General features: G+C 42.0%; 2 protein-coding genes across 4 annotated transcripts; both read left to right on the plus strand.

Annotated features, from left to right (window-relative positions):
- Positions 1-25,524: 25,524 nt before the first annotated feature.
- LOC139759782 (uncharacterized) lies at positions 25,525-60,294 on the plus strand. Of its 3 annotated transcripts, none has more exons than XM_071682236.1 (12): positions 25,525-25,682; positions 26,989-27,177; positions 28,700-28,907; positions 34,540-34,711; positions 37,638-37,801; positions 37,919-38,082; positions 43,226-43,359; positions 46,762-47,017; positions 48,661-48,864; positions 53,697-53,819; positions 59,138-59,281; positions 59,531-60,294. In XM_071682236.1, the coding sequence occupies exons 1-8, from the start codon at positions 25,600-25,602 to the stop codon at positions 46,959-46,961; spliced, it is 1,314 nt and encodes a 437-aa protein (XP_071538337.1). In that variant the 5' UTR covers positions 25,525-25,599; the 3' UTR covers positions 46,962-47,017; positions 48,661-48,864; positions 53,697-53,819; positions 59,138-59,281; positions 59,531-60,294. The 3 variants fall into 3 exon arrangements, with proteins under 3 accessions (XP_071538337.1, XP_071538336.1, XP_071538338.1); XM_071682235.1 differs by having other exon boundaries at positions 46,762-47,001; XM_071682237.1 differs by lacking the exon at positions 46,762-47,017.
- LOC139759715 (uncharacterized) lies at positions 48,733-59,659 on the plus strand. The gene is made up of 4 exons (XM_071682111.1): positions 48,733-48,864; positions 53,697-53,819; positions 59,138-59,281; positions 59,531-59,659. The coding sequence occupies exons 1-4, from the start codon at positions 48,733-48,735 to the stop codon at positions 59,657-59,659; spliced, it is 528 nt and encodes a 175-aa protein (XP_071538212.1).
- Positions 60,295-60,948: the final 654 nt, after the last annotated feature.

Genomic DNA, 60,948 nt, shown 5'->3' on the forward strand with positions numbered 1-60,948 from the left:
TTATTATTATTATTATTATTATTATTATTATTATTATCAGTATCATTATTATTATTATCATTACTATTATCATTATCATTATTATCATTATTATCATCATTACTATTATATTTATATCATTATCATTATCATTATCAATACTATCATTACTATCATTATTATTATTATCATTATTATTACTATCATCATTTTTTATTATTATCATTATTATCATCATTATTATTGATATTATTATTATTATTATTATTATCATTATTATTATCGTGATAAGAAAATGTCAGACTAGCCACGACATACATTATAGGACCAAGTCCTTCGAACAGCAACGCCATGCACGGGGACAATGCAGCTCCCACACCAACCCCTCCAAACCTCCTCCATCCAAAGAGGAGAAAAAAGAAATACATTCAAAATTCCCACATTTTGAGACGTCAGTGAAGTCAGACGTGGAAGCCTGACGAAATTCATACATATCGTCCTGCAGGAAGACGAGAAAGCAGGTTGAAGAATATCAGTTGAGAGAGAGAGAGAGAGAGAGAGAGAGAGAGAGAGAGAGAGAGAGAGAGAGAGAGAGAGAGAGAGAGAGAGAGACTTTCAGCTTGAGTCTATACAAGCTTTGCAGTCTATGCAACTAAATACAATTTTGATCATCAGGAAAGTATACCAAGAGAGGAGTGGGTCAGTCGTATACACACAGAAGTGTATATCTTGCAATTTGTATAGGCTGTTCCGAATATTACGTACACATTAAGTACATATAGCGAGATGGGAGAGAATATCAATACACTTTAAGTACATATAGTGCAATCTCGAGGCTTAGGAACTTTTCCTGTAATGATATTCAGATGTAAGAGTTGTAATCTAATATTCTCTCTCTCTCTCTCTCTCTCTCTCTCTCTCTCTCTCTCTCTCTCTCTCTCTCTCTCTCTCTCTCTCTCTCTCTCTCTCTCTCAGCTGGGAGTTCCTAAATTCGGGAGACGAATTTAAGAATTGGCGGGCCAAAGAATCCCTTGGAAAATCGTATTTTATTTCATTCTTTCCATTTTTCGTCGTCAGATATTCTTTTCTTTTTTTCCATATAACAAAGAGGTTCGCAGGTCTGAGGAAGCAGAAGCTGGAATTATATCTTGACGAATCTCCGCTATTTACTTACTGTTTTAACGTTAGATAAGATTATGTAGATAAAGTAGATATCAATACTGAAACAATAGATATTACTATATCATTTTTGACGATGTTTTCAGTATAATTAATCACACTGGAAACAGAAATAATTGCCATAATGATATGATAAACAACAACGATAATGATAATGATAATGATAATGATGATAAACTGGAGGTGGAAGGGTGGAGTGAAAAAAGATCTTGAGCGATCGGGGCCTGAACATGCAGGAGTGTGAAGGGCGTGAACAGGATGGAGTGAATTGGAACGATGTGGTATACAGGGGTCGACGTGCTGTCAATGGATTGAACCAAGGTATGTGAAGCGTCCGGGGTAAACCATGGAAAGGTCTGTGGGGCCTGGATGTGGATAGGGAGCTGTGGTTACGGAGCATTACACATGACAGCTAGAGACTATGAGCAGATGTGGCCTTTCTCGCGTGTTCCTAGCGCTACCTCGCTAGCACAGGAAACTGTGATCAAGTATAGAATAATCATAATAATGATGATAATAATAATGATAATATTTATTATCATCATTATTATAAAAGTCATAATGATAGTATTATCAATGATAATAGTAATAAAGATAATGATAATAATTACCCACCCAGTCCCCCTGGCTTGACCCACTAACCCACCTTTAACCACCCCTCTACCCACTAACCCATCCCGTCATCTCCACTGGCTTGACCCACTAACCCACCCCGTCCTACCCACTGGCGTGACCCACTAACCCACCCCGGCCCAGTTCGAGGATAAAAAGGAAAGGAAGTGCTTCTCCCCCCCCCCCCCCCAACCCACCCGCCTCCCTCACCCCCCCCCGCCCTCCTTAACCCCCACCTCCCCCCCCCACCCCCCCCCCCCCCCCAAGAATGACCTCCGGTAAAAAGTGTCTACCTGACCGGCACTCCAGAATGCCTCCCACGACCGGCACCGGACTGACGACTGCTCCAGTCACTATCCGGCAACTCTGCTTCTGGATCCCTCCATCACGACGGTACGACCCTTGAACACGACGGTACGACCCTTGAGCACGACGGTACGACCGTTGAACCCGACGTTACGACCCTTGAACACGACGGTACGACCCTTGAACACGACGGTACGACCCTTGAGCACGACGGTACGACCCTTGAACACGACGGTACGACCCTTGAACACGACGGTACGATCCTTGAACACGACGGTACGATCCTTGAACATGACGGTACGATCCTTGAGCACGACGGCACGACCCTGCAGGGATCAAGTCACAAAGGCCAAGCCATCGTGCTCAAGGGTCGTACTATCTTGCTCTAGAGTCGTACCCTCGTCCTCAAGGGTCGTGCCGTCGTGCTCAAGGGTCGTACCATCGTACACAAGTAGTTAAGTTCTACCCAATAGAAATTACTAGAGTGTGAATATGGATATACTCAAGCGTAATATGTCCGAATGTGGTATATCTGGGCGTAGTATGTTAGTTTTGTATGACCAGATGCATCGCCAGAATATGCGAAAGTGCACCTCGTGTATGTATGTATGTATGTATGTATGTATGTATGTATGTATGTATGTATGCATGTATGTATTTATATATGCATTTCCTCTCTATATCTTTAAGTATAGATTTGTGTGATATTTACTTTCTGAGTATTTTCGATAATAATAAAACTTGGATATTTCAACAACTGTCGTGAAAAAGATGAGATATAGAGATTATATAGCGGAGTAGAGGAAGCATAGATACAACGGTAGATACAGAAAGGAACCAAGGAACACATCGGAACGATGAACCAAGGAACACATCAGAACAAGGATCCAAGGAACACATCGGATAGAGAAACCAAGAAACACATCAGAACGAGGAACCATGGAACACATCGTAACCATCTGGATATAAACAACTATTCCCCTAACGCGTCACAGATGGATCTACAAAGAACAAACACAAATTTCAAACACCACATGTACGTGTGGAGTTGTTTGTTCCATGACCCCAGACTTCAATGTCTTCGACTGACTGAAATTGGTAAATTGTTTGCGCTGCAAACAATGGAGGAAAGCAGCTGAGGAAGAGGTGTTTTTGGAGGTTGATCTTCAAGCGAAGAGAATGACACAAACTTCAGTGGTAAACACGAACTTGAAAAATATCGAGAGAAAAGTTTCTTGTGTTTCCTTTACAGTTTTCCACATTTCATATTTCTGTGCGAATTTTCATATGCATTCATCTCTCTCTCTCTCTCTCTCTCTCTCTCTCTCTCTCTCTCTCTCTCTCTCTCTCTCTCTCTCTCTCTCTCTCTCTCTCTCTCTCTCTCTCTCTCTCTCTCTCTCTCTTACACGCACACACACACAAACTACTGGAAAAGGTAATCAAAAAGCAAATGGATGACTTCTTGGAGAGAATAAACTACCTAATGAAGAGAAATAATGGGTACAGAGATTTCTACGAGAGAGTGAGCTCTGTTTTGGACGAAAGAGAACATTGCTCAATACCATTCCCTTGCATTGAACACTGTACCACAGATGACTGTGGTGATGAAGTTAGATTTCCGAGAAGAAACAAAGGAGGAGACAACAGCGTGCCACAAGGGTCTGTTCTGGGACGCTTATTCTACTTGATTCATGAGTACTTGCCAGAGGGATTGGACTTGTACCTGAATATGTTTGCTGATGATGCCAAAGTCATTAGGGGGCAAAAAGAGAGAGGAAGAATACACCCACCTACAGTGGGACCTAAAGTAAAGAGGATGGGATACAATGAGAGAAGGCTTTACTATGACTAATATTTTGCTGGGAAATAAGTTGCAAAAATCCTTGCGTCAGAGGGATTAGGGAACAGACATCCTTCCAGCTTGTCACCAAAGTCCCACTTGAAGATAACTGTCAGAAAACCATCGAAGTACGTGGAAAAGGAAATATTCTACAAGTTGTTTCGATTCCGCGTTAGGCCAAAACAAGAATATCCTTCTCAAGTCTAGTCACCAGTGCGTTATGAAGAGGAACTGTTAGAGGGAGAGGAAGAGACGAGAGAGAGGGAGAGGAAGAGACGAGAGAAGGAAAAGAACTCCACTGTTTCGCTCAACTTATAATTGTGGTATTATAACGGTCAGTCCTCTTGTCGCTGGTCCCCACAGAACTGAGCTGTTTTAATCTGGAATTTAGTAGAGAGGAAATGAGCGAGACTTGGAAATTAATATTGGAAGCAAATCAGTTTTTCCGTTTCCCCGAGTCGGGATAGTGAGCGTAGGACCCCTTCGAAGCTAGGCGTCACACACCGCCCCTGGCGCCAAGACCATCGCCAGCGACACCAAGAGCGTCACACCACGGAAGACAAGGGTCTCGGGTTGCTGGGGTTTGATTAATGTAACGTGAGCCACATAGCAACGCCCGCCTCACGCTCCAGACAATCACTGCTCCAGCCTGACTATAATAGGATCTGGCTGGAGTCGAAGCTTCGAAAAAAAAGCTTCGAACGCGATCAGTCATTGTTTGATGTTTACTCCGTTTTATTTTGGCTCTTTATCTTTTCAATGAGGAAGACGAGGGGAAGATGAAAGGTTACTGAAGTCGCTTTTGATCTCCTGAGAGCGTATTAGGGAGAATAAGAGGCAAATGTTGATGAAAACAGGAAATGAGGGATAGTTGATGAAAACAGGAAGTGGGGGAATTAGGTCGAAAAACAATACAGTCTTTTCTTATCTTTTATTTCGTTCACTGTAGAGGCTCCAGTCATGAACAAAAGACCACATCAAGGCTGGGTCTTAACTATAATATAAAGAGGTTAAGGAAAGAGAAAAAGAAGATATGGGAAAATATCTAATAATTTTGGAGGAAGGGAAACCCTGTCTCTTAAGATGTACCAGGTCATAGTTATTGGGAGAGACATTAGTGGGTAGAGAGCTCCAAGGCTTCGAGGTGTCGGGAAAGAAACAGTTATCAAAACGGCCCACCCCTGAGTTGCCAGCGGCAACACAGTTGTCATATGACGCACCAGCTTACCCGGTACTGCATGGTCTGGCTAGTGGTGGGGTGCACACAAGCAGCCAGCTCTCGGAAGCAGAATCCAAAGTAATATCTATGTAAGAGGGAAAATGAACCAACATTACGCCACAGGGAAGGTGGGTCAAATTTTCAAGTTAGCTTGGAAGAACTGATCAGTGGGACCACTTCCGACTCAAGGAAGTGTTACAGAGCTAGAACCACACCCCAAATGTGAGAGCAGCACTCCATACAAGTACAGATCAATCCTCTCTATAAATGAGGCAACTATTCGTAAGAAAAGCTATTTTTCATAATGTGGAGTTTCCAAGATAAAGTGGCCGTTACAGGTATACCAAGTATGTTCATTAAGTTAAGAGGTGGAATTACAGAACCGTCGAAGGAAGGAGGAAACTTGTGAGGAATTTTTGGCAAAGAAATGGGCAGAAACTGGGTCTCGGAGGCCTTCAACTTAACCAGGTCTCGTCCACCCTACTGAGGTATACTCAGTTGAATACATGGACCACGACGGTACGACCCTTGAGTACGACGGTACGACCCTTGAGTACGACGGTACGATCCTTGAGTACGACGGTACGACCCTTAAGTACGACGGTACGACCCTTGAGTGCGACGATACGATCCTTGAGTACAACGATACGACTCTTGAGCACGATGGTCTTTAACATGGTTACCGACAGAACTATTTTCACCAAAGGTGACATTCCTTGGGTTTGAAGTCGAACATGGCCAGCGCGTAGTGCTCACTGCAGGAAAACCAACGAACGAATGAGTCATGTGAGTTACATGTTGTCCAGTGTTATGGATGAGATGCGACAGAGAGAGAGAGAGAGAGAGAGAGAGAGAGAGAGAGAGAGAGAGAGAGAGAGAGAGAGAGAGAGAGAGAGAGAGAGAGAGAGAGAGAGAGAGAGCAACTGAGCCAAAGGAGTGAAGCTTAACAGCCACTCAAGAGAGAGAGAGAGAGGTGGAGAGGAAATTTCATCCTAAAGTGTAAACATTTCAGGCTAGTGTTGCTCTCAACAAAAACCAACCTTACGTTAATAATGAAAACAATGAGTTCTTTCAAGGTTGTTTTGCTGGGAGGAGAGGATATGGCCTTGTGCTCCACCTGTAGCACGGTCTGCTCCGTGCATGACCCTTACATAGTGTCTCCACTTTATATATATGTCCAGGAAGGAAAGGCACACGACGCCGGCATGAGGTCTGGCCAAGTTCGGCCATGTTGCTCATTAGCTAAACGCTTTAGCTAAATTGCCTCTGTTCCGTTTTCATTTGTGACGTTCAGAGAAAATCCCATTTTCTCTGTTTACTCTGTGTAGGTTGCCTTCCACGGAGTCTGAATTTTTATTTTACTTTCATTCGGTTTGTCAGAATTCAATCATATCTTTACACTTTCACTCCGAGTACAGTGAACATGAATTACTGTATTGAAAAAGATGTGTTCATGTCATAAGCAATGTCTACACCGGTCATTTACCCTACGCTTCAAGCTTCGTGTAAATGTTCATACGAAGTGTTGTAAACTGTTTACGTACCCAAGATTGACCCGTAGATGACAGTTTACATACCATCAGTGGACAGTTGACGTATTAGACGGGGAAACCCTGGGGTCGGCTGACGTTGGCTGCCTGCTGCTTCCCATAGTTCTGTGTGGAGACCAGCTATACGAGGATTGGTCGTTATGGTGCTTCCTTCACCCACCCTCGCATAGCTGAAAAGGAGAGTTCTTTCTCTCGGGTTTCCCCCCCCCCCCCCCTCTTTTATCAACCCTTTCTCCCTTTACGAATCGGATCGACAGCCACTTTAAGACGTTTAGATCAATCCCCTTCTTGTATTGTTTTAGTTTATGAACTCATCCTACATTCTCCCTTGCTGTTCTAGATAGCTACGTTCTACCCACCACATCACATAAGCACAGCCTCTGCCACGAGCTCCATTCCCTTATTAACAAAGTTTGTAAGTTTCTCTGCCTCTGGCAACAAGAAAGACTTCCATGCATCTCGAACTTATTCGCGAATTTATCCGAACCATGTAATGAGAGAGCGCACACGGGGTTTCTTATGGTCTGTACACGGGGTTTCTTATGGCCTGTACAGAGTCTCTAATGGTCTACACAGGGTTTCCTGTAGTCTACACTGGGTTTAGTGTATTCTCCTCAGGGTTTCTGATGGTCTGCACATGGTTTCTGATGGTCTGCACAGGGTTTCTGGTGGTCTGCAAGGGTTTTTGATGGTCTACACAGGGTTTCTGATGTCTACACGGAGTTTATCAAAGTGTACTCAGGGTTTCTTATAGTTTACATGGTTTTTTTTTGTAGTCTACACTGGGTTTCTTATAGTTCACACATTTTTTCTACTCTTCACAGGGTTCCTTGTGTGTATCTAGAATACTTTGGAGGCAGTACATACGGTTTTGTAGGAGTCTGGAGAGAGTTGGAGGAGACAGGGCCATAGCTAGCTTGGTTAACTTGGGATCTTGCCCAAAATGACTATCAGATTGGAAGTGTATGTGTGTGTGTGTGTATCTTGGAGGCTACGGTCCAATCCATCTCAACAGGTTAACTGGGAGTTAGCAGAACGAGGCACTATTCATGTGTCCTATATAAGCCACTCCCGCATACATCACACCTTTCAGTTGCCAACGACAACTAATGTAATTCCGTGAAAATTCGCCTAACTTTATGTATATATCATCTTCAACTACATATACCTTGAGAAGGTGTTGTTCATATCTTTTCTTATCTTTTATATCAAGTGTATCATTAAACTCACCCTCCGCCTCTAATCCAAACTTCAAACTCTCCAACAAACTTTTTAAGTCTCTCGGGAAGCTCTTTTGTTTAACAAACTTGCCAGCCTGTACATACATAAGGCATGACTTTCTCAGTAGAATATATCAATTCTAGTGGCGTTCTCATGGGCCCCTCACCACCAACTTTAATGGTGCTCCTGGGCCCCTCTCACCACCGTCCTTAATGGTGCTAGCGGCTTCACCCCTCACCACCCGTTTCTTGAGGAACTCAACTGCAATCCCATCTACTCTAGCCTTGCCACACTCCCTCTAACACAAGTCTTTCACCACCTCCTCTCTTTTCACCGAACCATTCGCCATGACTTTCCCTCTCTGTGTGCCACCTCAAACACCCCGCATCAGCCACCCTAGCATATACCACATTCAACAGTCCTTTAATATACTCATGCATCCCTAATCTATCCTTTCTTTGCATGTTCCCAATTCTTAATCTGCTCCTTTTACGGATATTTCCATTTGTTCCCTTGTTCTCCTCACACCCCTCATCTCGTGCCAGATACATTCTCTAATCCTCCTTAAAGTTTGCTGACGCTCGCTCACCCAATCTCTAACTTGCCATGTCTTTCTTTCAGCGCATTCGCCTTCCTATTAGCCTTCTTTCACTTTCCACGGTACACCTCTTAATCACTTGCACTCCTTCTCATAATAACAGTCTCTCCATTACACATCTGTCATCTAGTTTTTGATCCAATAATGCCCATATATATATATATATATATATATATATATATATATATATATATATATATATATATATATATATATATATATATATATATATATATATATATATATATATATGTGTGTGTGTGTGTGTGTGTATGTGTGTATATATATATGTATAAGAGCACTGCATACTCGCCTTCATGTTGAATCTTCACACATACTTTCACTTTTGCTTCAATGACCAAACTCTGTCCAAGTTCTTAGCATCCCATCCTCCACCCGGCCACACTCCGCCCGCCCCCTGTGCTCGATGCGCACCGATGGAAAATGGAATTCCGGTGTCTTGCTGCCTCTGAAGTATATTTGGCGAGTTGGGCGAAGAAGTCTTGGGCAGCAGCGTGTTCGGGGGGAGGAAGCGTTGATCCACCCACCTGATGATCCTCTCCTGTGATCCGCCCAGTGGCTCACGCCCTTGGTGGATGAGGATCCTCGAGTCCTACAGATCAGTCGAACATTTCCCGGGGGCGGGCGATCCACCGGATTCCTTCGGGCCAGATGTGCATTAACATCAGACACTTGGGCCGCCTCGCCCCTGATAATGACATTCCTCTCTCCTTCCTCAACTTCGACTGCTGTTGCTGGTGCAGCTTCTCCTGCAGCTGCTGCTGTTGCTGGAGCAGCTTCTCCTGCAGCTGCTGCTGTTGCTGGAGCAGCTTCTCCTGCAGCTGCTGCTGTTGTTGGAGCAGCTTCTCCTCCAGTTGCTGCTGTTGGTGCTGTTGCTGCAGCTGCTGCTGTTGCTGGTGTTGGAGCAGCTTCTCCTACAGTTGATGCTGTTGCTGCAGCTGCTGCTGTTGCTCCTACCACTGATCATCCTCCTCGCTTAACACACTTGCTCTATATTGAAGACTTATATACATGGCATAAATCCCTTCCTTCGAGATGACTTAAGAATTTATGTCCCCCAGAGGCGACACTGTCTCCAATGTTCCTGACCCTCGTTTTCTGTAAACCTGATTCAATATAAGCATTAACTGATATCTACCTAGTTCTAGACATGCTTTTAAGAGGAGGCTGAGAGTAAGAACAGCTAATTTATGATGGCAGAGCTTGGAGGTAGGCTAAGTAGTGAGAGTAGAGTAAGCTGGAAGCTAAAGCAAAACTGGAATAAGTTGGAATGCTGGAACAAAGCTTAAGTGCTGGAGGAAAGCTGGAGTGTTAGAGTCCACTTTTCCTTAAAGGAACGTTTTGTGGTCTGATTCAACTGTTGTGTCAACCAGCGCCTGTCTGTTCCACCCTCGACCAGTCTGTGGACTGGTGTCTGTCTGTTCCACCCACGACCAGTCTGTGGACTGGTGTCTGTCTGTTCCACCCACGACCAGTCTGTGGACTGGTGTCTGTCTGCTCCACCCACGACCAGTCTGTGGACTAGTGTCTGTCTGCTCCACCCACGACCAGTCTGTGGACTAGTGTCTGTCTGTTCCACCCACGACCAGTCTGTGGACTAGTGTCTGTCTGTTCCATCCAGGACCAGTTTGTGGACTAGTGTCTGTCTGTTCCACCACGACCAGTCTGTGGACTAGTGTCTGTCTGTTCCACCCACGACCAGTCTGTGGACTAGTGTCTGTCTGTTCCACCCACGACCAGTCTGTGGACTAGTGTCTGTCTGTTCCACCCACGACCAGTCTGTGGACTAGTGTCTGTCTGTTCCACCCACGACAGTCTGTGGACTAGTGTCTGTCTGTTCCACCCACGACAGTCTGTGGACTAGTGTCTGTCTGTTCCACCCACGACAGTCTGTGGACTAGTGTCTGTCTGTTCCACCACGACCAGTCTGTGGACTGGTGTCTGTCTGTTCCACCCACGACAGTCTGTGGACTAGTGTCTGTCTGTTCCACCCACGACAGTCTGTGGACTAGTGTCTGTCTGTTCCACCCACGACAGTCTGTGGACTAGTGTCTGTCTGTTCCACCCACGACAGTCTGTGGACTAGTGTCTGTCTGTTCCACCCACGACAGTCTGTGGACTAGTGTCTGTCTGTTCCACCCACGACAGTCTGTGGACTAGTGTCTGTCTGTTCCACCCACGACCAGTCTGTGGACTAGTGTCGTTCGGTCACGCTCAAGGGCCGTATCGTCGTGCTCAAGGGTCGTACCGTCGTCGTGATCAAAGGGTCGTACCGTCGTCGTGATCAAAGGGTCGTACCGTCGTCGTGATCAAAGGGTCGTACCGTCGTCGTGATCAAAGGGTCGTACCGTCGTCGTGATCAAAGGGTCGTACCGTCGTCGTGATCAAAGGGTCGTACCGTCGTCGTGATCAAAGGGTCGTACCGTCGTCGTGATCAAAGGGTCGTACCGTCGTCGTGATCAAAGGGTCGTACCGTCGTCGTGATCAAAGGGTCGTACCGTCGTCGTGATCAAAGGGTCGTACCGTCGTCGTGATCAAAGGGTCGTACCGTCGTCGTGATCAAAGGGTCGTACCGTCGTCGTGATCAAAGGGTCGTACCGTCGTCGTGATCAAAGGGTCGTACCGTCGTCGTGATCAAAGGGTCGTACCGTCGTCGTGATCAAAGGGTCGTACCGTCGTCGTGATCAAAGGGTCGTACCGTCGTCGTGATCAAAGGGTCGTACCGTCGTCGTGATCAAAGGGTCGTACCGTCGTCGTGATCAAAGGGTCGTACCGTCGTCGTGATCAAAGGGTCGTACCGTCGTCGTGATCAAAGGGTCGTACCGTCGTCGTGATCAAAGGGTCGTACCGTCGTCGTGATCAAAGGGTCGTACCGTCGTCGTGATCAAAGGGTCGTACCGTCGTCGTGATCAAAGGGTCGTACCGTCGTCGTGATCAAAGGGTCGTACCGTCGTCGTGATCAAAGGGTCGTACCGTCGTCGTGATCAAAGGGTCGTACCGTCGTCGTGATCAAAGGGTCGTACCGTCGTCGTGATCAAAGGGTCGTACCGTCGTCGTGATCAAAGGGTCGTACCGTCGTCGTGATCAAAGGGTCGTACCGTCGTCGTGATCAAAGGGTCGTACCGTCGTCGTGATCAAAGGGTCGTACCGTCGTCGTGATCAAAGGGTCGTACCGTCGTCGTGATCAAAGGGTCGTACCGTCGTCGTGATCAAAGGGTCGTACCGTCGTCGTGATCAAAGGGTCGTACCGTCGTCGTGATCAAAGGGTCGTACCGTCGTCGTGATCAAAGGGTCGTACCGTCGTCGTGATCAAAGGGTCGTACCGTCGTCGTGATCAAAGGGTCGTACCGTCGTCGTGATCAAAGGGTCGTACCGTCGTCGTGATCAAAGGGTCGTACCGTCGTCGTGATCAAAGGGTCGTACCGTCGTCGTGATCAAAGGGTCGTACCGTCGTCGTGATCAAAGGGTCGTACCGTCGTCGTGATCAAAGGGTCGTACCGTCGTCGTGATCAAAGGGTCGTACCGTCGTCGTGATCAAAGGGTCGTACCGTCGTCGTGATCAAAGGGTCGTACCGTCGTCGTGATCAAAGGGTCGTACCGTCGTCGTGATCAAAGGGTCGTACCGTCGTCGTGATCAAAGGGTCGTACCGTCGTCGTGATCAAAGGGTCGTACCGTCGTCGTGATCAAAGGGTCGTACCGTCGTCGTGATCAAAGGGTCGTACCGTCGTCGTGATCAAAGGGTCGTACCGTCGTCGTGATCAAAGGGTCGTACCGTCGTCGTGATCAAAGGGTCGTACCGTCGTCGTGATCAAAGGGTCGTACCGTCGTCGTGATCAAAGGGTCGTACCGTCGTCGTGATCAAAGGGTCGTACCGTCGTCGTGATCAAAGGGTCGTACCGTCGTCGTGATCAAAGGGTCGTACCGTCGTCGTGATCAAAGGGTCGTACCGTCGTCGTGATCAAAGGGTCGTACCGTCGTCGTGATCAAAGGGTCGTACCGTCGTCGTGATCAAAGGGTCGTACCGTCGTCGTGATCAAAGGGTCGTACCGTCGTCGTGATCAAAGGGTCGTACCGTCGTCGTGATCAAAGGGTCGTACCGTCGTCGTGATCAAAGGGTCGTACCGTCGTCGTGATCAAAGGGTCGTACCGTCGTCGTGATCAAAGGGTCGTACCGTCGTCGTGATCAAAGGGTCGTACCGTCGTCGTGATCAAAGGGTCGTACCGTCGTCGTGATCAAAGGGTCGTACCGTCGTCGTGATCAAAGGGTCGTACCGTCGTCGTGATCAAAGGGTCGTACCGTCGTCGTGATCAAAGGGTCGTACCGTCGTCGTGATCAAAGGGTCGTACCGTCGTCGTGATCAAAGGGTCGTACCGTCGTCGTGATCAAAGGGTCGTACCGTCGTCGTGATCAAAGGGTCGTACCGTCGTCGTGATCAAAGGGTCGTACCGTCGTCGTGATCAAAGGGTCGTACCGTCGTCGTGATCAAAGGGTCGTACCGTCGTCGTGATCAAAGGGTCGTACCGTCGTCGTGATCAAAGGGTCGTACCGTCGTCGTGATCAAAGGGTCGTACCGTCGTCGTGATCAAAGGGTCGTATATATTATAAAATTTTATATATTATATTATATATATATTATATTTTTTTAAATTTCTTTCCCTTCCCCATCTCGAGTAAACAAAAATTTCAGAGATCAGGTTTTTGGTGGCGGGGAACCTTTCCCCCTGACGGGAAGGGGCATTATGATTTCAAAGGAAACTCGTGCCCCTGGCCACACACCCTCCATTTGCATAGTAATAGAGCCGGCGTGCATCACGATAAGAATATAGACCGGGGGTTCGAACCCCACCCCTTCCTTATGCTATGTTGATGCGCACGGCGTCTCCGACGTCTGTCGCTGGTGGTGGCACACATTGCTGTCAGTACACCCGGGGTATTTTTCCCGGTTTCACCCCTCGTGAATCGCTCAAAAGGACAGATCTTTTTTGAGTCATTTTGAATCAATTTTCTGTACCAGATCCTTTCTCTTGAGGTGCTCAGGTTACCAACCAACCCCGAGAGGAGGATGAACAGCTGGGTGGACAGTGGAATGACTCCCCTGCCCAGGATTCGAACCGATGGTGCGTGTATTTGTAGGCGTTTCTGGCCTCCACTTGATTCATCGTGAATGTCCCGGCTACTGATTGTAACGCAGCCTTGAAGCTTCAACAACCCCGGAATCACCAAGATGGGGGTCTTCGGGTTGTATAAGAATGATCACATATACAGACGCAATCACACACACACACACACACACACACACACACACACTTTCTCCATCCATCCTCCCCCTTCCCCCCCCCCCCATAAAAAGTACGAGTAATTGGAGTAACTAACGTTGGAATTGTTAAAAGATCACCGTTAACGACATTGTTAGGGCAAATTGTAATGACCAGCTCCCAAACGAGGCCCAGAGGGAGACCCAGTATAAAACATGCCGGCCATTAGGTAGTTTTGAGAAGCTGGGAAAGGATAAAGTTCGTCTCATCCCTGTGGGACGGGAAGCCTGGTGGGAAAGACGTGGAAGATGGCACCCTCTTCCACTTGTGAGGGCTGGCCTCAATGATATTTGTGTGTGTGTGTGTGTGTGTGTGTGTGTGTGTGTGTGTACTAACGGTAAGACTTTAAGATTTATACGTATTTCAGAAAGAGAGAGAGAGAGAGAGAGAGAGAGAGAGAGAGAGAGAGAGAGAGAGAGAGAGAGAGAGAGAGAGAGAGAGAGAGTGGGCAGGCAGGACAGTCATGGAAGTATCTCCACTATTAAGGCTGCTCACAACACTGTATTTATGCATAGCCATGTACCTTGTTAGCCCTGTGGGATAGACGAGTAATCCCCCGATCGAACCCCAGTACGAGGCAATGCATATATATATATATATATATATATATATATATATATATATATATATATATATATATAGAAGGTCTCCTAGGAAGGGGTTTCCAAGTGTCTCCTCCATACATTACAATGAACCTGGGACCACTGAACCTTACCCCACTTGCATGGACAATAAGCCATTGTGGCCCACTGGTTATGATCATTATTATCATTATCACTTCTCCCTCTCTCACCAGTGACCAGTCCTTCATGTGTTGTCCCCCTAGTTCATCATGTCCTCTCGCTCCTATCCTTGTACTGTCTGTCTCTTGTCTAGAAAGTTCACTATCATTTTTATCATTACTGTTATCAATATCATTAATATCATTATTACTATAATTGTTGTTATTGTTATTATTATTATTATTATTATCATTATTATTATTGTCATTATTATTATTATTAGTAGTAGTAGTAGTGCTAGTAGTAGTATCATCATTATCATTATCATCATCGTCATTATTATTGTCATTTGTAACAGTAGTAGTGTTATTGTTGTTGTTGTGGTTGTTATATATTCCTAATCCTCTGAAAAATCACTCGGGATTTTCGTCCATCAGCTCCAAAATCGTGGAACGCCTTGTGTATCACATTACGCGTGAGGAGTCGTCTGACAGGGGCATTATAGCACGAAAAAACGCTTGACAATACAAAACAGTTGCCATGAAAAAACGATACATTTCTTTGCCCTTTCGGATTATAATTTCTTCGTTCATACACGCGATAACAAAGGTAGATTCATTATACTTATTGTTGCTCATGGTCTTTGAGAGGTCATAGTTATAAACTGAGAGTCTTTGTAAATGAATAGGTTTGACAGGAGGTACCTCGCTCACAGTCAAGTATCCCTTGTGTAAAACAAACAGAGAAATGTGTGTGTCTTTGGGAAAGGACCAAGTTCGATACGACAAGAACCATCTGGTTTCGAAGATAGGACGATGATAACCTGAAGGTTGGCTGGTTCTTTGGGCATTAGGCTATCAACTGCCAGGGTCATTAAGGCCGATAACGTAAGCTACATCCACCAACCGAAAGACCTTTAAGGCTTTCTTCAGGTGTTGAAGATAATTCTAAGACCACATACACTATGCATGTGGTCCGTCTACCTGGAGGGCCACCTCTCCTGGGGCCAAGATTTCTCAAGAAAAGATTTGTTGAAGTTCAAGGTTGTGGGCTGGGTTATGAGCGGCACAGACAATGAATGAAGGGTGATCGGTAATGACCTAATTGTGCGCTACACACACAGGGAGTACAAATTAAACTCTTAAGATCCCCATCTCTTAGACTTTCTCTACTATCGTGCAACTTATAAACATTATTACTTGAGCCATTCGCCAAGTACTATAAGACTGCTTCTATCTTTATATATTTCTTGTTTATGTTAAAGTCCCTTTTTAATCCATCTTTACGAAGAGATATTCACTCTTCATAACGTCAGGCTGGTTTAATAAAGTATGTAGTCAAGTCACACCTTACTCTTCTCTTCTCCTTGGCTGACGTATTCATGGTCACTATATGTAGCTCGCCTCTCTCATTTCTATTGCCATCTTTATGGCCCTACTCTGCACCTCCTCGTTTAGCTCTGTGGGAGTTTTTGTTTTTGAGTTCTGTGACTGAACTCGAGAAACATATTGTAGTTCTGGCCTTACGTAGGGAAGTGAAGAGCTTACCATAAGTCATGCCATTCTAATATGAGCCAGGAGACAATTGGTCTCCTTCGCTTGTCTCTTAAGATGCGAATCTGGTGACAGGATAGGGACGATTTCGACTTCAATGACCCTCTCACACCCAGGTTCGTGGAACTTATTTCCTGCTGGTGCACCAGCGTCTGTGGTGGACTGTGGCAACCACCGGAGTCTGAGGAGGGCCAGCCAGGTAGGTAACTGTGACATCCACCGATTGCGAAGCTAAGTCACTTGGGCGAGCTAAGCAGTGAGCGTAAGTGCCAATTCAAGTCAATAACTAAGTAACGGTGACTCTAAGTGCTGATGACTGTGAGAGGCATCAGCTGGGAGAGGCATCGGGCGGAAGAGGTGCCATTAGGGAGAGGCATCAGCTGTATTGTATGTTCTGTAACACCACGTACATCATGCACTGTACCACCACGTACATCATGCACTGTACCACCACGTACATCATGCACTGTACCACCACGTACATCATGCACTGTACCACCACGTACATCATGCACTGTACCACCACGTACATCATGCACTGTACCACCACGTACATCATGCACTGTACCACCACGTACATCATGCACTGTACCACCACGTACATCATGCACTGTACCACCACGTACATCATGCACTGTACCACCACGTACATCATGCACTGTACCACCACGTACATCATGCACTGTACCATCACGTACATCATGCACTGTACCACCACGTACATCATGCACTGTACCACCACGTACATCATGCACTGTACCACCACGTACATCATGCACTGTACCATCACGTACATCATGCACTGTACCACCACGTACATCATGCACTGTACCATCACGTACATCATGCACTGTACCACCACGTACATCATGCACAGTAGCACCACGTGCATCATGCACTGTACCACCACGTACATCATGCACTGTACCACCACGTACATCATGCACTGTACCATCGCGTACATCATGCACTGTACCACCACGTACATCATGCACTGTACACCACGTACATCATTGCACTGTACCACCACGTACATCCATGCACTGTACCATCACGTACATCATGCACTGTACCATCGCGTACATCATGCACTGTAACCACCACGTACATCATGCACTGTACACCACGTACATCATGCACTGTACACCACGTACATCATGCACTGTACCATCACGTACATCATGCACTGTACCATCACGTACATCATGCACTGTACCATCACGTACATCATGCACTGTACACCACGTACATCATGCACTGTACCATCGCGTACATCATGCACTGTACCATCACGTACATCATGCACTGTACCATCGCGTACATCATGCACTGTACCATCACGTACATCATGCACTGTAACCACCACGTACATCATTGCACTGTACCATCACGTACATCATGCACTGTACCATCACGTACATCATGCACTGTACCACCACGTACATCCATGCACTGTACCATCGCGTACATCATGCACTGTAACCACCACGTACATCCATGCACTGTACCATCACGTACATCATGCACTGTAACCACCACGTACATCATTGCACTGTACCATCACGTACATCATGCACTGTAACCACCACGTACATCATTGCACTGTACCACCACGTACATATGCACTGTACCACCACGTACATATGCACTGTACCACCACGTACATATGCACTGTACCACCACGTACATATGCACTGTACCACCACGTACATCCATGCACTGTACCATCACGTACATCATGCACTGTACCATCACGTACATCATGCACTGTAACCACCACGTACATCATTGCACTGTACCACCACGTACATCATGCACTGTAACCACCACGTACATCATTGCACTGTACCATCACGTACATCATGCACTGTACCACACGTACATCATGCACTGTACCATCACGTACATCATGCACTGTACCATCACGTACATCATGCACTGTACACCACGTACATCATGCACTGTAACCACCACGTACATCATGCACTGTACACCACGTACATCATGCACTGTACACCACGTACATCATTGCACTGTACCACCACGTACATCATGCACTGTACACCACGTACATCATGCACTGTACCATCACGTACATCATGCACTGTACCATCGCGTACATCATGCACTGTACACCACGTACATCATTGCACTGTACCATCACGTACATCATGCACTGTAACCACCACGTACATCATTGCACTGTACCATCACGTACATCATGCACTGTACCATCACGTACATCATGCACTGTACCACACGTACATCATGCACTGTACCATCGCGTACATCATGCACTGTAACCACCACGTACATCATGCACTGTAACCACCACGTACATCATGCACTGTACCACACGTACATCATGCACTGTAACCACCACGTACATCATGCACTGTAACCACCACGTACATCATGCACTGTACCATCGCGTACATCATGCACTGTACCATCACGTACATCATGCACTGTACCACACGTACATCATGCACTGTACCATCGCGTACATCATGCACTGTACACCACGTACATCATGCACTGTACACCACGTACATCATGCACTGTAACCACCACGTACATCCATGCACTGTACCATCACGTACATCATGCACTGTAACCACCACGTACATCATGCACTGTACCATCGCGTACATCATGCACTGTACCATCACGTACATCATGCACTGTAACCACCACGTACATCCATGCACTGTACCACCACGTACATCCATGCACTGTACCATCACGTACATCATGCACTGTAACCACCACGTACATCATTGCACTGTACCACCACGTACATATGCACTGTACCACCACGTACATATGCACTGTACCACCACGTACATCATGCACTGTACCATCACGTACATCATGCACTGTACCACACGTACATCATGCACTGTACACCACGTACATCATTGCACTGTACCACCACGTACATATGCACTGTACCACCACGACATCATGCACTGTACCATCGCGTACATCATGCACTGTACACCACGTACATCATTGCACTGTACCACCACGTACATCATTGCACTGTACCACCACGTACATATGCACTGTACCACCACGTACATCATGCACTGTAACCACCACGTACATCATGCACTGTAACCACCACGTACATCATGCACTGTAACCACCACGTACATCCATGCACTGTACCACACGTACATCATGCACTGTACCACCACGTACATCATGCACTGTAACCACCACGTACATCCATGCACTGTACCACCACGTACATCCATGCACTGTACCACCACGTACATCATTGCACTGTACCATCACGTACATCATGCACTGTACCATCACGTACATCATGCACTGTAACCACCACGTACATCATGCACTGTACCATCGCGTACATCATGCACTGTACCATCGCGTACATCATGCACTGTACCATCGCGTACATCATGCACTGTAACCACCACGTACATCATTGCACTGTACCACCACGTACATATGCACTGTACCACCACGTACATATGCACTGTACCACCACGTACATCATTGCACTGTACCACCACGTACATATGCACTGTACCACCACGTACATCATTGCACTGTACCATCACGTACATCATGCACTGTACCATCGCGTACATCATGCACTGTACCATCGCGTACATCATGCACTGTACACCACGTACATCATGCACTGTACACCACGTACATCATGGCACTGTACCACCACGTACATCCATGCACTGTACCATCGCGTACATCATGCACTGTAACCACCACGTACATATGCACTGTACCACCACGTACATCATTGCACTGTACCACCACGTACATCATTGCACTGTACCACCACGTACATCATTGCACTGTACCACCACGTACATCATGCACTGTAACCACCACGTACATCATTGCACTGTACCATCACGTACATCATGCACTGTACACCACGTACATCATTGCACTGTACCACCACGTACATCATGCACTGTACCATCACGTACATCATGCACTGTAACCACCACGTACATCATTGCACTGTACCATCACGTACATCATGCACTGTACCATCGCGTACATCATGCACTGTACCATCACGTACATCATGCACTGTAACCACCACGTACATCCATGCACTGTACCATCGCGTACATCATGCACTGTAACCACCACGTACATCATTGCACTGTACCATCACGTACATCATGCACTGTACCATCACGTACATCATGCACTGTACACCACGTACATCATTGCACTGTACCACCACGTACATATGCACTGTACCACCACGTACATATGCACTGTACCACCACGACATCATGCACTGTAACCACCACGTACATCATGCACTGTACCATCGCGTACATCATGCACTGTAACCACCACGTACATCATGCACTGTAACCACCACGTACATCATGCACTGTACCATCGCGTACATCATGCACTGTAACCACCACGTACATCATGCACTGTACCATCACGTACATCATGCACTGTACCACACGTACATCATGCACTGTACACCACGTACATCATTGCACTGTACCACCACGTACATATGCACTGTACCACCACGTACATCCATGCACTGTACCACCACGACATCATGCACTGTACCACACGTACATCATGCACTGTACCACACGTACATCATGCACTGTACCATCGCGTACATCATGCACTGTAACCACCACGTACATCATGCACTGTACACCACGTACATCATGCACTGTCCACCACGTACATCATTGCACTGTACCACCACGTACATCATGCACTGTAACCACCACGTACATCCATGCACTGTACCATCGCGTACATCATGCACTGTACCACACGTACATCATGCACTGTACCACACGTACATCATGCACTGTACCATCACGTACATCATGCACTGTACCACCACGTACATCATGCACTGTACCATCACGTACATCATGCACTGTACCACACGTACATCATGCACTGTAACCACCACGTACATCATGCACTGTACCATCACGTACATCATGCACTGTACCACCACGTACATCATTGCACTGTACCATCACGTACATCATGCACTGTAACCACCACGTACATCATTGCACTGTACCATCACGTACATCATGCACTGTACCACCACGTACATCATGCACTGTACCACACGTACATCATGCACTGTACCATCACGTACATCATGCACTGTACCATCGCGTACATCATGCACTGTAACCACCACGTACATCCATGCACTGTACCATCGCGTACATCATGCACTGTACCATCACGTACATCATGCACTGTACCACACGTACATCATGCACTGTAACCACCACGTACATCATGCACTGTACCATCGCGTACATCATGCACTGTACCATCGCGTACATCATGCACTGTACACCACGTACATCATGCACTGTACCATCACGTACATCATGCACTGTACCACACGTACATCATGCACTGTACCATCACGTACATCATGCACTAGTTATTGGAGGAACATATGTGTAATATCGGTATAGTTTCAAATTTCGTGGCAGTTTCTGTATGGCTTTGAAATATAAGTGATTTTATGTTGTAATTATGGTAGAATGTTTCTAGAATAGTATGTTACTTGGAGAGCGCACCGTGGAGAATGTTCTATTGTTCTGTCCAATAAGTAGATAGTGGTGAGGGTTATAATGATCAGGGGGTTATGATGATCAGGGAAGATGTGGTTATTTCACTGCTAATGAGGTATGTTAAGGTATCCTGGGTTATACTGGCAAATTCTTACAAGACTCTGGTGGTATTTGTACCATCCATTTCCTACCTTCTTAGTATGAGGCTGAGAACAAAATATAGATTTTTTTTTCCTCCCTATTGTTCATTAACTTTATTTGTAGAATTACCTTTTTTTGGACATCCACCAGTTTGCGACAGACATGAAAGTCAGAATCGATCAAAAAACATGAAAAATCATTGGAAAATTATTAATAAAACTAAACGTAACAACAGAATTTGCTACATTTTGGAAACTGTAATAAGAACCATTGTTTTAACTCAACACTTTCCCTGATCATTGTGATTGCAATATGCATGAGCTCTCTCATGGCCCTGGTTCTAGCAAAGCACTTGACTTTGATGTTTTGCCAATCAGAATTGAATTTTGTTTAAATATTGATACATGTGAACCTTTCCATTATAGAAAAAGCCACCGAGTCAGGTTTTTGTAGCAGAGATAAAGGAAAATAAACTATTCAGCAATGTGTATTCGGCCCACTGGTTTTTAGCTTGTTTGAGTATGTGTGCTGTTAATTAGTTAATGCCAAAGAATTTATCTGTAAATACTGAAGTACACACAATGCCCATCATCTGCATGTAAACACAGACCATGACATGCACATTTTCTAAGAAACTAAAATAAAGTTGCTATTGGCAACTGGGGAAAGTTAGGCAAGGTTTCATAAGTTTTCTTGATTTCTAGAGGTTTTTCAGCTTACTATTATTATTATTATTATTATCATACTTTGTTGCTGTCTCCCGCGTTAGCGAGGTAGCGCAAGGAACATACAAAAGAATGGCCCAACCCACCCACATACACATGTATATACATACACCTCCATACACGCGCATATACATACCTATACATCTCAACGAATACATATATATACACACACAGACATATACATATATACACATTTACGTAATTCATACTGTCTGCCCTTGTTCATTCCCGTTGCCACCCTGCTACACATGAAATAACAACCCCCTCCCCCTGCATGTGTGCGAGGTAGCATTAGGAAAAGACAACAAAGGCCACATTCGTTCGCACTCAGTCTCTAGCTGTCATGTATAATGCACTGAAACAACAGCTTTCTTTCCACATCCGGGCCCCACAAAACTTTCCATGGTTAACCCCACATTTTTCCTGATCTTCATGGCCCTCCCCTTATCATTGTATCTAATGTGCTAGAAAAAATATTGATTCTCAGAATCACACTGCCACTTGCACTACATTCTCCACACTCTGCGCTACTATTACAAGATAGTCACTCGTATTCCAAGCTGTTTTAGTGGTAGCACTAAACTGGCCCTTTACCCCTACTGAATAGGTAATTAGAATGAACTCTCACATATGTGGTAAGGGTTAATGGTTCAGTATAGACCAAGCCAAATATTTACCTTTGTCTAGCTGGTGGTTATTGAGTCTGGCTTTGAATTTCTGTGTGGCAATGGGATTTGCTACACATTATGGATGACTCATTTTTTATAATTCTTTGGCAGAGGAGAGTTAGTCTGATGTTTAGTTTTTCCCTTCTTATTTATTCATTTCACTTTTTTTTTTTTTGACGCTGTCTCCCGCATTTGCGAGGTAGCGCAAGGAAACAGATGAAAGAAATGGCCCAACCCACCCCCATACACATGTATATACATACGTCCACACACGCAAATATACATACCTACACAGCTTTCCATGGTTTACCCCAGACGCATCACATGCCTTGATTCAATCCACTGACAGCACGTCAACCCCGGTATACCACATCGCTCCAATTCACTCTATTCCTTGCCCTCCTTTCACCCTCCTGCATGTTCAGGCCCCGATCACACAAAATCTTTTTCACTCCATCTTTCCACCTCCAATTTGGTCTCCCTCTTCTCCTCGTTCCCTCCACCTCCGACACATATATCCTCTTGGTCAATCTTTCCTCACTCATTCTCTCCATGTGCCCAAACCATTTCAAAACACCCTCTTCTGCCCTCTCAACCACGCTCTTTTTATTTCCACACATCTCTCTTACCCTTACGTTACTTACTCGATCAAACCACCTCACACCACACATTGTCCTCAAACATCTCATTTCCAGCACATCCATCCTCCTGCGCACAACTCTATCCATAGCCCACGCCTCACAACCATACAACATTGTTGGAACCACTATTCCTTCAAACATACCCATTTTTGCTTTCCGAGATAACGTTCGCGATTTCCACACATTCTTCAAGGCTCCCAGAATTTTCGCCCCCTCCCCACCCTATGATCCACTTCCGCTTCCATGGTTCCATCCGCTGCCAGATCCACTCCCAGATATATCCCCTTATATCCCCTTAAAGACTTTGTGATTTTCCTAGTTTTGAAGCTAACAGTTTTTTTTGAGTACCTGTATAATCCTGCAAGTGTTTTTTAGATTCCCTTTAGATTCTGTTCGGCCTTTTGTTCTGTAACCCAGCAACAAGCTTGGTGGTTCTATGTTAGATATATTTCAGATTATTATTTTCCTTATTGTGGTGTGCTAACCAAGCTTAATGCAGTATGTGAAGCACAGTGAGCATAGCACAGATGTCAAAAGCCCATGAATGTATACCCCATTACAGTAACGTATTAATATTAAAAATCAAACAGTACTAGAAATCAAACAACTTCTTTAACAAACCAAATCAGTAAAGATGGACAGCATGAGCATGTGACATATTGGTATATCGAGCCTTTGAGGAGGTTTGATCTTACACCAAGCTGAGGGGTAGAGGACTACACCAAAAATGGATGTAAGAATCTTAAAGAAAGGTAAGGTAATCTTGGACAAGGTGCTTATTTACAGTTGGCTGACTTACACATACCCTCTGGGGTAGGTTTGAACATGACTCACAACTCTTACTTGTAGTTTTGAAGTCAATTAGTTTAATTCACCAGCTGCTGTATAATCAGATGTGTTTCTTCATTCATGAAATATAGAGGTTATTTAGTGTCAGAATTGTATTTGATCATACATTATGAAGGGGAATGTAGTTGAACTTAAGATTCGTATTCTTTTGCTTTCTTTTTGGCGTAGATCACTGTTCTTACAAGTTGGAAGGGGCCATTTTCGTAGTACACCAGATTAGATTAATTGATTATGCTTGCATTGAATTTTATAGAGTGTTTTAGATAGTTGGGAGTGGATATAGCAGCAAATGGAACCATGGAAGAGGAAGTGAGTTATGGTGGGGGAGGGAGCAAAGGTTCTGGGAGCGATGAAGAATGTTTATAAGGATAGAACGTTATCTCAGAGAGCAAAAATGGATATGTTTGATGGAATAGTAGTCCCAACGATATTATATTGTTGCGAGGCATGGGCTATAGATAGGGTTTTATGGAGGAGGGTGGATGTGTCTGCATCTTTTCTATATCATCAAGGATGCCTCCACTACTGTAATCCGAGTTTGATTGTTTTATCAATAAACAGCTCTGACTGATAGATTAGTGGTTTCAGTTTCTTCACTGTGCTGTATATGGTATTCTCATCTTATATTAAAAGATGTATTATATGAATATACCAATAATAATTTCGTTGTTGAATTATTCCAGGTTTTGAAGAAAAGGAGTTACTGGTAGTATTAATACACATAGAATTTTTGTTTGTTTTGTTACATTTCATCCAACTTATGTTTTAAGAAATATAGGAATCAATTGCTCTATCAGTTGTTTGGTTACTTATCTCACTTTGTTTCTCCAGATATTTCTTTGAAGACAGGTGATAAAGATGTTTCGTCTAACCTCATCCCAACTCACCCGCTCAGTGTCTGTGGCCTTATGCCAGGCTCAGTACCACATACCAGCCTCCAGGTGGGTTTTTATTTAGTTGGGTGCAAAGTTACCCAGTAGTAGCTGGTAGGCAGCCACCAACTAGGGAGGTATATTATCAATACTACCTGTACCTGGATATAGGAGGGTTAGTGACGGCTGTGTAGTAAGTCAGCACTTCTGTCACTGGTTGTCAAGTTGCACTTCTCTGACCAGGATAGCTATCTTTTCTTTCTGCCTCACCCACATGTGGACTTTTGGCATTTTGTCCACAAACATACAATCTCTCCTTGGCGCACATAACACTTGACAGCATTTAACTCACTCCGAACTCATACTTGAATGTCCTTAGTGATCAAGGCCATTGTGAGTACAAAACTTAACAGTCTATTCATTTGAAAAAAAGAGATGTCTTGTCTGCCAAAAATTGCATCCAGATATACACTTGGATATTTGTAGTTTCCAAATACCAGACTTAACAGCTACAGTACGTAATTTTGCAGGACTTTATGTAGTTAATTTTAGGATTAATTAGAAATATAGTTAGTTGCTAAGATCATTACAGTACAGGACTGTACAGTGAAGGTTAGACCATAAAAATTCAGGACAGATGAGTGAGTAATTACTTAGGGATAGAGATTTTAGTTGAAAATGTAAGGAAAATTATTTTTGATCATGTGCAATGGAGTCTTTTGCATGTGACTATGGAAATATGAGTAGACACATTAGTCCCATCTGATAAATCAGCTTAATGCATGTGCTGGACATGGGATGAGAGTATGTTTGAGCAAATAGATTAACTGTATGCATTTGATCCTTCACGCTTAAATAAGAATATAATTTATGTAAAAAGGAGCAGTATATGGGTGTAAAACTTCATTCTAACACTACCAATGATGTGTCTTGAATACATTGATACGATTTAAAATTCAGTTTATTTTGATTCATGTTCTAAATGTTTTGTTTATTACTGAAAGGCTCATTAATTGAATGTCCAGTTTGCTTAAAGCTACATTAACTCCAGTCTAGGCGATGCTGTTCTTACATGGATTGAAGATGATTTGCTATTTACTGCTCAGATTGCACACTGCAGCCCAGCCAATACTGAACTTTGTAATACCATATCAGTTCTTCAGAATCTGTTATCATCATTAGAAATGCTTGTAATGCTACTACAGAAAGTTTAGTTTACAAGAATGTCCAAGATATTTAGGGGCTTTTCATGTTTTGAGTTATACGAGAAATTAATTAATGAAAACTTCCAATAGGCATATATTTTGCTGCTGAATGGTCTTCCATGAGGAGGCCTTGTATACAATTACTGTACACATTCTAACTTTTTTCTCAGGTACGCAGATAGCCAAAGATGGCAGTCAACAGCAGCTGCAGCCACACCGAAAGTAAATTATGATGGTTCCTTAAGTAACAGAATATCTCCTCCAAACCTTCGAGCAGCGCAAAGTAATTATAGTTTCAACGTCAAGGCCATGACAGCACTACTTGATCATGATAATCATGAGATGAGGGCTAGATTTAGGTAGGTACACAAATATATGATGTATTTCCCAATATTTTGCCATATTTAGAAACTAGCCAAGTCTTCCATTGTGGTCTTTAAATTACCCAGTACAGAAAATGCTTGCTGGTTTTAAGCAAAATCTTGTGCTTTTAAGTGTTTATGCCCAGGAGTAATATATGTATTTTTGTAATTTTTTTCATAAGTAATGGTTTGTTTTCAGCATTTTTCGTTATTTCTAATTGGTACAAGAAAACTGATACACTTAATCATAGTAGAATTATGTGGACTGCAGAAAGGGATGGTTAGAGGTGATAGCAGAGTTGTTGATAAGGCAGCAGACATGTGATCCTACTCTAGTTAAGGGAGAGGTGGAGAAAGAGCCATCCCAGATATACCAACAGTTTTCCATACTGAGACAATTAAGAACATTGTACATATGGAACAGCTTCTCACAAAGAAAATAATTTTGTTACATTTGCAGAACCCACAGCTTTAGGGAAGCAGATTTTGTAATGTTCATCGTGTGAGATTACCAGGATGGATTAGAGGACATGGTTAAGCTTAGCAGGATGATGTTATTGCAAGATTGAACTGTTGTGTTTTGAAACTGAATAACAGGAAATAGTAAAATTTTTTATTGAAAATAGGGAAAACTACATTTTTGCTCTAAGGAGTTTTACTGCTTTGTCATTTTTAGATGCTGCACAGATTCGAATCAAGAGAAATATGTTTGTTTGGAATAAGAAAAAGAATGAATAATGGATTGAGGAGGGAAGGGAAAGCGAGATGAAGTTTTCTAGAGTAGAAGAATTGGCATAAGAATGAATAATATTAGAGCTTGAAGAAAGATCATTTATGGAGAGAAGAAAGAGGATAGATCATAGGATAGAACCTAAAGGAACACCACTGTTGACTTGATACAGAGAAGTCACTTTATCATTAACCACAATGAATCAACTGCAAAGGAAGCTGTAAGTAAAAGATTAGAGAGAAGGAGAAAAATCAAACAAAGAAAAAGTAATTTCAGAAAGCTAGGACTTGCCACACTGTGTCAAATGCATTGGAGAAGTTAATGGATATGACACATGATTCATCAAAAACCCCAGACAGAGGACCAAACTTGAGTCAAATAGAGGAGAAGATCGCCGGTAAACCATGCAGTGCAAAAACCATGTTAGTGCTCAGAAAGAAGGGAATGAGGTTTGAAGTCCATAAGAAAGTGAGTGCCAAGGAAAGATTGAGAGACTTGAGGGGTGGCAGAAGTGGGAGTGAAGGGGTGGTAGTTGGTAAAATTAGAACATTATTTCATCTGGGGGAAGCAAAACATAAACTTCTTGAACCAATATTTTTTCAGGAATCAGACATAGCTAAATTTTTCAATGTTTGTTTCCCTTATGATTACATTGTCAATTAAGTTTGTAATATATTTTGTAATATTTTTTAAGCTTTTTCTCCAGTGTCTTACCAAAGTGAACCGACAATTTGCAAAACCTGCTGAGGATGGACTGCTAATGATTGTCAAGGGATTGTTGTCTTTCAGAGAATTTATGAGCGACCCAGTAATGATCCCACGCTACAATATTTCCTTAGAGGAAGAACGTGATGTAGCTCTTGCACGACTACAGCGAATTTGTGATTCAGGATTCATCTCAGTACTAGACTTCCTTGACAATCCTCTTCGTATCTTTGCTGCTCATGAGTTAGCCGCAATTATAGATCCTGCAATGACAACCAAAATGACTGTGCAGGTAGTTTAATGCATTTGTGTTTGTTTTAGTAGAGTAGGTATGGTCATTTCTTATTCTGAAATCTTGCTGTTTGGATATGAATGCAGTAAGTGGTTTTAAAAGCAGTATAGAGATGCTTTGCTCAGCAGAAGAAATAGAAAAAAAAAAAAGTCATGTGGAGGCAGGAGTATAAAGAAATGAGAGTGTAGAATAAGTTCTCTAAAATAGCTGATCATAAGAGCAAAGGTTTCATATAATAAGATATAGGTACAATTCTTTCTGTCTGTGTATATCTCTGATGCCCATTCCATTTGGGAACTCTCTCAAGGTGGTGGGCAAGGTAAAGGAATGCATAACTCCAGTGTTGCCTTTAGCCTTTAGTGTCTCACCCTCAACAGGCAACTCTAGTGCAGTATTTTCAGAGGCTCCTCTTTAGTATTCCTACAGACTACTTCTACCTAATGTTCCAACCTACTGCTGCTACCTAATGTTCCTACTGACTGCTTGTACCTAATGTTTCTGCTTAATGCTCCTATCTTATTTTCCTTCGTACTACTTCTGTGGCAGATATAGGGTGTTTTGGTCAAGGTGGTGTGCAAAGTGAGAGGGTTAGGGAAAATGATTTGGTAAACAGAGAAGAGGTAGTAAAAGCTTTGCGGAAGATGAAAGCCGGCAAGGCAGCAGGTTTGGATGGTATTGCAGTGGAATTTATTAAAAAAGGGGGTGACTGTATTATTGACTGGTTGGTAAGGTTATCTAATGTATGTATGATTCATGGTGAGATGCCTGAGGATTGGCGGAATGCGTGCATAGTGCCATTGTACAAAGGCAAAGGGGATAAGAGTGAGTGCTCAAATTACAGAGGTATAAGTTTGTTGAGTATTCCTGGTAAATTATATGGGAGGGTATTGATTGAGAGGGTGAAGGCATGTACAGAGCATCAGATTGGGGAAGAGCAGTGTGGTTTCAGAAGTGGTAGAGGATGTGTGGATCAGGTGTTTGCTTTGAAGAATGTATGTGAGAAATACTTAGAAAAGCAAATGGATTTGTATGTAGCATTTATGGATCTGGAGAAGGCATATGATAAAGTTGATAGAGATGCTCTGTGGAAGGTATTAAGAATATATGGTGTGGGAGGCAAGTTGTTAGAAGCAGTGAAAAGTTTTTATCGAGGATGTAAGGCATGTGTACGTGTAGGAAGAGAGGAAAGTGATTGGTTCTCAGTGAATGTAGGTTTGCGGCAGGGGTGTGTGATGTCTCCATGGTTGTTTAATTTGTTTATGGATGGGGTTGTTAGGGAGGTAAATGCAAGAGTTTTGGAAAGAGGGGCAAGTATGAAGTCTGTTGGGGATGAGAGAGCTTGGGAAGTGAGTCAGTTGTTGTTCGCTGATGATACAGCGCTGGTGGCTGATTCATGTGAGAAACTGCAGAAGCTGGTGACTGAGTTTGGTAAAGTGTGTGAAAGAAGAAAGTTAAGAGTAAATGTGAATAAGAGCAAGGTTATTAGGTACAGTAGGGTTGAGGGTCAAGTCAATTGGGAGGTAAGTTTGAATGGAGAAAAACTGGAGGAAGTAAAGTGTTTTAGATATCTTGGAGTGGATCTGGCAGCGGATGGAACCATGGAAGCGGAAGTGGATCATAGGGTGGGGGAGGGGGCGAAAATCCTGGGAGCCTTGAAGAATGTGTGGAAGTCGAGAACATTATCTCGGAAAGCAAAAATGGCTATGTTTGAAGGAATAGTGGTTCCAACAATGTTGTATGGTTGCGAGGTGTGGGCTATGGATAGAGTTGTGCGCAGGAGGATGGATGTGCTGTAAATGAGATGTTTGAGGACAATGTGTGGTGTGAGGTGGTTTGATCGAGTAAGTAACGTAAGGGTAAGAGAGATGTGTGGAAATAAAAAGAGCGTGGTTGAGAGAGCCGAAGAGGGTGTTTTGAAATGGTTTGGACACATGGAGAGAATGAGTGAGGAAAAATTGACCAAGAGGATATATGTGTCGGAGGTGGAGGGAACGAGGAGAAGTGGGAGACCAAATTGGAGGTGGAAAGATGGGGTGAAAAAGATTTTGTGTGATCGGGGCCTGAACATGCAGGAGGGTGAAAGGCGGGCAAGGAATAGAGTGAATTGGATCGATGTGGTATACCGGGGTTGACGTCCTGTCAGTGGATTGAGTCAGGGCATGTGAAGCGTCTGGGGTAAACCATGGAAAGCTGTGTAGGTATGTATATTTGCGTGTGTGGACGTATGTATATACATATGTATGTGGGTGGGTTGGGCCATTTCTTTCGTCTGTTTCCTTGCGCTAGCTCGCAAACGCAGGAGACAGCGGCAAAAAAAAAAAAAAAAAAAACTACTTCTGTCTGTTGATCTTACCATTTTGCTAAAAGGCAGGGGCGAGTACATAGCAACCACCACAGGAAAATCTTGAGTTATGAAGAATGAGCCATGTGAGTAAATGTTACCCAGTGTTACGTGTGAAAAGGAGAAATTTTTATATTTGTGAAGAGAATTCCTGTAGTCAAAGTGGAGCTGAGGCAGAAAGAAAAAAACAGCTGCCTAAGTCAGAGTTATTGATTATACTAAGAACACTAAATGGGAAATGAAATATCATAAAGTGAAAAATCAACTGATTATGAGGTACCAAGAATGGATGAAAAGTTTAGGTGGCAGCTTAGAACTTATTTTGAGTGAAGTGTTGCAAAATGTGTTTTATGATATAAAAAGGAATAAGAGACAGAGATGTGACAGAGATTTGTAAATAGTACTTCAGTAAAAGTGAGATGTGATATTGCATATGCACTGCTGAACAGATCTAAAACTTGAATCTGAATCATTTTGGATAGCCTTGCTACATTTTTGTAGGCTCCTAATTTTAGATCATTCCTAATTATTATAAAAAAGTCTTCCTTAAACTCAGAGTAACAGGGTAGCAAATCAACCTTCCCCAGCCATGGTATATATGGAACCCATTTCTGCAAACTTAATTCCCACAAAGGTATATATATACCCTTGTATGATTGATCCACCCTGTTTAGATAGTTAATGATATAACAATGATAGATGGATAGGTATGTATTCCTATTCATATTTTCAGTTTGAAGTACAGTTAGTACTTTTGCCTTGGGATATGGGAGAAAAATACTACTTAGATATCTCCTAACAGAAGATATATATAAAAAAAGAAATATACATTTCTTTGATCATGAGATCTACTTTTACATAAGTTTTGATTTTGAAGTAGCTTCATTATGTATAATTTAAGTTAGGGGAATAAAGCATAAAATCAATATGTTGTTGGTAGCTTGTGCAATACTTGTAGGTGAGGTGAATGTTGAGGTTGTGCATTCAGTATGAATGTTGTAATAATGGATATTATGTAGTTTTAAAAACATCAACAAATACCAGAGAGCAAAGGAAAATAACTAGAGGACAGTGTAAAAGGCATTACATGAAGAAGATTTGATGAAAGAAGGTTCGGTATATTGTTCTGTACATTATCCTGATGAAGCACATATATTTGGAATAAGAGGTGCTGTTATATTTATGATATTTGAAATAGATTCTGGATGTGAAGATATAGTGACGAAATGGTATGCAAATAAGGATTAGGAAGGTAGGGAAACATATTGTATTCAGATAGAGTATTAAATGTAGAATTGTGTGATTGGTCTGCCTCTTCTTGAAAGTAGAGAAGAAGGTACAACATAAAAATGATGGATTGGTTCAGTAAGAGTGCTTAGGGGTAAAAATAGTTTAGATGACGCTGTTATTAGCAGCCACCCATGGTAGTACTATCATCCTGACTGAGGAGAGTTAAAGTGGTGTCCAGAACCATCTTACACCCTCTATGGTAGGCTTGTTGGTCTTACTTTCTGTCTCTTCTTCTTACAAGCATTATACACCTACTCAAACCTATTTTAATTTTTTCAAATAAGTTCACTTGTCATCTTCTATAAACACAATCATTTTTGAATATCATCATGACAAACACCAACACACCTTGATATATACCTTTGACATGGTGTGGCATTGGGGTCTCATCTACTTCGGTTTCCCTCCCTCATTTGCTCCCTCATATCTAGCTTCCTCTGTGACCGATTTATCTTCATGGTTGTTGTTGGATCAGCCTTTCCCCCTTTCTCCATCTGCAGTGGTGTCTCTCAAGGTTTTGTCCTGTCTCTCACACTTTTTCTCCTTTCTTCAACAATTTCCTTACCTCTACAAATAACCAAATTCACTCATATGATGGCAACTCAACACTGCATTCCTCCACATCCTTCACAACTTCCTTGATAAGTTCAGACTTGGGCTTGATATTTCAGTGGAGTATATGAAATCTTGTTTAGTTTAATACCTAGAAAACCCAGTTTTTGCCCCTCTCTATTGAAAATTCTTTAGAACTTTCCTCTCTCTTTCAGTGGGTCTATAGTTCCACCTCTTGACTCTGTAAACATGCGTGGTATTACTGTAACATCCACTCTGCTTAGGAAACCCCAGTTTATTGAAATAGCCAAGTCTGCTCCTAAGAAACTGGGAGTTTTGTGTAGATGTTGAAATTCTTATTTTCTGGACCATTGCTCTGTTTATACAAAGGATTGATCCATCCTTGTATGAAGTACTGCTTTCACATCTACGATGGTTCTAGCTCTGCAACCTTTCTTGATAGAGTTGAATCAAAAGCACTCCAGCTTATAAAGTCTCCCAAACTAACTTCAAAACTTAACCTGCTTGCTCGAAGCTGAAATGTTAGTTCACTTTCCCTCTTCTCTATGTATTACTTAGGGTTTTGCTCTTGAGACCTGACTGCTTATGTGCCCCACCTCTGGTTAGACTAAGCAATATTCGGTAAGCTACTATGTCATGATTACTGTGTAGCTGATGGCAACTCAAGGGAAGGCTGTTTTGATGACTGGATTTTTCCCTATACCTTGAAGCTTTGGAACTCTCTACCCCCCATTTCTTTCCCAGTTACTGACCTGGAACATTTTAAAAGACAGGTTTTCCACTTTCTCCAAAATTCGTAAATGTTTTCCCATGTTTCTTGTTTTTCCCTGTCATTAATCTCTTTATCTTTCAATTGATGTGGACTTTTTCCATGACTGGAACCTTGAATTTAGAAAAAATATGGACCGTTTATAGTGGAAATGTATCACATTTGAGAGATGGAGATATGAAAGGAGACATTGATCTCTCTTGACAGATTATCATTGTGTCAACTGGGAAAATAAGGATTGTTCAGTCTGGTGTGGAAGTCTTTGTTCACTTTAGCATGCTGAATATCATTCAAGGAACTGAGAGGGTGTATGCATTAATGGGAAATTAAGTGAAAAATGAATTAGAAATAGACATGTAAATGTTTGATAGATAAATAGGTAAATGCATGAGAGGCTATTATATGAAGAGAATAAGTAAGAGTGTTTGAGGATGACAATTGAGAATTGATTCAGGGGTGGACTAAAGGTAAAGCAGAAGGACAGAATTAGATAAACATGAGTGAGGGGGTGTCATTATGGATGTGTTTGTTGTCTGTAGTTAGTGGTTTGCATACACAGCTTTGTTATGTCTGCTGGGAAGAAATTAGTTGTAGATGAATTAGAAATGGCTTTCCATATTTTTTAGATCAGATTGTATTAACTTATTGATTTATTTCAGTTCAATTTGTTTGGAGGCACAGTTTTGAAACTGGGCACGGAACGGCACCATGAAAAGCTTCTTGCTGGAATTGATAACTTAAAAGATATTGGATGTTTTGGCCTCACTGAGCTGGGTTACGGTAACAATGCTGTGGAGATGGAGACAACTGCTGTGTATGATAAGGAGACTGGTAAGAAAGAAAGTGAATAGATTTGTGTTAATTTTGTCTTCCAGAACACAGGATATGGAGCTTTAAAGTCATGTATGAATTAGCTCAAAGAATTACACATATTTTTTCATATATGATGGAACTATGGAAGCCAAAGTGAATCATAGGGTGGGGGAGGGGGTGAAAATTCTAGGAGCCTTGAAGAATGTGTGGAAGTCGAGAACATTATCTCGGGAAAGCAAAAATGGGTATGTTTGAAGGAATAGTGGTTCCAACAATGATGTATGGTTGTGAGGCGTGGGCTATGGATAGAGTTGTGCACAGGAGGGTGGATGTGCTGGAAATGAGATGTTTGAGGACAATATGTGGTGTGAGGTGGTTTGATTGAGTAAGTACTAATAGGGTAAGAGAGATGTGTGGTAATAAAAAGAGTGTGGTTGAGAGAGCAGAAGAGGGTGTTTTAGAATGGTTTGGTCACATGGAGAGAGTCAGTGAGGAAAGATTTACAAAGAGGATATATGTGTCAGGTGGAGGGAATGAGGAGAAGTGGGAGACCAAATTGGAGGTGGAAAGATGGAGTGAAAAAGATTTTGAGTGATCGGGGCCTGAACATGCAGGAGGGTGAAAGGCGTGCAAGGAATAGAGTGAATTGGAACGATGTGGTATACCGTGGCCGACTGGCTGTCAATGGATTGAACCAGGGCATGTGAAGCGTCTGGGGTAAACCATGGAAAGTTCTGTGGAGCCTGGATGTGGAAAGGGAGCTGTGGTTTCGGTGCATTATTACATGACAGATAGAGACTGAGTGTGAACGAATGGGGCCTTTGCTGTCTTTTCCTAGCGCTACCTTGCACACATGAAGGGGGAGGGGATTGTTATTTCATGTGTGGCAAGGTGGCGATGGGAATGAATAAAGGCAGACAGTATGAATTATGTACATGTATATACACATACATGTGTATGTGGGTGGGATGGGCCATTCTTTCGTCTGTTTCCTTGCGCTGCCTCGCTAACGCAGGAGACAGCAACAAAGCAAAATAAATAAATAAATGATAAATGATATCTAGTGAGACAGTTTCTTGATTTTAATTTTTTCATACTTGTTCATTGTTTCTTGCTGTTGTGACTTAGCATTAGGAACAAAAAACTGATCTGTAATGTTAAATTATGTGATAGAAAAATGTTTTCTGATTTTTTTCATATCTTGAATCCTATGTAATATGTAACTTTGAAGGTATTTTCCTTTTAACACAGAATTATTAGATCATTCCTAGGTTATAAAACAGGGTCTCACGTACCTCCTCTGCCACAACATTATCTATGAACGATCCTGCCAGGATAATTTTGGCTCTTTAAAGTTGCCCGTACATTATTGTATAGATAGAATGAAGGAACTATGTCTGAAGGAGTGTTAAATATTCCAGATATAATAGCACTGTAGGTGTGGTAGTTTTAAGCAAATGATTTTGTGATATGTAGGTGTTTTGTCAAGCAGAATCAGCATTATCAAATACCTCATGTTTTATCCATTTATCATAATTCAGTATGATTGATATCATCTTCCCTGTCTATCTTTCTGTATCCCTGATGTCTGTTCCATTTGGGAACTCCATTAAGGGGATGGCCATGGCAAAAGAGTCTTCAGAACCTTTGAACTCCAGTGCCACTTCTTATCCTTGAATGCTTCACCCTTGACAGTCCACTGGCATAGGGCAACTGTAGTGCAGTGGTTTGTTTCCTAGCTAATTTTCCTACCTACTACCTCTACCTTATATGTCTACCTAAAGTTCCTTCCTTATGTTCCAACCTACTACTTCTACCTAATGCTCCCAGCTAGTGCATCTACCTCTACTTGCTACCTGCTGCTACCTAATGCTCCTGTCTAATGTTCCTGTCTACTACTTCTATCTACTGCCCCTGCTATTTTGCCAAAAGGCATGGCGAGCACATAGCGCAAACCTCAGGAAGATCTAGAATTGCAAAGAATGACTTGTGTAAGTTAAGTGTTGTCAAGTGTTGTGTTTGGCGAGAAGAGACTATATGTTTATGAACAGAATGCCAGCAGTCCACATGTGGGTGACAACTACTGAAGTGGTAGCTCACTATGCAGCTGTCACTAACCCTCTGTCATTTGCATGACTCAACAGTTGATCCATTAATGCAAAAGCTCTCACATCTAGGATGGTTTTAACTGCATCTTACTTGACACAGATGAAAGCCATACAACTTTTGAACTCCCCAGGCTAACTTCAGATTGTGACCTCCCTGTCCTACTTCATGATGTTAGTTCACTTTCCCTTTTCTCTAGGTATTATTTTGGTTTTTGGTCCCAAGAGCTGGCTGCTTGTGTGCCTTCACCACCAGCTAGACTACACAATACTCAGCAAGCTGCTGTGTCACACGATTACTGTGTGGCTGTTGGCATCTCAGGGGTGGGCCATTATGATAACTGTTTCTTTCCTGACACCTTGAAGCTCTGGAACTTTCTATCCTCTTATGTGTTTCCCAATAGTTATGACGTGGTACGTTTTAAAAGACATGTTTTGTACTTCCTCCAAACTTTATAGATATGTTCCTTTAGCTCTTCTTTTTCCCTTCCATTAACCTCTCTGTATTTCAATTATGTCCCTGCTTTGATGTGAACTTTTGTCCTTGACTGAAGCCCCCACATAAAAGAATGTAAAGTGGCTAAGTCTCTATAGGTGCTCAAAACTTAGTTACCTTTCACATCCAGGGCACTTTAGATGCTCAAAACTAAGTTGCTTCTGACACCTTTATGGATGCTCCTCTACACTTGTAAAAGAAAAGTTTGAGACATTAGCAGCAAGTATGTACTTGTACCTTTTATTCTTACCTACAGTACATCAGCTGATGAATCTTAATCGTTTATTTGAATTTCACATGTACAATTATTATGGCATTTTCACATAGTATCCTTTTTTTCCAGAGGAATTTATTGTGAATACACCCCATACTCTGGCCCAGAAGTATTGGATCACAAATGGAGCAGTTCATGCCAAACATATTATTGTGTTTGCACAGTTGATTGTTGATGGCACAAACCATGGCATCCATGGCATTCTAGTTCGCATACGTGATGACAAGTTGAAGGTCTGTAATACAGTACTGTACTTTTTTATATTCAGTTGGATAGTCATTGCTTAGCATTACTACACATATAGCTTCAGTCAGACTGAAAGTATGAGCAATGAATTATCTTTGTTATAGGTAATGCCAAATGTTCGTGTAGAAGACATGGGATACAAGATGGGCTTGAATGGAGTAGACAACGCTAAACTGGTCTTTGACAATGTAAGAGTCCCTCGAGAGAATCTGCTCAACAGATTTAGTGATGTGTCTGCACAAGGAGAGTTTACTTCTGGTATTAAGAGGTATGAAACTCTGACTTATCTTTGTCATGCACTTGTTTTTGGTCTCCTCTATACAGTACCATTTTTGATACTTGTTCATATGTAATTTTAGTTTATTAATCGCCTTTCATTTCTGTTGTATTTTATCAACAATTTTTATCTGTGTATCAACATCTACTCCAAGTAGCATGGTTATATTTTTTATAGAGAATTGTGTGGCTAAGAAACTTCAGATTCTTCAGGTCTTGCCTTGTCCTGGCAAATTCCAGTGGATGAGATTATCAAAATATCAGTAGAATTTTTTTTTTTTTTTTTTTTTTTTTTTTGCTTTGTCGCTGTCTCCCGCGTTTGCGAGGTAGCGCAAGGAAACAGACGAAAGAAATGGCCCAACCCACCCCCATACACATGCCTTGATTCAATCCACTGACAGCACGTCAACCCCGGTATACCACATCGCTCCAATTCACTCTATTCTTTGCCCTCCTTTCACCCTCCTGCATGTTCAGGCCCCGATCACACAAAATCTTTTTCACTCCATCTTTCCACCTCCAATTTGGTCTCCCTCTTCTCCTCGTTCCCTCCACCTCCGACACATATATCCTCTTGGTCAATGTTTCCTCACTCATTCTCTCCATGTGACCAAACCATTTCAAAACACCCTCTTCTGCTCTCTCAACCACGCTCTTTTTATTTCCACACATCTCTCTTACCCTTACGTTACTTACTCGATCAAACCACCTCACACCACACATTGTCCTCAAACATCTCATTTCCAGCACATCCATCCTCCTGCACACAACTCTATCCATAGTCCACGCCTCGCAACCATACAACATTGTTGGAACCACTATTCCTTCAAACATACCCATTTTTGCTTTCCGAGATAATGTTCTCGACTTCCACACATTCTTCAAGGCTCCCAGAATTTTCGCCCCCTCCCCCACCCTATGATCCACTTCCGCTTCCATGGTTCCATCCGCTGCCAGATCCACTCCCAGATATCTAAAACACTTCACTTCCTCCAGTTTTTCTCCATTCAAACTCACCTCCCAATTGAATTGACCTTCAACCCTACTGTACCTAATAACCTTGCTCTTATTCACATTTACTCGTAACTTTCTTCTTTCACACACTTTACCAAACTCAGTCACCAGCTTCTGCAGTTTCTCACATGAATCAGCCACCAGCGCTGTATCATCAGCGAACAACAACTGACTCACTTCCCAAGCTCTCTCATCCCCAACAGACTTCATACTTGCCCCTCTTTCCAAAACTCTTGCATTCACCTCCCTAACAACCCCATCCATAAACAAATTAAACAACCATGGAGACATCACACACCCCTGCCGCAAACCTACATTCACTGAGAACCAATCACTTTCCTCTCTTCCTACACGTACACATGCCTTACATCCTTGATAAAAACTTTTCACTGCTTCTAGCAACTTGCCTCCCACACCATATATTCTTAATACCTTCCACAGAGCATCTCTATCAACTCTATCATATGCCTTCTCCAGATCCATAAATGCTACATACAAATCCATTTGCTTTTCTAAGTATTTCTCACATACATTCTTCAAAGCAAACACCTGATCCACACATCCTCTACCACTTCTGAAACCACACTGCTCTTCCCCAATCTGATGCTCTGTACATGCCTTCACCCTCTCAATCAATACCCTCCCATATAATTTGCCAGGAATACTCAACAAACTTATACCTCTGTAATTTGAGCACTCACTCTTATCCCCTTTGCCTTTGTACAATGGCACTATGCACGCATTCTGCCAATCCTCAGGCACCTCACCATGAGTCATACATACATTAAATAACCTTACCAACCAGTCAACAATACAGTCACCCCCTTTTTTAATAAATTCCACTGCAATACCATCCAAACCTGCTGCCTTGCCGGCTTTCATCTTCCGCAAAGCTTTTACTACCTCTTCTCTGTTTACCAACTCATTTTCCCTAACCCTCGCACTTTGCACACCACCTCGACCAAAACACCTTATATCTGCCACTCTATCATCAAACACATTCAACAAACCTTCAAAATACTCACTCCATCTCCTTCTCACATCACCACTACTTGTTATCACCTCCCCATTTGCGCCCTTCACTGAAGTTCCCATTTGCTCCCTTGTCTTACGCACTTTATTTACCTCCTTCCAGAACATCTTTTTATTCTCCCTAAAATTTAATGATACACTCTCACCCCAACTCTCATTTGCCCTTTTTTTCACCTCTTGCACCTTTCTCTTGACCTCCTGTCTCTTTTATACGTCTCCCACTCAATTTCATTTTTTCCCTGCAAAAATCGTCCAAATGCCTCTCTCTTCTCTTTCACTAATACTCTTACTTCTTCATCCCACCACTCACTACCCTTTCTAATCAACCCACCTCCCACTCTTCTCATGCCACAAGCATCTTTTGCGCAATCCATCACTGATTCCCTAAATACATCCCATTCCTCCCCCACTCCCCTTACTTCCATTGTTCTCACCTTTTTCCATTCTGTACTCAGTCTCTCCTGGTACTTCCTCACACAAGTCTCCTTCCCAAGCTCACTTACTCTCACCACCCTCTTCACCCCAACATTCACTCTTCTTTTCTGAAAACCCATACAAATCTTCACCTTAGCCTCCACAAGATAATGATCAGACATCCCTCCAGTTGCACCTCTCAGCACATTAACATCCAAAAGTCTCTCTTTCGCGCGCCTGTCAATTAACACGTAATCCAATAAAGCTCTCTGGCCATCTCTCCTACTTACATAAGTATACTTATGTATATCTCGCTTTTTAAACCAAGTATTCCCAATCATCAGTCCTTTTTCAGCACATATTCTTTCATTAAAGCAGAACATCAACCATACATTTTAGAGCAAACTCCTTGATCTGATTTGATATTATAGTCACTCTGAAGGTTATGTGAGCACAATTTCTTCACTGTCTTGGTTATAGACAACAGCTCTCATTTGATCCTTATCCATATGGGTCATTAATTCTCCTGGTAGGTTGTCTCTATATTTCAAAAAATACTTTTTAGAGATATATTTTTATGGTATTGCATTTTTTTCACTTAATTGCATGTCCTGGCTTAATGAGGTAGAGTTGATAACAATGTGCACATCTTTTGGCTGTTGGATATAATGTATTGAAACCATTGGCTAATATACACTGCCACTCCATGGTTACCGTAACTGCTTCATATGCCCTTGTTCAGCCTACTGACATCATGCCATTATGAGTCAGACAGTCTAATTTATCCAATGAACACCTCTCACCTTCTCAACCATGTTGAGAGTATCAATTGAGTGGTGATCCTCTAAATGGTTTGCAGTCTTATTCTGAATGATGGTTTCCAACCGCCATCTACAGATGTTAAGCTAACTTGACGGTAATTTCCAGGGAATGATTTATTATTTTCTTTTTGAAAATGGGAGTTGTATTAGCAATTTTCCATGTCTATCTTACTTTCTGTGTAGAAAGTGACTTACTGAAGAGAATTGCCAAGGGTTTAACTGTCTCATTTTTCACGTGTTTCATTGTCGTCTGATAAATCTTACCTGGGCCTGCATTTTTATTTTAGATTTATTTAGTATGGATAATATATCTTCAACACTTATATCCATATGTCACCAGACATTTATTCTCATTAATAGCCTATAATAAGCTCTTTTGTTGATGGGAGGGCACAGCAATATATTCTACTCTTCTCACTACCACTACATACATTATTATAAGTGCATGGCTTTAGGCAGGACTTAAGTACGTGGTGTCCATGCAGAAAATAAGTAAACTGTTGGATATTATAAGCTAGTTTGAGTAACACTAATGATGTGCATCTTTAAAGAAAGTTAAAAAGACTAACATGAAAAATATGACAAAATTATGTGAGGTAGAGAGAGAATTTAATGGGATTTTGTCAGAGGGCATTCTCTTTGACCTTGTACTTTTGGAAGAAATTTCATAACAGCTGCATCTAATTGTGTTTTTATGTCATGATGGAAGTCTTTGGTAAGAGATTACAGTTAAAGAGCTAGGATATTAGCAAAGAAAACAAACTCTGTTACCCTTCCCATCTGTTTCAGCCAGACATTGAATTGCAGTTTGAGGTGTTATGTTTCTAAGTATAATGTTATTCACTACCAGTTCTGAGCCTTCGTATGGAGTGAGAGTAGAGTATGAAATTTTATTCAAGATAAAGAAAGAATCAAAATTTTTCAATATCCTTCCAACAATTGCCTGTCTGTCGCCTTACACTGATTTTTAGCTTGAAAGATGTAATATTTCTAAATCTTTTTCATGTTATTTACCACCACGATTGTGCCCTTGTATGATATATGGGTATGTGTGACAGCCACAGTGAATGAGTTAAAAACAAGTGGTTGAGAAGATGTTTAGAGGTTAATCTGGTATCAGGAATGCATAGAATGAAAATACAGAAATTTGAGGGAAATGTCTCATTAGGGAAAGAGAAGTCGATAAGTGAATGTTGATGTTCTGCTGTATAATGAAAAAAAAAAAAGCAGATATAAAAAGATTGATGTAAGATATGTATTCACATTAGAAACTTGATTTACGTGTAATGAGGGAATCAGTTATGAGGCAAAAGGCTGTAGGAAAGTGGTATGTTTGTTAAAATGAGGAGGACATAGAGGAATATTAGGCTTGTTTCAGCTATAGTTATTATTAGTGACACTGTCAGGGCTACTTCAGTCTGTGACGATGAATTTCATATTTGATATAAATTGCAGGATAACTAGTATTGCTTTTAGACATGTTAAAAAGATTATATGTCTACATCTGGCCAATTGGTGAGAGGAAATAGTTTTTAAGAGTATTATTCGTAAGTCATATTTGGCATTACCCATGGGAATAAAATGGAAATAGCATCACCCGCATTTTTCTTGTATGTCATAAAAGGTTGTTAATGATGGCAAGAGTTGGAAGCTGAAAATTCCCTCCTCCTCCATCTCCTGTATCATCACTCTCTGGAAATGTTAGGGAAAGGATGTAAGTGATGATTTTTGATTAAAGGCTTATTTCCTTGTGTTGTCTTGCTTAGGCAGGAAAGGCAAGCATGTCTAAAAGAAAGAAAATACATTCAGTATGAGTTGGAAGTTATTTCTAACTTAAACTTTTTTCCTGTTCAGTGCGCGCTCCCGGTTCCTCACAGTGGCAGATCAGCTTTTGTCTGGTCGTATTTGTATTGCCAGTATGTCCATGGGTGGAGCAAAGGCCTCACTCTCCATTGCTTTGCGTTATGCAGCATCTCGTCTTACTGTTGGTAGGTGATATAAACTTGTTGGTTCACTGTCCATTGTGGCAATGTTCTGACATATTAAAATTGCAGTTAATTGAAAGATTGTAAGTATGTAGATATGTGTTATGATTTGATATTTACAATTTTGCATGATGAAAAGTGGTTGAAGAAACTCATATGAAGTTGGTCCCCACACAATATATACTGTAATTATTTATAGTTTGAACAGAGAAGGAAAGGCTAGAGAGGGAAATATGGTGTTTTTGGGATGAGGTGGGATGCAGAATGAGATTTGTGGTGAATGAGATCATAAAAACAGAGGATTGCTTTGTACAAGATGAAGTAAAGCATTTGAAGTCCTTAGAATTGCCGTTGCTTATTTCAAGAAGGGGTGGTAAGTGTTGTTGGATTGTTAGTCTCTTTGGGCTAAGTGAGGTGCATAAGGACAAGTAGAGTATGAGTCTGTGTGGGCTAAGTGAGGTGCGTAAGGACAGGTAGAGTGCATTTGCAGCGTGCTTGTGTGAAGGCAGGTAGGGAAAAACAGTGATTTTAATTATAGATGTATGTCTATTGAGCATAACTGTTAAGATGTTTTAGAAAGTGTTAGTTGAGGTAATTTTGTGCATGGAGCAGCTGACTGGGGAGTAGAGTAGTTTCAGAAGAGGTGGAGCATGTGTAGACCAGGTATGAAGAATTTGTGTGAGAAATACCTGTAGAGAGAGATCAGTGTGTGCATATATGAATCAGGAGAAAGGGTATGATATGGGTAACAGAGTTGCCTATTGAAGGTGATGTGGATATAAGGTGTAAATGCTGAGCTTCTTTGGAGTGAGGGACTTTTATCAGGAAAATGATATATACCTGTCGGAAGGGAGGAGAGTGAGTGGGTCCCCACTGAAGGTGGATCTGTATCAAGGTTAATGCATAATCTTTTTTTGGATAGAGTGATGTGGTAGGTAAATACAAGTGTCTTTTTAGCTAGGACCAGTCTGCAGTATGCTAAGGGGCAAGGAAGGTGAATCAGTTGCAGTTGCTGTTTGCAGCGGCAGGTTCTAAAGTAAAACTCAAAATTAGGAAGCTGAAAGTGAATGTGAACAAAATAAGGTAATAAGGTGCAGGAGACAGTTGAGGCAGATTGGATTGAGTGCAAGTTTATTTTGGGAGGACCTGGAGGAAGTGGAGCATTTCAAGGACCTGGGAATGGACAAAGAAGGCAAGGGGCAAGGAAGGTGAATCAGTTGCAGTTGCTGTTTGCAGCGGCAGGTTCTAAAGTAAAACTCAAAATTAGGAAGCTGAAAGTGAATGTGAACAAAATAAGGTAATAAGGTGCAGGAGACAGTTGAGGCAGATTGGACTGAGTGCAAGTTTATTTTGGGAGGACCTGGAGGAAGTGGAGCATTTCAAGGACCTGGGAATGGACAAAGAAGCAGATGTAATCTTGGGGGCTGAAGTGAGGTACAGGTGAAAGGATGGGCTAAGGTCTCAGGTACTTAAAGGAGTATGTGGAAGGAGAGGTTATGTTTTTAAGGATAAACATTGTAATGTGTGAAGGTACAGTAGTCCCAGCAATGTTGTCTTGATAAGTTGTAACTTTTGAACTCAGGGGAAAGGAAGATGGATGAATGTGCTGGATGAAATGCCTGAGGATAATATGTGACCTTGAGTTAATGTGTAAGAACAGACTGTGTTAGACAGAGTTGTGTTAGTGAGCACAGTTTGATTGCAAGGGCTAACCAGGATATACTTGAATGGTTCAGAATGGAGAGGATGAAGGAAGAGAGACTGACAAAGAGGATTTTTGTTTCTGAGGTGGAGGGAACAAGAGGTGGGGGAAGCTGAGGAGATGGAAAGATTGAGCCAGAAGGCTTAACATTTAGGTATATATATATATATATATATATATATATATATATATATATATATATATTTTTTTTTTTTTTTTTTTTTTTTTATACTTTGTCGCTGTCTCCCGCGTTTGCGAGGTAGCGCGAGGAAACAGACGAAAGAAATGGCCCAACCCCCATACACACGTACATACACACGTCCACACACGCAAATACACATACCTACACAGCTTTCCATGGTTTACCCCAGACGCTTCACATGCCTTGATTCAATCCACTGACAGCACGTCAACCCCTGTATACCACATCGCTCCAATTCACTCTATTCCTTGCCCTCCTTTCACCCTCCTGCATGTTCAGGCCCCGATCACACAAAATCTTTTTCACTCCATCTTTCCACCTCCAATTTGGTCTCCCTCTTCTCCTCGTTCCCTCCACCTCCGACACATATATCCTCTTGGTCAATCTTTCCTCACTCATTCTCTCCATGTGCCCAAACCATTTCAAAACACCCTCTTCTGCTCTCTCAACCACGCTCTTTTTATTTCCACACATCTCTCTTACCCTTACGTTACTTACTCGATCAAACCACCTCACACCACACATTGTCCTCAAACATCTCATTTCCAGCACATCCATCCTCCTGCGCACAACTCTATCCATAGCCCACGCCTCGCAACCATACAACATTGTTGGAACCACTATTCCTTCAAACATACCCATTTTTGCTTTCCGAGATAATGTTCTCGACTTCCACACATTTTTCAAGGCTCCCAAAATTTTCGCCCCCTCCCCCACCCTATGATCCACTTCCGCTTCCATGGTTCCATCCGCTGACAGATCCACTCCCAGATATCTAAAACACTTCACTTCCTCCAGTTTTTCTCCATTCAAACTCACCTCCCAATTGACTTGACCCTCAACCCTACTGTACCTAATAACCTTGCTCTTATTCACATTTACTCTTAACTTTCTTCTTCCACACACTTTACCAAACTCAGTCACCAGCTTCTGCAGTTTCTCACATGAATCAGCCACCAGCGCTGTATCATCAGCGAACAACAACTGACTCACTTCCCAAGCTCTCTCATCCCCAACAGACTTCATACTTGCCCCTCTTTCCAGGACTCTTGCATTTACCTCCCTAACAACCCCATCCATAAACAAATTAAACAACCATGGAGACATCACACACCCCTGCCGCAAACCTACATTCACTGAGAACCAATCACTTTCCTCTCTTCCTATACGTACACATGCCTTACATCCTCGATAAAAACTTTTCACTGCTTCTAACAACTTGCCTCCCACACCATATATTCTTAATACCTTCCACAGAGCATCTCTATCAACTCTATCATATGCCTTCTCCAGATCCATAAATGCTACATACAAATCCATGTGTCTAACATACAGTAAGTGTACCTTGTAGGAAATAATACAGATCCTTCCCATATACCACAGCTCCACAGAACTTTCAGCCATTGTGTACTTACTTTCCTCTGTCCAATCCATCACCCTCATGTTTGATCTTCCATAACCTTACAACCTCCTAACCTTGGTTAAATTATTCTTCCCACAGGACCTTGTGGAAAATCTGATATCTCAATTCTACAGTACCAGTTACAGCAGCGTGCTCTGTTGCCTCTTACTTACTTACTCTCACCACTCTCTTCACCCCAGCATTCTCTCTTCTTTTCTGAAAACCTCTACAAATCTTCACCTTCACTTTCTCAAGATAATGATCAGACAAATCTCCAGTTGCATCTCTCAGCACATTAACATCCAAAAGTCTCTCTTTCATGTGCCTATCAATTAACATGTAATCCAATAACACTGTCTGGCCATCTCTCCTACTTACATATATATATATATATATATATATATATATATATATATATATATATATATATATATATATATATATATATATATTTTTTCTTTTTTTTGCTTTGTCGCTGTCTCCCGCGTTTTCCCAATCACCAGTCCTTTTTCAGCCCACAAATCTACAAGCTCATCACCATTTCCATTTACAATACTGAACACCCCATGTACACCAATTATTCCCTTAACTGCCACATTACTCACTTTGCATTCAAATCACCCATCACTATAATTCGGTCTTGTGTATAGAAATGATTTGGTAAACAGAGAAGAGGTAGTAAAAGCTTTGCGGAAGATGAAAACCGGCAAGGCAGCAGGTTTGGATGGTATTGCAGTGGAATTTATTAAAAAAGGGGGTGACTGTATTATTGACTGGTTGGTAAGGTTATTTAATGTATGTATGACTCATGGTGAGGTGCCTGAGGATTGGCAGAATGCGTGCATAGTGCCATTGTACAAAGGCAAAGGGGATAAGAGTGAGTGCTCAAATTACAGAGGTATAAGTTTGTTGAGTATTCCTGGTAAATTATATGGGAGGGTATTGATTGAGAGGGTGAAGGCATGTACAGAGCATCAGATTGGGGAAGAGCAGTGTGGTTTCAGAAGTGGTAGAGGATGTGTGGATCAGGTGTTTGCTTTGAAGAATGTATGTGAGAAATACTTAGAAAAGCAAATGGATTTGTATGTAGCATTTATGGATCTGGAGAAGGCATATGATAGAGTTGATAGAGATGCTCTGTGGAAGGTATTAAGAATATATGGTGTGGGAGGCAAGTTGTTAGAAGCAGTGAAAAGTTTTTATCGGGGATGTAAGGCATGTGTACGTGTAGGAAGAGAGGAAAGTGATTGGTTCTCAGTGAATGTAGGTTTGCGGCAGGGGTGTATGATGTCTCCATGGTTGTTTAATTTGTTTATGGATGGGGTTGTTAGGGAGGTGAATGCAAGAGTTTTGGAAAGAGGGGCAAGTATGAAGTCTGTTGGGGATGAGAGAGCTTGGGAAGTGAGTCAGTTGTTCGCTGATGATACAGCGCTGGTGGCTGATTCATGTGAGAAACTGCAGAAGCTGGTGACTGAGTTTGGTAAAGTGTGTGAAAGAAGAAAGTTAAGAGTAAATGTGAATAAGAGCAAGGTTATTAGGTACAGTAGGGTTGAGGGTCAAGTCAATTGGGAGGTAAGTTTGAATGGAGAAAAACTGGAGGAAGTAAAGTGTTTTAGATATCTGGGAGTGGATCTGGCAGTGGATGGAACCATGGAAGCGGAAGTGGATCATAGGGTGGGGGAGGGGGCGAAAATCCTGGGAGCCTTGAAGAATGTGTGGAAGTCGAGAACATTATCTCGGAAAGCAAAAATGGGTATGTTTGAAGGAATAGTGGTTCCAACAATGTTGTATGGTTGTGAGGCGTGGGCTATGGATAGAGTTGTGCGCAGGAGGGTGGATGTGCTGGAAATGAGATGTTTGAGGACAGTGTGTGGTGTGAGGTGGTTTGATCGAGTAAGTAATGTAAGTAATGATTTATTTACCTATGGCTGTGTGTATCATTTGATGTATTCAATAGCATTGTACCCTTATGACCCTAAAATACAATGAATTTTTCAGATTTGGCACCTTTCTTGGTCTAGCTCATGCAGCAATGACGTGACAACTGCAGAAGGTGACAACTGTGTTCTGATGCAAAAAGTAGCAAAAGAGAGACTAGCAACCTTTAAGCCCTTAGCTACAAATGCCGATCTTCCTGCAGAATCGGCTAATGTTGATTTCTTGCATGACATCCTCAATCGACGAGAGAATCTTCTCTTTAAGGTAGTGATGTTCTCTAGGCACTACTGTTCATAAGAATAATATAAACAGTCTTGATGATTTGAGTCAAATCTTGTGAAAAGTGCATACAGTGCTTCATTTCCAAGATTATTGTGTGAGTATCAGCAAACTTCAGCCATAATAACAGAATTTTCTGAAAGGAGGTGATTAGTGTAACAAAAATGAGCAAATGGGAGCATAAGTGAAGGGTGAAGATGGTGAAGTGGTGGCAGGCAAAGAGGAAATGGAATAAGTATTTTGAAGGACTTCTGAAAGTGTTAGATTGTAGGACATCAGCTGTTAGGTGTTTAGGACATAAGGGTATGCAAGAAAATTGTTTAGTGGAAAGAGAAGAGATGGTTAATGTCATCCCCTTTCTCAAGGTGGGTGACAGTTTTGTTGAAAAAAGTAAGAATTTTCATTGTATGTATGGACCAAGTTAAGGTGCTTGAGGATTGACAGAATGTGTGTATAATGCTGTAGTATAAAGACAAAGGGAGCAAAAGCTATTTTTTAAAAGTACAAAGGTTTACATTTCTTGAGTGTACTTGGTAAGTTTTATTGGAGAGTGATGATTGAGAGTGTAGTGGCATGCAGAGATCAGCAGATTGTGGACAAGCATTGTGGCTTCAAGAGTGACAGAGGGTTTGTGGACCATGAATTTGCTGTGAATAATTTGTGAGAAATATTTAGAAAAACAGGATTTACATGTGGCATTTATGGATCTAAAGAAATTGTGTGATACGGTTGATAAGAGATGTTTAATGGAAGATGTTAGAAATATATGGTGTGGGAGGAAAGCTGGTAAAAGCATATTTGTTTTAATCAAGAGAATATGATGTGTGTGCAAGTAGGAAGAGAGGAGGGTAAGTGCTATCAGTTAAAGATGGGTCGATGGTTAGGATGTGTGATGTCATTTTGGCTGTTTAATCTGTTTATAGATAGGGTGGTGAGAAAGATGAACGTGAGTGTCTTGCAGAAAGGAGCAGGTGTGCAGTCTTCTAGGGGTAGGGCCTGGGAGGTGTCAGTTACTGTTTTCTGATCACATGGCTCTGGTGAAAGGTTTGACCGAGAAATTGCAGAAGAAAGTTGAGTTGATGTTAGTAAAAATAAGCTTAATATGTTTAGCATTGGAGTGAGACATGTTGGTTGGAGTGTGAGTTTTAATGGAGAGAGCCTGGAGGAAGTGGAGTGGTTTAGATACTTAGGTGCAGATATGACAGCATATGGAACTAAGGGAGCTAAAATAAGCTTAGGTTTGGATGAGGGTGTTAAGATCCTATGTGCAGTGAGGCGTATGTGTAGAGTGACGTCACTGTCTGTGAGGCAAAGATGGCTATGTGTGATGTCATAGTAGTCACGATGGTGTTGTACGTATGAGAGGCATGAGTCCTGTATAAAAAATTCTAAAAGAAGATGGGTGTGTTGGAAATGTAATGTTTGATGACAGTATATGTTGTGAGGAGGGTTGATTAGATATGAAATGATAGAGTAAGTGCATGTATGAGAGAGCTGATGAGGGTGTGTTAAATTGGTCCTGACATTTGAAGAGGATGAGCTAGGAGAGGAAAGCTAAGAGGGTGTACATGTCAGAAGTGGAGGGAATTAGGATAAGGGGGAAACTGAGGACGGGGTGAAAGGTTGGAGTGAAAGAAGGTATAAGTGATCAGGGCCAGAACTTACAAGGGGGTGTGAGGTATGCATAGAATAGAGTTGGAATGATGTGCTGAAGAGGGGGCAATATTCTGTCACCAGGCTGGACTAGGGCATATGAAGGAGACAAGGGTAACTATGGAAATGTCAGAAGGGATTGTTTGTGTAGAGTGGGGCTTTGGTTTTGGTGCTTTATACATTGACAGCTAGATTTTACGTGTAAGCAAACCCTTGCTAGTAAAGTCTGTATTACATGTGACTAAGTAATGGTTACTGAATCAGATAATTCAAGGAGTAACACTGACGTAATATAACTTTACCATAATTGAGATCTTTGTAAAGGCTGTATTACCTGTGACTAAATAACTGTTGCTGAATCAGATAATTCAAGGAGTGATAAAGACAGAATATAAATTCACCGCAATCTCACCCTTGCAGCACCTCAGTCCTTGATCACCACCTTTTTCTTCTGCTTTGGTATGGCACAGCTGCTGGATCAGATAATATAGATGGGTGATGTAGACAAGACAAGCACACCATTTTACTTATTAGTGTCACTCATTCTGATACATTCCACTACAGCATCACCTTAAGCCCTTCCCGTCACCTCTTCCATAAGTCTCTTTCTTTCATACTTGTTCACCATTTCCCATGTTAGCAAGACAGTGACAGGAATAGATGAAGAAAAGGCCTCATTTGCTCACATCCATTCTCTAGCTGTCATGTGCAATATACCAAAATCACAACCACATCCAAGCTTCATAAACCTTTCTGTGGTTTTCTCTGACTGCTACATATGCCCTAGATCTGTCCAATGACAAAATGTCGCCCCCTGTAAGTATCCACTGAATTTCATCCGCCCCATCCTTGAACATTCTTTACTGTCATATACTGTAAATTTATGCATGCTGTATGCATTAACCATGCCCTCATTCATCTTATTCCATTCTTGCACCACCCCTTTTTTTTTTACATCTTTTTAACAACTCTTCCTAATTTATGTTATGTTCTCTGTTTGCATCTCCTGTTAGTCTGTCTGGCGCTAAATCAGGTACTGTAATTTAGATGCAGACAATCTCAGTGCACCTCCTCCTACTTCCCAGTTACCTTTACTCCACCCCATCTCACCTCTATCCCTTGCCACCACCTTTTATGGTAAATATCCATTAAGTTGTGGAATTAAGTATTTATCTATATTTTATTTAGCTTTGTCGCTGTCTCCTGCGTTAGCGAGGTAGCGCAAGGAAACAGATGAAAGAATGGCCCAACCCACCCACATACACATGTATATACATACACGTCCACACACGCAAATATACATACCTATACATCTCAACGTATACATATATATACACACACAGACAAATACATATGTACACATTTACCTAATTCATACTGTCTGCCTTTATTCATTCCCATCGCCACCCCGCCACTCATGAAATAACAACCCCTTCCCCCCAAATGTGAGCGAGGTAGCACTAGGAAAAGACAACAAAGACCACTTTCATTCACACTCAGTCTCTAGCTGTCATGTAATAATGCACCAAAACCACAGCTCCCTTTCCACATCCAGGCCTCACAGAACTTTCCATGGTTTACCCCAGACGCTTCACATGCCCAGGTTCAATCCATTGAGAGCACGTCGGCCCCAGTATACCACATCATTCCAATTCACTCTATTCCTTGCACGCCTTTCACCCTCCTGTATGTTCAGGCCCTGATCACTCAGAATCTTTTTCACTCCATCTTTCCACCTCCAATTTGGTCTCCCACTTCTCCTCATTCCCTCCAATTCATGGGATTATGTAGATAAGCCTAGTCTACCTCCTATACCTTTGAGTAGCCCACATTCTGGACTCTTCCTCTCTAGCAGGTGTAGCATATGGGTGGTAAACTGTTTCAGATGTATTTAGTCCATAAGGGTCTGATTGGGAAAATTTCTGTAAGGTAATGTATCCTCTTTTTATAACATGAATTTCAGTTTCTTAAGAAGTATTGATTTGCAATGGGGTGCCCAGGAATGTATACACTTTGCACAATAAGGTATAGATATATTGTCAGAGACAAGCTTGAGTGGAATCTAGGAGGCACATACATTCTTGAAACAAGAAAGATTACTATTCGTTTTATATGCTTTTACTTGTCTCCAGAGAGATGCTTACTCTTTGGACATTGCAGTTTGAGATTACTGGATGGATTATAGTAAGAGTGATAGGTAAATATGAAAGACAAGAAATGGGTGAATTGTCCAGGGTAGAATGATTGGAGAGACAACAGCACTGTTATTAGGATGAAGAAATGAAAGATGTGTTTGAAGAAACTGTTAGTAGAAAGACATGTCAGTGTAAGATGAAAGGACAGCACATTTTGTATATATAAGGGCATATTTGGCCTCACAAATTGGTGTGCAGTAATCTGTAGCAGAAATCATATGGTTACAGTTTGTCAGCTATAGTGTGCAATATACCTGGTACATTTTTTTTTTTTTTTTTTCTAACTATTCGCCATTTCCCGCGTTAGCGAGGTAGCGTTAAGAACAGAGGACTGGGCCATTGAGGGAATATCCTCACCTGGCCCCCTTCTCTGTTCCTTCTTTTGGAAAATTAAAAAAAAAATTGAGAGGGGAGGATTTCCAGCCCCCCGCTCCCTCCCTTTTAGTCGCCTTCTACGACACGCAGGGAATACGTGGGAAGTATTCTTGCTGATTGTTTTTATAAACTTTAGGCAATTGATAGTTTTTGAAATTTCAGACACCCTCATCTGGAGAGTGGTTGGTATCAGGTAAACAAAATTCTTTATACTCAAGTTGGGAAAACTGTCTTAAGTAATTACTCTCATCTTTGTTTGTACGTTTGTTATTTCCCACAGTAGCAAGATAGCACCAGGAATGGATTAAGAATTAGTCTTATTTGCTCTCATTCACTCTGACTGTTATGTATAATGCATTGAAACCAGAGCCTCCTTCCACAGTCACCCCCACCCCACCCCAACCTTTCCATGGTATTCCCAATCCTTTTCATATACCCTGCTTGTTATGACTGGTATTATTTAGTAAAATTGCAGTTATTAATGTTATCACACAGGATCCTGGTACATATGGAGGTTAATTAATTACCTTTTTAACATGGTGTTCCTAAAATTGAGTGAAATACTCAAAATAATAATTTTCTTTTTATTGTTAGGTATTAGGAAAGAAATTGATGGCTGTAGGAAAGGCTGGCCTATTTCATGCTTGGATGCTCCAGGAATCAGACTTGGTTCAGGACGCTGCTACAGCATTTGGAGAAAGGTTAATCTCTGACCAGGTAATATTATAAGCTTCTTTGGTGTAGTGATTAGTGTTTCTGACAGTGACGTATTCTTAGGCCACCCAGGATCGAGCGCATAGGTTCAAATCCTGATTGCAGCAGTTGCTCCATAGTCAACCTAGCTGTTCATCCACACGTAAGGGATTGGTTGATAAAATGGGTACCCGGGATAAGCTAAGGTATGTATGTACATAGCGTTAATGGGATGGCCATGATTAGGGCCTCAGTTGCCTGTGCCATCTCAGCTAACAAAGAAAAATTTTGGAAAATAAATTGCATGTGTACGTGTAGGAAGAGAGGAAAGTGATTGGTTCTCAGTGAATGTAGGTTTGCGGCAGGGGTGTGTGATGTCTCCATGGTTGTTTAATTTGTTTATGGATGGGGTTGTTAGGGAGGTGAATGCAAGAGTTTTGGAAAGAGGGGCAAGTATGAAGTCTGTTGGGGATGAGAGAGCTTGGGAAGTGAGTCAGTTGTTGTTCGCTGATGATACAGCGCTGGTGGCTGATTCATGTGAGAAACTGCAGAAGCTGGTGACTGAGTTTGGTAAAGTGTGTGAAAGAAGAAAGTTAAGAGTAAATGTGAATAAGAGCAAGGTTATTAGGTACAGTAGGGTTGAGGGTCAAGTCAATTGGGAGGTAAGTTTGAATGGAGAAAAACTGGAGGAAGTAAAGTGTTTTAGATATCTGGGAGTGGATCTGGCAGCGGATGGAACCATGGAAGCGGAAGTGGATCATAGGGTGGGGGAGGGGGCGAAAATTCTGGGAGCCTTGAAGAATGTGTGGAAGTCGAGAGCATTATCTCGGAAAGCAAAAATGGGTATGTTTGAAGGAATATTGGTTCCAACAATGTTGTATGGTTGCGAGGTGTGGGCTATGGATAGAATTGTGCGCAGGAGGATGGATGTGCTGGAAATGAGATGTTTGAGGACAATGTGTGGTGTGAGGTGGTTTGATCGAGTAAGTAACGTAAGGGTAAGAGAGATGTGTGGAAATAAAAAGAGCGTGGTTGAGAGAGCAGAAGAGGGTGTTTTGAAATGGTTTGGGCACATGGAGAGAATGAGTGAGGAAAGATTGACCAAGAGGATATATGTGTCGGAGGTGGAGGGAACGAGGAGAAGTGGGAGACCAAATTGGAGGTGGAAAGATGGAGTGAAAAAGATCTTGTGTGATTGGGGCCTGAACATGCAGGAGGGTGAAAGGAGGGCAAGGAATAGAGTGAATTGGATTGATGTGGTATACCGGGGTTGACGTGCTGTCAGTGGATTGAATCAGGGCATGTGAAGCGTCTGGGGTAAACCATGGAAAGCTGTGTAGGTATGTATATTTGTGTGTGTGGACGTATGTATATACATGTGTATGGGGGTGGGTTGGGCCATTTCTTTCGTCTGTTTCCTTGCGCTACCTCACAAACACGGGAGACAGCGACAAAGCAAAAAAAAAAAAAAAAAAAAGAAGAAATCTGTATGCAAAGTGAGACAGACTTGGAATGTGGTTTGGTGAATAGAGAAGAGGTTGTGAAAGCCTTGTGTTAAATGAAATGTAGTAAGGCAGCTGAAGTGGATGGTATTGGAGTTGAATTTATGAAATGGAGTGACTGTGTTGTTCATTGGTTAATTAGGATTTTCAGTGTATCTATGGACCATGGGGAAGTGCCTGAGGATTTGCAGAATGCATGTATATTGCCACTGTATAAAGGCAAGGAAGACAGAAGTAAGTGTTTGGACTACAAAAGTATATTTTGTTTAGCGTACCTTGTATGTTGTATGGGAGAACAAAACACGAGATAGGGCTGATAGAGATGCCTTGTAGAAGATGTTAAGAATATATTTTGTTGGAGGAAAGCCAGCAGAGGCAGTGTGAAGTTTTTATCAAGTGTAAAGTGTGTGTGTGTGTATGTGTGTTAGGAAGCAAAGAGGAGGGTGAGTGAATCCAGATGAAGCTGGGCCTGTAGCAGGAGTGTGTGATGTAACCATGGCTGTTTACTTTGTTTATGGATGGGGTGGTAAGGGAGGTAAATGCAAGGGTTTTGGAGATACGGGTGAGTATGCAGTAGATTGGGTTTGAGGGGGGCCTGGGAAATGAGTTATTTGTTTGTGATGACACAGCACTGGTTGCAGATTGAGTGAGAAACTGTAGAAGTTGGTGTCAGAGTTTGGAATGTGTGTGAAAGGAAGAGTTAAGAGTAAATGTGAATAAATGCAAGATTAGGTTTAGCAATGCAGAGGGACAAGTCAGCTGGGGTGTGAGATTGATTGGAGAAAATATGGAGTTGGAGTGTTTTAGTTACTTAAGAGTGGGCATGGCAGCACAGGGAACCATGGAAGCAGAAATGAGTCATATGGTGTGGGTGAGTTGTCAAAGGTCCTGGGAAAATTGAGGAATGTGAAGAAAGATAGGTCATTATCTGGGAGGGCAATAATAGATGGGTTTAAAAGTATAGTAGTTCCAACAATCTTGCATGGATACAAGGACAGTATGTGGTGTGAGGTGATTTGATCAAAGTAAGTAATAAAAGGGTAACAGAGAGGTGTGATAATAAAAAGAATGTAGCTGAGAAAGCCGAAGAGGATGTGCTGAAATGGTGAAAAATATGGAAAGAATGAGTGAGGGAGTGAGGGGAGGAGGAATGAGTGAGGGAGTGAGGGGAGGTGATATATGTGTCAGAAGTGGAGGGAAAGAAGTAGGAGACCTAAATGGAGATGGAAGGATGGAATAAAAAAGAATTTGAGTGCTTGGGGCCTGAACGTGCGGGAGGGTGAAATGCATGTACGAATAGAGTGAATATGGTGTATTTTTATTTTATTTTATTATACTTTGTTGCTGTCTCCTGCGTTAGCGAGGTAGCGCAAGGAAACAGACGGAAGAATGGCCCAACCCACCCACCTACACATGTATATACATACACGTTCACACATACACATGTACAAACCTATACATTTCAACATATACATATATATACATACACAGACATACATATATACACATGTACATAATTCATACTTGCTGCCTTTGTTCATTCCCGTTGCTGCCTTTGTTCATTCCCGTTGCTGCCCCGCCACACATGAAATGACAACCCCTCCCCCTGCATGCACGCGAGGTAGTACTAGGAAAAGACAACATCCCCTGCATGCACGCGAGGTAGTACTAGGAAAAGACAACAAAGACCACATTCGTTCACACTCAGTCTTTAGCTGTTATGTATAATGCACCAAAACCAAAGCTCCCTTTCCACATCTAGGCCCCACAAAACTTCCATGGTTTACCCCAGACGCTTCACATGCCCTGGTTCAATCCATTGACAGCACGTCGACCCCGGTACACCTCATTGTTCCCATTCACTCTATTCCTTGCACGCTTTTCACCCTCCTGCAAGTTCAGGCCCCGATCACTCAAAATCTTTTTCACTTCATCTTTCCACCTCCAGTTTGGTCTCCTACTTCTCATTCCCTCCACCTCTGACACATATGTCCTCTTTGTCAAGCTTTCCTCGCTCATTTTCTCCATGTGATCAGACCATTTCAAAACACACTCTTCTGCTCTCTCAACCACATACCTCTCTCTAACTCTTTCATTACTTACTCGATCAAGCCACCTCACACCACATATTGTCCTCAAACATCTCTTTTTATTCTCCCTAAAATTCAATGATAACTCTCTCACCCCAACTCTCATTTGCCCTCTTTTTCACCTCTTGCATCTTTCTCTTGACCTCCTGCCTCTTACTTTTATACATCTCCCACTCATTTGCACTATTTCCCTGCAAAAATCGTCCAAATGCCTCTCTCTTCTCTTTCACTAATAATCTTACTTCTTCATCCCACCACTCACTACCCTTTTTAATCTACCCTCCTCCCACGCTTCTCATGCCATAAGCATCTTTTGCGCAAGCCATCACTGCTTCCCTAAATACACCCCATTCCTCCCCCACTCCCCTTACATCCTTTGCTCTCACCTTTTTCCATTCTGCACTCAGTCTATCCTGGTACTTCCTCACACAAGTCTCCTTGCCAAGCTCACTAACTCTCACCACCCCAACATTCTCTCTTTTCTGAAAACCTCTACAAATCCTCACCTTTCGCCTCCACAAGATAATGATCAGACATTCCTCCAGTTGCACCTCTCAGCTCATTAACATCCAAAAGTTTCTCTTTCACGCACCCATCAATTAACATGTAATCCAATAACGCTCTCTGACCATCTCTCCTACTTACATACGTATACTTATGTATATCTCTCTTTTTAAACCAGGTATTCCCAATCACCAGTCCTTTTTCAGCACCCAAATCTACAAGCTCTTCACCATTACTATTTACAACACTGAGCACCCCATGTACACCAATTATTCCCTCAACTGCCACATTACTCACCTTTGCATTCAAATCACCCATCACTATAACCCGGTCTCGTGCATCAAAACTACTAACACACTCACTCAGCTGCTTCCAGAACACTTGCCTCTCATGATCTTTCTTCTCATGCCCAGGTGCATAGGCACCAATAATCACCCATCTCTCTCCATCCACTTTCAGTTTTACCCATATCAATCTAGAGTTTACTTTCTTACACTCTGTCACATACTCCCACCACTCCTGTTTCAGTAGTGCTACTTCCTCCCTTGCTCCTTTCCTCTCACCAACCCCTGACTACTCCCAAAACATTCTCAAACTACTCTTCCCCTTTACCCTTGAGCTTTGTTTCACTCAGAGCCAAAACATCCAGGTTCCTTTCCTCAAACATACTACCTATCTCTCCTTTTTTCTCATGTTGGTTACATCCACATACATTTAAACACCCCAATCTGACTCCTTCTTCTGTTTCCTCTTTTAGAAGGGGTGTATTGGTGTTAATATGCTGTCAGTGGATTGATCTTGGGCATATGAAACAGCAGAGGAAACTAAGGAAAGGTATGTGGAGCCTGGACATAGATAGTGGACTGTGGTTCAGTGCATTACACATGACAGCTAGAGAATGGATATGAAGAAATGACATTTTCTTTTCTGCTCCTGGTACTTTTGTGGCAAATGGTGAAATTATTCTATAGTGCGAGTGGTGGATGAATGGTTACTGCAGACTGCATACATAAATTTAAGATGTTATATGATAATAGAAAATGTTCAAGAGATGGGGTCCCTCAAGTGTAAAACTCCCTCCTTGTATAGTAAAAAAATAGGTAGTTACATACATTTATACAAGGTTAAAGGGATGGGCATTGTGATCATAAATCTCCTCTTGTAATTCACAAACAATAGCCACCTCAAATAGCCTTTGATAATGTCAATTGTTATTCAGAGATTTCAACAACCATTGTTTCATTAGTTTAGAGAAGTCCTCGATAGTTGTGAGAGCAGCCTGAAACCTGTGCTGACCAAACTCTACCACCTGTACCTGCTGGACATAGTGGAAAAGAAGTTGGCCAGCTTTATCACCAATGGCCTCATATCCTCAGAGACAGCAACTCAGGTACTTATTTTATGACGTCTAGTGCTAAATCATGAGTGCAGTTTCTAGAATTAAGGGAATATTGGCTTAATTACAAGCAGTTGTATTAATTTCGGTGAGTGATTTGTTTGACTGTCATTACAGTTACTTTATATCCTTTAAAGCTCCATAGTTTCATTTATTTTGAATAATTGATTTGGAAGTATCAGACATCTCTCATGTTTTATAAGTAAGCACATCTTATTGACCAAAAATATTTTTTACTTATAGGTAGTTAGTACATCCCGTACTGTGTGTAGGGACCTCGGACCAGAAGCCCTTGCTCTTTGTGATGCCTTTGCTATCACCGATCCAATGATTTCTGCACCTATTGCCCAAGACTGGGTGAATATAATGTAGGAAACAACCAAGGTGAGCTGTAGAGCAAGTAATGCTGGTTAACTGTGACTTCATCAACTCAAATGGAGTCATGCCAACAATATATATTTCATCTGATAAAACACTAAATACTATACTGTATTTGCCTATGTAATTTTAAGATTTGAATTATTTTTTTATGTTTAGAGATTTTAAGTGTCATGTGGACTGTGTACTTTATCAGAAAATAGGTACAAGCTTCAGTTTAATTGGGGAAAAGACTGGCATTAGGTACCAAATAGGCAGATATTTTGTTGGAATTTCAAGATATGTATGAACTTACACCTGCTTCAAGGATTATCCATGGTTTATATATAACAATATTTACTGAAAATACTCAGAGTACATACATTGATTACAATGGAGCAATTATCATTTCATGAAAATCTTTTGGTTTTTATATAGTACTGTAAATCATCATAGTTTTATTAAGTTGTCAGCTAAGTTTGACTATCTTGCATCTTTGTATACATCAATTAGCATGGTCAAAAATTTTTATAGTCATAGTATTAACTTCTGAAACCATATTTTGTATGTTTTTGATTAGGTTTTTTGAGAACATAGGTGTGCCTACAATAGTAAGGTGGTCAACTAATGAAATAAAATTGAATATGCCATATAGTAATCTAAATTCAACTTTTCTCTATGTTATATAGTAATATAAAGCTCACTTACAATGCTCAAGTATTATGAACAAGACAAGTCTCAAATTACAGTTCTGTGGTGAAACAATGCTAGTTTAACAATGAAAAGATGTAAACCTACGAACTGCTGTACTATGCTACCTAGCCTTACAAGAATAGACCTTAATATATGTATCAAAGACATAACTCCTATTGCTATTTTATATTACTTGTACAGTATTTTTTTTCTCTCTCTGAAGTGTATCACTGGCAACCAAACTAAGTTCCTCAATAACACTATTAAACCTTTTGATGCTATATGCTTGTGAATATGCAAGATGGAAATTAACAAAAATGGAAGATCTTTGAAACATCTGATGCCAAGAGATCTTAATCCAACAATCAATGCTTAATTCAGTGTTGTCAGTTTTCTTTCTATGGATGTTTATTACAAAAAGGATGTGATTACAATGCACACAAACACACTCACTTTATATATTTTTTCATGTATATACACTATTTCCTGTGTTAGCGAGGTAGCATCCAGAACAGATGACTGAGCCCTAGAGAAAAAAATCTTCACTTAGCCCCTTCTCTATTCTTTCTTTCGCAAAGTAAAAATTGGAGGGGAGGATTTCCAGCCCCCCG

This window comes from Panulirus ornatus, chromosome 34, assembly GCF_036320965.1.
Source record: "Panulirus ornatus isolate Po-2019 chromosome 34, ASM3632096v1, whole genome shotgun sequence".
In the NCBI taxonomy this organism is placed as follows: domain Eukaryota; kingdom Metazoa; phylum Arthropoda; class Malacostraca; order Decapoda; family Palinuridae; genus Panulirus; species Panulirus ornatus.

Coding starts and splice junctions, on each gene's coding strand:
- LOC139759782 (XM_071682236.1), top strand. CDS start 25,600: ATGTTTCGTCTAACCTCATCCCAACTCACCCGCTCAGTGTCTGTGGCC. Junction 34,712..37,637: donor TGTGTATGATAAGGAGACTG/GTAAGAAAGAAA, acceptor CTTTTTTTCCAG/AGGAATTTATTGTGAATACA. Junction 38,083..43,225: donor TTTACTTCTGGTATTAAGAG/GTATGAAACTCT, acceptor TTTCCTGTTCAG/TGCGCGCTCCCGGTTCCTCA.
- LOC139759715 (XM_071682111.1), top strand. CDS start 48,733: ATGCAAAAAGTAGCAAAAGAGAGACTAGCAACCTTTAAGCCCTTAGCT. Junction 48,865..53,696: donor GAGAGAATCTTCTCTTTAAG/GTAGTGATGTTC, acceptor TTTTATTGTTAG/GTATTAGGAAAGAAATTGAT. Junction 59,282..59,530: donor CCTCAGAGACAGCAACTCAG/GTACTTATTTTA, acceptor TTTTACTTATAG/GTAGTTAGTACATCCCGTAC.